We start from the raw sequence: 72,089 nt of genomic DNA, 5'->3' as shown, positions 1-72,089 counted from the left end.
ATATGATTTTGGTTATTTTGAAACATTTAGCATTGAAGGCCCTCATATGGAATTTTATGAATGAGAAAAGGAAGTCTAACCAATCCATTTTTATATTTTTGGATACATTACTAGCTTTTCCCAAAATTCGAGTATTAGATCTCTCGCTTGCACTCACCCCACCCTAATCAAAAGCTAAAATGGTCCCAATTTATAGGTTTGTAGACTTAACCAAAAGCCAAAATGGTCCCAAGCCATCCTGCAATTTCGAGCTAAGGTAGTGTTAGACCTCCAGTACATAAAAAACCAGTCCAACAACACACAATCGGAACACACCCACACAACGGGAACCAAAACACCACAGCTAAGTTACTGAAAGGATACCTCAACCAAAGGAATCTAATTCATTAATCTCACTAGGAAACCACGAGCTCAACTTGGTTATACAACAGTAGAATAGACTGGTAAAAAATATGATAAAATCCCCCTAAACGATCATCCCCCTTAAACCACCCAAAACCGTTACAGCCACCCTAATCCCTAGGTCGCTAATACCTAAGCCTAACCACCTAGCATCCACGTAAGTAGCCTCCTATTCGACCGCTTCCCACTCTCATGCACTAACGTCCCTTCCCTAACCAAAACCATTTCTCGCAACCCTTTGATAAACCTTGTCGTATTTCTTAGACTACACCCCTTCGTGCCTAACATTACTCCCCTCCGGAAAATTGACCTTGCCCTCAAGGTCAGATCTAGAAAATGAAGCTTTATCTCCTCAACGTCTTCCTAGGTAGCTTCTTCCAATGGTCGTGCATGCCATTTGATGAGTGCCTCCCGAATTCCTTGGATTCCCTCTTGACCCGTCGTCCGTCGAGCAGTAGCTCTAAAAATAAGGGCTCAGGTTCGAGGTTGGCCCCGGTGATAGCTATAGGCTCAGTAGATAGCGTATAAGGCCCTACCACTTTCTACAACAACAACACATGTAACACTGGATGCACGTGTGACCCCTCAGGTAAACGGAGCCTGTAAACTACTGGCCTCACTCTCTCTAATACCTAAAAGGGGCCAGGAACTGAAGAGATAATTTCAAGTTGGGACGACGTTCAACAGATAGTTTCCGGTAGGGATGTAACTTTAACCACGCCGCCTTCCCTACTTAGAATTGGCTATCATGTCGCTTGCCATCAACATAACGCTTCATCTGTGGCTGAGCATGCGTCAAGTTCAACCTCAACCTCTTCAGGTGTTCGTCCCTCTCCATCAATTGCATATCCACAGAACCGATTGGAGTCCTGCCTCCGTGATAACGAACCAGAGTAGGGGGTCGTGCCCATACAAGGCCTGAAATGGGGTAGTCTGAGCGACACCTTGGTAGTTGGTGTTGTTCCAATACTCCTCCTGACATAACCAATGTCTCCAATGTTTGGGCTGGTCACTAACCAAACAGTACAGATAAGTCTCTAAGAAACGGGTGAAGACCTCTGTCTGTCCATCGATTTTAGGGTGATAAGCTGAGCTTATGCGAAAAGTGGTCCCCTGTAAATGAAATAGCTTCCTCTAGAACCCGCTGGTGAACACCTTGCCCCGATCACTAACGATACTCCGGGGTATACCATGTAGGTGAACCACCTCCGCTACTGTCTGTGTTGTATAAGGATGTTTTAACGCAATGAAGTGGGCGAACTTGGTAAGCCGATTCGCCACAACAAAAATCACCTCAAAACCACAGGACTTGGGTAAGCCCTCAATGAAATCCATGAAAATGTCCTCCCACACATCTTCTGGTATGAGCAACGGCTGTAATAACCCGGCGGGGCTAGAGGACTCCACATTGTTACGATGACACACTGCGCATTCCCCTACAAACCTTTGTACATCCTTAGCAATACCGTGCCAGTATACGTTAGCTCCAATGCGGCATAAAGTGCGTAAAACTCCTGAGTGACCCCAGTTGGGGTAGAATGGAACTCCCCGAGCAGCCGCCGCCGAAGTGAGGGGTTAGGTGGTATAACGATTCTACCCATATACAACATAACTCCATTGAGAAGAGTGTACCCCTTCTCGGCCTCTCTCCCCGAAGCTAACTAGTCCCGAATTCCCTGCAAATGCTCATCCTCGAGTATTCCCTCCTCAATAGAAGATATATCCATAAAACTAGGTCTCGAGATGGCTAACAAATCATCACCCCTTAACCAACCTCCTCGTCAGGAAAGAGCATCCGCCACTGTATTCTCTTTTCTTAGCCTGTACGCGATCTCAAATTCATAGCCAAACAACTTTACCAACCACTTCTGTTGTGCTGGCGTAGTAACGCGTTGATCCATGAGATACCGCAACGGCTTCTGGTCTGTCCTGACAATGAAATTCTTACCTAAAAGGTATGGCCTCCACTTCTGCACGGCGAGCACTAAGGCCATGAGCTCACGCTCATACACGGATTTAGACATGGACCATGGGGAAATCCCTTTGCTAAAGTAGGCTATTGGTTTCCCTTCTTACGTCAGAACAACGCTGATCCCCTTACCAAATGCATTAACCTCAACTACGAAAGACTTATGGGAATCCGGAAGTGCCAAAACTAGGGTTTCGGTCATGCGCCTATTCGATTACCGGAATGCCCCCTCAGCCGCTTCGGTCCACTGGAACTCGCCCTTTTTGAGTAACTCTGTCAACGGACGGGCCACTGTGCCATAATTGCGCACAAAGCGCCTATAATACCCTGTCAACCCTAAGAAACCTCTAACCCCTTTTGCCAATTTAGAAGTCGGCCAATCCAACATACTCTAAATTTTATCTGGCTCAACGACAACCCCTTGCGCATTAATGCGGTGTCCCAGATACTCCACCGCGTCTCTGAAAAACATGCATTTCTTGACATTTAGCACAAACTGATTCTCCTGCAAGATCCCCAATACGGTACGCATGTGCTCATAATGCTCCGCCGCATCCCTGCTATACACCAAGATGTCATCAAGGAAAACCAACACGAACCTGCGTAAAAAAGGGCGAAACAAGTGAGTCATGATCGACTGAAAGGTCGCCGGCGCGTTGGTGAGTCAGAAGGGCATCACCAAAAACTCATAATGCCCGTTGTGTATCTTGGATGCAGTCTTTTCTATATCCTCCGGTCGCATATGAATTTGGTGGTACCCGTTCTTGAGGTCTACTTTGGAGAAGCACAAAGCATCATGCAACTCATCTAGCAGCTCCTCAACGACGGGTATGGGAAACTTATCTGGCACTGCGAGTTTATTCAACTCCTTATAATCCACATAAAAGCGCTAACTGCCGTCTTTTTTGTGTACCAACAAAATGGGACTTGAATAAGGACTCTGGCTGGGGCGTATAAAGCCCGAAGCCGCCATGTCTGAAACCAACTGTTCAATCTCATTCTTCTATGCATGTGGGTGGTGGTAGGGCCGAATGTTAGGGGGTTTGGCCATCGGAATGAGTGTAATGGTATGGTACCCTTTTCTAGCCGGAGGTAGGCCAATGTGCTCACTAAATACGTCTGTAAACTCTTTTTGCAAGTTCACCAAGTACCCTCTAACGCCTGTCACCATCTCACCTTTCGAAATGTCAACTTTCCCTTGCCATTCCACCATATAACATATATTCCCTTGTTTCACCAATTTGGTCAGCTTCTTTACCGAGACTTGGCAACGGGATAACTCGGGAACCCCCTTCAAAATGTGTTTCTCCCCATTCTTTTCAATTTCCATCCAAAATTGGGCATAGTTGGCTCTGTACGTGCCCAATGTTTTCAACCATCCAGCCCCTAAAACCACATCAACTCCGGGTATATCAAAGAGAAATAAATCTGCAACAAACGCCACTCCCTGTAAGATTAATTTAACCCCACAACAAACCCGGTTTATGGTTACATGAAATTCGTCCCTAACACAGATGCCATAATCCAGAATTTCATCCAACCCCAAATTCAATTTTTTTTTACTAGAGCCCAACTTATGAAAGATGAGTCAGCACTTCTATCGATTAAGACACTTATAATATTTTGCTAGTCCTCGAGCAAAACAAAAATGAAAGAAAGAAAATTAAAAAGAAATGAAAACACGAATAATACGAAACATAAATAAATGAAACCTTGCTTGAGTATTGATCCGGCGTTAGAATTTCAACTCGAATGCTAATCTCACCCCCACCTAAGACTCCTTATGTGTGTGTGTGAATTGTCAATTACACATACCCAAATGCAACTCAAATGAGTTTATACAATTAAGTGAATCAAGGTAAATCTCTGATTTTTCGAACTCCATAGGCTTGCTTTTCTTATCACTCTCCACTAATGTCGGTTAACAAACCACCAAGGGTCAATAGGACTTTATTAAGCTTGAATTGAATGGCTAGGGATTAAGGTAGGATAAAAGGATATCAATAAGGCTCTAAATGCCCTAAACTCATCAATTACTCTAGGAACCTCTTGTACAACTTCTAACTCAATATCCCAATACATCCGTCATTTGCCATCAACATTCTTGTCTCCACTCTTTATTTCTCTCTCTCTTTTTTTTTTTCTTTTTTTCATTTTTTTTCATTTTTTTGGATTAATACGAAAAATACAGAATTTCATTGGAGACATCAAACAAATTATAGAAAATATCAATACACCTCCCAATTCCAAACACAACTTAACATGCATCCTAGAATAATCAACAAGCTCAAGAGAAATAGTGAATGATAGGATTTATTTAAAGGCTAAGCTAATAATGTGGATGACAAAGAAAAGTTTAATCAGGCTCAAAGAGGTGACTAGGGATATTATTATGACAGGGTAAGCTCAAACGATCCAAAAAATAGCCTAAATCATTTCCTTAGTGATAAATTGCCTGGGATTTCACCTTGAGTGATAATCAAATAAGTTCTAGAGTCCGGTAAGATCTTAAGAAACATGAAAATCACATAAACTTTCTCTAAGTTCACAAAATGGCCAAGTGCTCTTAGTTATTTGCTCAATAATGCAAGGAAATCATAAGTAGAGCAAAACCAACAAACAAGTCAAGCACACAAACCATCAAATTATTCATTGTCTCCAAGAAGCCATAGTTAAGTTCAATCATTGTCTCATCATATGCCAGGGGCGAAACAAACCGAACCAAAGCTCAAGTTTTTTTTAATAAACTAAATAAAATAACATAAAATAAGATAGTTAACTCCCTCAAACTTAAAACTGACATTGTTCTCAATGGAAAAGTAAAACAAGAGAGTGTAGAGGACTTCCCTGAGTAGTTGTTAGTCAGTGTCTTCATTGGGTGCAAGAGGAGGTACGGAAGTTGCAATGGTTTTTTTTTTTAATTTTTTATTTGTTTTTTGTTTTTTGTTTTTTTTTGCGGAGGCAGCGCCAAGGCGCTCCATGGTAGCGCCAAAGCGCTATGTGCTCGGCCATTTTGCCTAAAAAGGCTCTATTTTGAGCCCCAAAGCGCTCAGATGAGCGTCAAAACGCTACTGCTGTTGCCAAATCCATGCTTTCATGCCTGCTTGAGCTTCATTTCAATTGCAAATCCTTAGAGCAACCCCCAAACTTGTTTATTAACCTATCAATCAATTTAAAACACAATAAGTAAACTAAAAATAAAATAACTAAATCAATGAAATAAGAGAAAAGATTTTAGAAGGTTATGGTTGCCTCCCGAGAAGCGCTTGATTTAACGTCATCAGCCCGACGTCTTGCTTCTTATGGTGAGTTCAAGAGAATGGTGGTCTTCTTTTGATCAAAGTCACCATTAATATATGGCTTCAAACATTGCCTCTTGACCTTGAATGTTCCCTTTGTATTATGAGTCACTTCAACTACTCCATAGGGAAATACTCTCACCACAGTAAATGGCCCTGACCATCTGGACTTGACTTTTCCTGGAAATAAGCGCATCACTTGTTGGCCCGTGTGCTTGTCATGCCAAGCCTTAGTTTGCTCATTGTAAATCTTGGCTTTCTCATATGCATCATTACGGAACTCATCCATCTCATTAAGCGTCTGTGGTTTCTCAATTGATGGAATAGTGCGTGATAGGCCTCGACCCAAAGCTTCAAAGTACCTCCGATTGTTAGGTCCGAAAGAATCCATCCAGTCCATAAACTCCATAGCTTCATGATCTTCTATTGCACTAGTTTCCGGATAACTTAGACAAGCTTCCAAAGGCTCTTAAGGTTGGCCAAGATGCTCAGTGACCAAGGTGTTAATTGTTTCAATTCGAAAATAACTATCACTCGCTTGCTGGTATTTGGAAACATTAAATACATTGAAAATCACCTCCTCCTCTTGTACTCTTAGGCGAAGTTCACCCTTTTACACATCAATAAGAGCCCGACCGGTTGCCAAAAATGGTCTCCCAAGTATAATGAAAATTTCCTCGTCTTCTTCTATATCCAAGACAATAAAATTGGCCGGAAATATAAACTTATCAACCTTGATGAGTACATCTTCAATAATTCCTCTTGGGTGTTTGATGGAGCGATCGCCAATTGTAATGAGACCATAGTTGGTCTTGCTTCTCCTAGTCCAAGCTTTTTGAAAATTGACAAAGGCATTAAGTTAATGCTTGCACCTAAATCGCATAGTGCCTTTTCAAAAATAGAATTTCCAATAGAACATGGGATGGTAAAACTCCCCGGATCTTTAAGCTTCTGAGGCAACTTCTTTTGCAAGATGGCACTGCACTCTTCAGTAAGTGCAACTGTTTCATAATCCTCAAGTTTTCTCTTGTTTGACAGGATATCTTTCATAAACTTCACATAGCTCGGCATTTGTTCAGGAGCTTCGGCGAATGGGATGTTTATGTGCAATTTCTTAAAGATGTCCAGAAACTTTGAAAATTATTTATCAAGCTTACTTTTCCGAAGGCGTTGAGGAAAGGGGATACTTTGTGATGGCTCCACCGGCAAATGTTGTTGAGCTGTAGGAATTTCACCACTATTCTCCAAAGATTGATCTTTGGGTGACGAAGCCTCTTCATTACTTTTGCTAGACTTCTTAGGCTTTGGGAGTGTATTTAATTCTTTCCTGCTTCTCAAAGTAATGGCCTTGCATTGCTCTATTGGATTCACCACCGTTGTACTTGGCAAATTACCTTGTTGACGATCATTTAGCATGTTAGCCAATTGACCGATTTGCACCTCTAAGCTTCTGATCTGAGCCGATTGATTTTAGAAATTTGTCCTGGTTTCATTCATAAATTGTGTGTGAGAGGTAGCCAATTGAGCCATTGCATCTTCTAGATTCACCTTCTCCTCTTGTGGTAGGTTACTCTGTTTGGGTTGCAACACATTTTGAGTGTTTCTCTAAGACAAGTTTGGGTGATTACGCCATCCTTGATTATTGGAGTAAGGATTGTTCTGTTGCCTATTAAAATTTTCTACATATTGAGCCTGCTCCATTTGTACCTGTGCAAAAGGGTTGTGAGCTTGACATTCAGAACCTTGATGAGGCCCATTACAAAATTCACAAACTGGAGATAATGCTTGGATGGCATTGGCAGTCAGATGATTATTTTGTAATTGTTTGGAAAGAAAAGCAATTTGGGCCATGAGTTTAGTGATGGCATCTATCTCATGTACTCCGGCTGTCTTCTTTGGTATGCTTCTTTCACTAGGTCACTGGTAATTATTGGTTGCCATATCTTCTAGCAACTCATATGCTTCATCTTCATTTTTCTTCATTAATGCTCCTCTTACAGATGCATCGATTAGAGTTCTTATAGTGCCACTCAACCCATTATAGAAATTATGGACTTGCATCCATTTAGGTAGACTATCATGAGGACATCTTCTCAGTAACTCCTTGTATTTCTCCCATGCTTCATATAGAGTTTCACCTTCATATTGAGCAAAATTGTTGATCTCGATGCGCATCTTCGCTGTTTTAGCCGATGGGAAAAACTTAGAAAGGAACTTTTGAACTAAGTCTTTCTAACTAGTGATCGAATTTGGTGGTAGTGAATTCAACCAACTTTTTACTTTATCTCTCAAAGAGGAAGGAAACAAACGAAGGCGAAGAGCTTCATCATTAACTCCATTGTATTTGACAATATCGTAAATCTCCAGAAAATTTACGATGTGAGCATTAGGATCTTCATTCGGCAATCCATTAAATTGGATCGCTTGAATCATTTGCAACATTACCGGCTTCAATTCAAAATTATTCGCCTGAATAGCAGGCCTCCTGATCACTGATTGAACACCGGTTGGTCGCAATACATAATCTCGCAATGCCATTGGCTGATTAACCACCGGTGGATTGTTCAATGGTATGTTGTTGTTGTTGTTCTCATTTATTGCCCCTTCAGGATCAGCTATAGTTTCTTGCGACTGAATGACAGTTTCTCTCTTCTCTTTTCTATTTCTTCGACAAGTACGCTTAATTTTTGAATCAAGAGGAAGTAGAATAATGCTCCCAAACTTTCGCATGCACGTAGAGTAAATTCCTGTAGAGCACAAAACAAGAACAAGAAAATAAATAACAAAATAAAATCCAAAGTAAAACTAGAGTTATTTGGTATCGATATTAGTAAAAACAAAACAATCCCCGGCAACGGTGCCAAAAACTTGTTGTGAAAAATCGTAACGCAAGTATACGCTATCGCAATCAAGTAATATAATAGTGAATAAGAATATCATCCCATGAGGATTGTTGTTTACTAATTACCGAAATTATATTAACCCTAATTTTATTTGAGTAATCGAAAAGAGAGTTTATAAAATTAAGTAAAGTAAAATTAAAACGATTAAATAAATCAAACAATGCTAAGCAATGGAATAAAATTCAATAGATTAAGACTCTAGGGTTTCCGATTTCACCAAAATTAATTATGTTCAAATTCTCATAATTCAAGAAAATTAACATTCAATTTTATACTAACAGTAATTCCTCTAAAGCAATTATTATTCTTTTTCAAGCAACAATAATATTAATCCAACAAGCAAAATCTAAATCTCTGTCAGACTTCTAAACCTGTTGAAAATCATTAAGTGCAAGAAATTTAAAGAACTGCACAAGTATCATAGATATCTCTATCCTATGAACAACTCATGGTATTTCCATTAAAAGCCTATTTAATTATCACATCTCAGTCTCAAATCAAATATAAAATCATGTAATAGTTGGCCAAACAATCACAAGCATTAAGAATAAATTGAAATACTCAGCATATATGGATTAAACATCAATTACTTAAAAAGAAAATAGAGAATTTGAACATTCATAATCCGACTACATCGTAGCCCTAGAAAAAGAAATTAGTTCATCTCTAAACAAAATAAATTTCTAAACAAAGTCTTAATCGTTGGAAAGGAAAGAAAAGAACTAGTTTGGGGTTGAATTGAAGCGTCTCCGTCTCCGGATTTTTACCGTTGTTCTTCTCCGTACTCAATTCTCTTTTTTTCTTCTTGAATCTCTTCTCAAAATTCAACCGTCATTCTTCAGTCCAAAAGTCCCATCTAATTGCCCTAGAATCAACTATTTATATGTTTTCAAGCATTATGGTCAAAACGGGTAAGTTTTCTCACGATTAGCCTTCAAAACGTATCTTTTCTCGCGTCATAGCGCCGCATGCTGAGTTCCTAGCGCTGCGGCGTTGGCTGTGCAAAATCAGCCTAGTTTTTAGAGCACTGCGGCGCTGTAATGGGCGCCAAAACGCTAGTCACTCTGCCCACTGTACTGATTCCGTAAAACTCAGCGCCAAAACGCTATAAATTGGCGCCTAGGCGTTATGTTTGCTGTCTTTTTCCACCAAAAGTTGTCCAAACCTTTCCAAATCATAGACTTTCACCTAACCTTCAAACAAAGAACAAAAACACACATAAAAACTAACAAAAATCTCGAAAACTAACTAGATATTAAGTGTAAAACGATACTAAATGAGTGAGTAAAACTCACTCATCAACTTACCCGGTCCTCCTTAATTTGTCCAAAAAGCTTCAGCGTCTCCCCACCATTAACACCAGCTAGAGAATGCAGAGTAACGTCGGGTTGTAATGCCATCAACTCATCTTCGGTATCACACTCCTCTTCTACCGGATTCAGCGGTGTCTGGTCTTCATCGGCGGCAGCTCCCTCTGTTTCGGCCTGCATAACTTTTAGTTGACCCGTTTGACAACGTGACCATGGTCCCATTTTTCCTCACAACAGAAGCACCTCCCTTCTTCCAGCCGGCATTGCCTCTCTGCCTGTGAGTCTCCCCGCTGAATGGGGTCCAACGGATGCCCCTGATTTGTCCCTCCCCTGGGAGTAGGTAAAACAGGTGCGATGTGTCTGGGGTGTTGTGACCACCTAGCATCCACGTCAGCAACCTCCTATTCGACCGCTCCCCACTCATGCACTCACGTCCCTTCCCCAACCAAAAACATTTCTCACACCCCTTTGAGAAACCTTGTCGTATTTCCTAGACGACACCCCTTCGTGCCTAACAGGTAGTAATGTTTAAAACCCACGGTTACTAAAGGAAACTTCAAAGAAAAAAGTTCAAGCTAAAATATAGTCCAATAAAACATAATGTAGATGAGATGGTCGTCTAGTCGGAACCAGGAAAATGCCATAACAAAGGCTCTCTCTCTCTCTTAAAAAAAAAAAAAAAAAAAAAAACAAGAACCACAACAGTTGTAGAGTGGAAAGCAAGATAAGAAAGGTGTCTAACTGAAAGAGGCGTGACATGGAGAGATTCTTAATTAATCATGTACTGGTTATAGACCTCGTGATAAAGGTCAGACATGCAAAATAACTAGGAAAGAGAATGAAAAACTAAAAAATAAAATAAATATGATGCACAAGGAGGGAAACAGAAGGTTCAAAGGGACTAGCAATGTCGTGGCTCAGTGCCAATATTCAACCCAAAATCAAAAGTGCTCAAAATTAAAACAGATAAAAACCAGAAAAGTGAGAATTAAGATAGAAATATCTAATAAAAGTACCGTACATGATCAGATCTCATTATCAAAATAATAACAAATACAAACAAAAAGAAATCTAAAGCAAACAGCACAACAATATTCGTACATACAATTTAATAAGCAGCGTGGTTCACTCATAAGGGGAGCGAAAAAATACTGGTACAAGTTATAGTTTGTTAATGTTGATCATATAACAATCAAGCATCCTTGTAATCTTTTAAAGGCCGTGCTTCAAAGCCTCCTCCAGCTCTCTTGTCTAACGAGTAAGGCATATAGGTTCCGAGTATTCTATCCCACATGACAAAGAATGGTTGGGAGAAGTTGTACTTGCTTCCATATAGCTGATGATGAACATCATGATAGGCGGTATTGTTTCTAAAAAAGATGTGGAAGAGGTTCCCAGGAAGTAGCAATCCGCAATGATCATCAACGGTCTTGACGGTGGCGAAGGAGAAGAAGAAGATGGAAGCTCGTAGAGACATGCCAGATAGGAGAAATGATACGGCACCACCAATTGTGTCGAGGATAAGACCCTCCAAGGGATGATTATAAAGAGCTCCAAACGCATAGGGAACAACGAGGCGGTGATGTTGAGAATGGATGTGCTTGTACAAAAACTTATTCTGGTGCATGTATCTGTGCATGAAGTACTGCCAAGTATCCAAAACCAACATTGCAGTAACAAACTGTCGTGCCAAAACTATTAGAGAAGGCTTTTGATCTGCGGCGTCCTCACTGTCATTCCCTTTGACCTACATGATGACATGAATCCATCAAAAAGTAGACTCCTAGATATACAGGGCCTGTTCGGTTCGCTAATTCGAGTTGAGATGTGATGTTGTGTGAGAGCTTTTTACTGTAGTAAAAAAGTTAGATGTGACTGTTTCTGAGAGCTTTTTACTGTAGCAAAACTCGAATTCCAAACTCAAATCAACGAAAAGAACGAGGCCACAAAATCAAGATAGAACCATATGAACAGATACATAATACATAGTTTGTGGGTTGTCAAGTGCAAGTTGTTACACAAAAAAACAAAGTTACAATGTGGATTTGCAGGAAGTCACATAAAGAGGGGAGGGTTGCTGTAAAAGAAGAGTAGCTGAATGCAGGAGGTTATCAATAAGGACAATTTTGAAACAAAGCAAAAACCAACTACCCCATGTGCTTTCCTTTCATCAGCATGTGCTTTCCTTTCATCAGCAGACAACAAGGCTTTTGATAAAGTCAAATGTAGGAGCTGAAGATTTATCTTACACCGCTGACATTGTCATAATCAACTAAAGGAAACTTCATTTAAATGCTTTTCGCACAATTCTCAGTGCATATCATTCTTCAAGCTACCCGCATAAGCGTGAGAAGAGACATACAAGTACCTTACCCTCATAAACAAAGTAGCATCATAAGCTTCTAAATCAAGAAGAAAACAGCTGAAAACAACCACAACGGAAGAGTAATCAAACCTAATTCCTCATTCAGATCATGTATAGTTACACTTAAAGTCTTAAACTCTCACCCAATTATTGATCGCTTGAGCAACACATTCTAAAAGGCGTGTAGTTATAATAACTTAAAGTTGAACAGAATATAGATTCCTGTGAGCTAAAAGAGTCAAGTTCTAGATCATCGAATACTCAAAAACAGGAAATGCAATAAGTGGGGAAAATATCTGGGAAGAATCTTATTAAGCTCCAATTACCAGACCTCAACACTTCTCATCTCATGATACAATGTGACCAAAGCACCCTCTTTTTCAATAAAAATATAATATTATGATTATCCACGAGATGTGCCGGCTCAGTAATAAATCCACAGCCACTAATAATTAACACATACAAACATCATAATTTAGTGAAGGAAGCAGAGAAATATTTTTACACTTTCCAGCCACGGTGATAACAAGCAATCCAAACGCAAAAAGAAGATTTCACCATCACCAACATATCCTAAACATGAATTCAAAAAATTGCCTATTCTGTAACCCAATTGGCAGATGCATCTAACAATCCAGCCAAAACCTTTTTTTATTGGATTTAATCAACCATATTCCATGTCTAAAAAAGAAACTAATGTAAGCTCAAGCAAGTTCAGATTTAAAATTTTTTTTTTTCCTTTTTGGCAGTTATATTCATACCGTAAACAAGAGCATCCCAACAACAGCTTGAATGGTTTGCTGAAGAAGAACCCCTTTGACGACAGTTTGTTTAGACACCAAGTTCTTATCATCCTCTTCAATCTTCGAGTGCAACCGGTAATTCTCAAACGAACCCAGAAGAGCATAAATCCCAGAATAAACCCAATATATCACGATCGGAGCAAAAGTTCCCAACAATTTATCGGAAACCGAGAAACCCATTTTTCCCAAAAGGCGTTGACGATCAGAAACTGGATCCAAATCCCAGGAATAGCATCAGATTTCCACAGATTTTCTCGATTCCAAACTCGGTGTCGATGGAGAATCCGAGATGGGAAGAAGTTTTTAAAAAAATGGCCTAACCCGAAATTTCCTAAATGGGTTAGGGAAGACGAACGGTATTTTCTTTGCCGTGATCGGAAAAAAAAAATCAGTCGGCAGACAAATGTTTTGGGTTTTTGTTTGGAGAAATGATATTCGGCATCTCAAAATCACAACTCCGCACAACTCCGGAGATGAACTGGCACATACTAACGTTCATAAATAAAGTAAAAAGTAAAAATTAAAGAGTTGGAGAACCTTTTGGTGAGATGGGACCCATTGCTCAGCTAGAAAATACTTGTTCCACTCTTCACTTTTGTTTTAACCACTTGTTCTCTCAACCTGAAGTGAACTTTTTGTTTTTTTGCAAGTTAATCATTCTGGGCCCGGCCTGCCACTATTAGCCCAGTCTGATCTTAAAATTTTCAAATCATTCTGGGCCCGGCCCGCCACTGTAAGCCGGATCTGATCCTAAATTTTTTAAATTTGAGTTGGATTGGCCGACTCTTTCTTATTTAATCCGACATAAGAAATAGGCTAAGATTTGGAGTATGTTTGGTAGGAAAGAAAAGTAGAAGGAAGGAAGAAGGTGGAGGAATTTTAGGAGAGAAAATGAAAATGTTGGTTATTTGGTATGAGAGAAAAGAGAATGGAAGAGAAAATGAAGTGGAAAATAATACACGTGGGTCTCACTATTTTTTTTCTTTCCACAAGTGGGCAGAAAATGTGATGAAAAATAGGGACAACTCATTCAAGTGAGCAAAGTTACTAAACTATCATTTTCTCCATCAACATCCAAGCAAAAAATTTAAGGGTATAAAAGTAATTTACGAGTAAGATTTTTTCTTTCATCCCAATTTAACTTCTAATACCAAACAAGTGAAGGTAAGCTCATTTTCTTTCCATCCTCTCATACAAAACAACATAAAAAAAAAAATCAATTTCCTTTCCATCATTGTTATTTTCTATCACTTTCATATTTCCTTTCTATCCTATTTTCTTTCCTTCCTACCAAACATAGCATGAGATGAATTAAAATCAATAGGTCAATAGTTTACATAAGTTAATAAATATAGCAAATTACTGTTTTCGTCCATAACTTGTCTGGTTATGAACCATAACTTAACAAATTTATTCATAACTTATTTGATTATGAGCCATAACTTGACAAGTTATGGCCTATTAATTTCTATAACTAAAATTGGCCCATATACTTTCTTAAACTTTTCACATATTTTCTACTATTTCCCTTTATTTATTTATTATTTTTTTTTTTTATATAAGCCTAGTTTCAAAACTAGTGAAAGTAAATAGCCGATTTACCCAAGATTGGAAATGAATAGGCCTTTTCCGACTTTTAATATTTTGTTTACCAATTTTGCCCTTAGTTATATATATATATATATATATATTTTTTTTTTTTCCTCAGATTAATTCTTCTCTCTCTACTACGCTCTCTCTTTCTCTCTCTCTGCTCTCCCTCTTCGAGAGTCTCTCCATCTCTACTCTTTCTCTCTCTGTTCATCTCCTCCGCCTCCCATCTTTGACGGAGCACCTCGCTGCGGCGTTGCCGGAGATGGAACCACAAGGACGATAACAAAGAAGACGCTGGATTTCTACTCTCCTTCTTCGAGTCTTTTTCGATCTCTCTGTCTCTGTTCTCTCCTCCGCCTCTCATCTTCGACGGAGGACCTTGCGGCGGCGCTGCCGGAGATGAAACCACGATGACGATAACGAAGAAGAAGACATGGGAGCTGGCGACGTGTGCTCGGCCTCATAGATCTGGCGCTTGGTAGTTGTGGATGTCATAGGTATCGAAGATTCACAACTTGGGAGATCGCGAACGATCGACGAAGCTCGCAACGTCTTGAAATGATATATAACAGATTTACAATAAGAATTAATAACGAATTGAAATGATATATTTGGAGTTTAAGAGTATGGTTCATTTTCTGCGGAATTTAGGTGAACTTTTCTGCGAAATTAGGTGAGCTTTAAAACTGATAATGAGTGCAATCGTGGCAGGGGAAAACTTGGACTTTGCTTATGATAGCATTTCAGCCTTCGCTAGGAGAGACAATCAAGAAGCAATTTTTGGAGCCGAAGAAATTGTAAGACATTAGGTAACATACAATTTGATGCTTCTTAAAATTTAGTAGTAATTGAACAGACCATACTTTGTGATTCAAGTCTGAAGATCTTGAAGAAATTTTAGTGTTGTTTTTTGCTAGAAGAAATTATGGTGCTGGTAGTGCAATATAATTGACTATTTTTTAATATCTATTTCTCGTCAAATTGTGTCAAGACACGAAAGGGAAGAATTGAAGGGTAATTGGGTGTTATTTTTTTGCAAGACACAAAACATAATCATGCATGTACAATTCGTTGCTTTGTGTATGAGTTCTTTAAGATTAGTCTTTATCTATTTACTTGCTTGACTACTGATTTTAGATGTTCATTTGGTTTTCACTTTAGTTGATAAGGTGATATAACATTACGTTTTCAAATTCTCTGATAAACTATTACCTGCAAATATAAAGTGAGATAAAAAAGAATGTTAGAGAATAATAATTGTGGAGACTATTTTTCTGGTGTTGTGAATCCTCTTGATGAGTTTGTTCTTCTATCTTTCAATTTATTGCATTGTTCTTCTGTATTTCATTTTATTGCAAAGTCTAGTCAACAATCTATTCTACTATAAGAAACTTGAATTCTTTCATTTAGTTACTCATGACAGTGTGTATGCTTGACATGTGCTGCTTTGTTCTCTTTTTTACGTTTAGTGTTAAGTGGACGCAAGAAACTGCTAGCGGGATCTAACATCATTTTATCAAGGTCAGTCCTCTCGGGTCAATTGTTTTAGAAGACAAAATTTTACCCTTAGACAGCATAAATGTGAAGATGATGCAGTAGAGAACAAAGAGGCTGCGAAGACTTCGAATCCGATTATACTCTGGCAGGTTTGTGTTTTCTCCCTTTTTTTTTTGTTGTAAATTTTATTTATTTGCTGGGAAAATGGAGGAAGAAAATAGAAGAAAATGTTTTGATGGAATGGCTTGTTATTGCTATTGTTTTGCTTGTTGAGTACGTGTTTGGATTCAGTTGCGAGAATTTTGATGCTCTAGGAGTTGAATATTGGGGATTTTTTTAGGAATTTTGTTCGAGTTTTTAAATTGTTTATGGTTCCAAGAATGTGAAAAGTTAAGCTTGCCTTGATTAACCAAGAACCGTCTTTACACATTTGGAAAATCTGTTGATAAGATGTTGCAATATGGAATGAAAATTTTTAGGAAAATCTGTTGATAAGATGTTGCAATATGTGACATAAGGTGCAGGTGAGAGATATAATGAAGATGCAAGATGAGCTCCACTCACCCATACAGTTTTGTATATCTCATTATATTCGAAAGATGATTGTAATTGAATTTTTGCGTTTGTTTTAGAAATCAAAAGCCAATTGTATTTGAATTTTTTTTTGGTGTTTCTCTATTTAATATAAGAATAATACGTCAGATTATAAAGAATAATTTGTGAGATTATGGAGCATAATTTGGCATATTATGGATCATATTCTCTAATATTACTGTTTATGGATCATAAACTGGCTGGTTATGAATCATAATCTCATAAATTGACAGATTATAAAACATAATTTTTCAAGTTATAAAGCATAAACTAGCAGTCTTTGGATCATAACCTGTTAGGTTATAGCCAACGCTGGTGACCGGAGGTCGGCAGCCGGAGTAATCTGTCAGGTTATGGATCATATCCTGATAGTCAGTGCTGGTATAAGCTGTCAGGTTATGGATCATAACCTGTCAGGTTATGGTCGGCGCCTGTGATTGAAGGTCGGCGGTCGGAGTAATCTGTTAGGTTATGGATCATAACTTGATAGACTATGGTCGATTCTAACGTAATTTGTCAGGTAATAGATCATAACTTGTCAGGTTATGGCTGGAGACACACTGGCGGCCGGCCGGCAACGGGAGACCACTGACATATCTTGTAAATTACCAATTGACAACTGAGGGTAACTTTGGAATTTTAAAAAAATTTAATTTAAATACTTTCTTTTCAAAATTTATACACAAGGGTAATTTTATATTTTTAAATTGAGGTAAATCTAGATTTATACCTAAATGGCATATTTACTAACTAATCATAAATCTTGGCCTATTAATTTTTATTGCTCTTTAAATTAGGCACATTTTCCTCCTTTTTCTTTTTTAAAAATACCTTATAAAATTACGGGCTGGGTCGTACGGTACCGGCCCTAAACTTTTTAGGCTTAGAGCTGGGGTTGGGTTGACTCTCTAGTCTAACTCTCTCTCTTTTAGGGTTGGGGAGGCCCAACTCGATATTTTCCTTTAATCGGGTTGGACGGTCTAAACTTACATCTGTAAATCACCAGTGGAAATAACATGTTAAATGATTAACTGTCGTTAAAACCTATGATGACGGTTTAAAAATTGTTGTCTTATCCACAGTGGTTAAATGTCAAGCACTTTAAACGTGAGTTTTTAACCGTCGTCTAACATGCAACGAAAGCACTTTAGTTGACGGTTTTTTATGTAAACCGTCATTAAATATGCTACTTTTAACGTTGGTTTTTTTGAAAAAACCGTCGTTATATGTGACACTTTAAATAAAAAAATATCTAAAATTTATTTTCTTTTTTAAACAATAATATCTTCACATATTATTTACAAATTAGAAAAAAAAACTCCCATACTTCATCAAACAACAAGAATCACAATATACAAAAAATATTACAAATCGTTTTGCTCCTAATATTTATCATCAATGTACACATAACACAAATCTAACTAACAAAAAATAATCAAGTACAAAGAAAAAAGCAAATGAATGGGAAAAAGTGAAAGAGAGTGCTAGATATTATAGAAGGAAAATAAAAAGTTTCGTAATTTGAAAAGAAAACTATGAGTGGGAAAAAGTCCGCCATTTTTCTTGAAAATTTTTAACATTTAATGATTGTTTTTGAAAAACAGTCGTTAAATGTTGAAGATTAGACGTCGATTTTTTAAAAACCATCATCTAATGTGCTCAAATTTTCTTAATTTTATTTTTTTGTATACATTAGACGACAATTTTTGAAACACGGAAATTCTTGTTATGTATTTTTCATCACATTAGACGATGGCTTTTCTTAAAATGTTGTTAAATAAATGTTGTAAAATGTAGAATTTGTTGTAGTGAATATTGCCTATTATGACAATTAATTATGATAGTAGAGTTCTCAAATTTGTTTGAGAACTCGGAATGAATGTCGATTATATAATTGAATATTTAAATGCTCATGTTTTTATTTTTGGAATAATGAGAAAATGAACAATGACAATAAATGATAGGAGATTTATCTTTATTTTAATATATATGAAAAAAAGACCTGCATGAGCGAATTTTTTTACTTGTATGCAGTCTCATACGAGAATGATTTATGAAAAAATATTTCCACTTTTTATTCCATGTTGCAGTAAGACAACTATATGAATTATCATGACGAACCAAAAGTAAACTTTATAATATATGCGGTTAAAATATATAGTGGGCCATTAATGGATTAACACAAATTTCCTAAAATATTGTGGTAAGTAACATTTTCACAAAATTAAAGTAAGTAAATAGCAGGTATTATAAAAATGTGAAGTAAATAACATTAAGTAGCAAATTTACTAGGTAAATAAAATAAATAATAATTTTTCTAGTAAATTTTGTATTCGCTACTATTTACTCAAAATTTTAAAACCTACTATTTATTTTAATTATAAACTGTATAAAAATGCTATTTACTTCTTTCTCCCTTTCATTTAGCAAGAGACCATGGACTCTCTCTTCATGAACCTATGAAGTGAGGTTTTTTTTCAGGTAATCTTGACAAATATCCTTAAAAGTGCATGAGTTAAAATTTTCTTTTACTCTTGATTTATAATTTTTTTAGCTAACTAATTATATTAATAAAAGGATATTTATCAAGAATAAAGAATAAAAGTTCAGATTCATGCACTTTTAAAGATAAATTCTGTAATTTTATCGTTTTCTCCCTTGATTTTGGGCTTGGCCCATTAGGATGGATAATATTATTTTATTCAACACTTGGAAAATATCTTTAATCTGATCTTGTGGACATGCGCATTGCTAAGAAAACCGTAGACAACTAGATAGGGGGTAAGAGAGTGGCCCCATTTCTGCTTTTGTTTGCCTTCATATTCCTTTGCAGCAAGCTAACGTTGAGGGATGGCAACACTATCAAAATACATTCACGGAGGTATTCCTAAAACCCATCTCACACATTAGTTTGACACCCGCGTCAATAATCAAATGTGTTTTGTGTTAATTGATTCATGATTCTTGATCAATACGAGTTTGGTCACTTGGAAACATTTAAAGGTGTTCATTTCATAAGTTTAAGCAGAAAATTTAAGCTGAAATTTAAATTTTTATGAGAGAGAACACTGTAACAAAAAGATGAATTGTGGAATTATTATCAGTTCTATGTTAATGAATGAGAAAAGGAAGTCTAACCAATCCATTTTCTGACTGCTGAGGCACAGCATCTGATGATGTCAATAAAGAAGAAGTTCCCTTCTACATTGCCAGATAAGTCTACACTTTTTCTCTTCAACAATTCTCAAGTATCATGCTTACTTAGAAAATATTGAAATTATATCTTGCCCAGTTTATAGTTCTGTAGACTTAAACCAAAAGCCAAAATGTTCCCAAACCATCCTGCAAATTTTAGAGTTAAGGCAGTAATGTTTAAAACCTACGGCTACTAAAGAAAACTTTTAAGAAAAAGGTTCGCGCTAAAATATAGCCCAATAAAACATAACATAGACGGGATGGTCGTCTTGGAGGAACCAGGAAAATGCCATAACGAAGACTATTTTAAAAAAGAACAATTGCAGAGTGGAAAAAAGATAAGAAAGATGTCTAATTGAATGAAACGTTATATGGAGAAATTCTTAATTAATCATGTATTGGATATAGACCAAGTGATAAAGGTCACCAAAAAAAAAATAATGTATGTATTCTTAATTAATAATGTTGTGGCTCAGTGCCAATATTCAACACAAAACCAGAAGTGCTCAAAACTAAAACGGTTAAAAACCCATAAAAGTGAAAATTAAGATAGATATATCTAATAAAAGTACCGTACATGACCAGATCTCATTATTAAATTATAACAAATATAAACAAAAAGAAATCTAAAGCAAACAGCACAACAATATCCGTATATACAAATTTAATAAGCAGTGTGGCTCACTCATAAGGAGGGCAAAAAAAATACTGGTACAAGTAATAGTTTGTTTATGTTGATCATATATCAATCAAGCGTCCTTGTAATCTTTTAAAGGCCGTGTTTCAAAGCCTCCTCCAGCTCTCTTGTCTAATGAGTATGGCATATAGGTTCCCAGTATTCTATCCCACATGACAAAGAATGGTTGGGAGAAGTTGTATTTGCTTCCATATAGCTGATGATGAACATCATGATATGCGGTATTGTTTCTGAAAAAAAAGTGGAAGAGGTTCCCAGGAAGCCACAATCCGCAATGATCATCGACGGTCTTGACAGTGGCGAAGGAGAAAAAGAAGATGGAAGCTCGTGGTGACATGCCAGATAGGAGAAACGATAAGGCACCACCGATGGTGTCGAGGAGAAGCCCCTCCAAGGGATGATTATAAAGAGCTCCAAATGCGTAGGGAACCACGAGGCGGTGATGTTGGGAATGGATGTGCTTATACAAAAACTTATTATGGTGCATGTATCTGTGCATGAAGTACTGCCAAGTATCCAAAACCAACATAGCAGTAACAAACTGTCGTGCTAAAACTATTAGAGAAGGCTTTGGACCTGCAGCGTCCCCACTGTCATTCCCTGTGACCTACACAAGGACATGAATCCATCAAAAACTAGTCTCCTACATAAACAGAGCAAGATAAAACCCTATGAATATATTCATAATGCATAATTTTTGGATTGTCAACTGCAAGTTGTTACACACACACACGCAAAAGTAACAATGTGGATTTGCAGGAAACAACATAAAGAGGGGAGGTGCTGTTAAAGAAGAGTAGCTGAATGCAGGAGGTTATGAACAAGGAGAATTTTTGAAACAAAGCAAAAACCAACTACACCATTTGCTTTCCTTTCATCAGCTGACAACAAGGCTTTTGATAAAGCAACCTGGCTTGTAGGACCTGAAGACTCCATTATACATCAACAAAAGTACAGGTATCATGCACCATTGCCATAGCCTAATCAACTAAAGGAAACTTCATTTAAATGCTTTTTTGCACAATTCTCAGTGCATCATTCTTAACGCTACCAGCATCAGCATGAGAAGAGATATACAAGAACCTTACCCTCGTAAACAAAGTATCATAACAATTAACCCTCGCGTAACTTCTAAATCAAAAAAAAAAAAACAAGCGGAAAGCAACTACAACGGATGAGTAATCAAACCTAATTCCTCATTCAGATCACGCAAAGTTACACTTAAACTCTCACTGAATTATTGATCGCTTGAGCAACACAATCTAAAGGCGTGTAGTTATATTAACTTAAAGTTCCACAGAATGTAGATCCCTGTGAGCTATAAGAGCTAAGTTCTAGATCATCGAATACTCAAAAACAGGAAGTGCATTAAGTGGGGAAAATACGCGGGAAGAATATTATTAAGCTCCAATTACCAGACCTCAGCACTTCTCATCTCATGATACAATGTGATCAAAAGCACCCTCTTTCTCAATAAAACTCTAAATATTATCAGACCAGATGTGCCGGCTCAGTAATAAATCCACTGCTACTAATAATTACCACATACAAACACAACCATCATAATTTAGTGAAAGAAGCAGAGAAATAATTTTACACTTTATAACCACAGTGATAACAAGCAAAATCCAAACGCAAAAATAAGAATTCACCATCACCAAAAGATCATAAACACCAATTCAAGAAATTTCATATTCTGTAACCCAATTGGCAGATGCATCTAACAATCCGGCCAAAACCCTTTTCTTATTGGATTTAATCAACCATATTCCATGCCTAAAAGAGAAACAAAATTAAGCTCAAGCAAGTTCAGATTTTTATTTCTTTTTCATTCTGGCAGTTATATTCATACCGTAAACAAGAGGATTGCAACAACAGCTTGAATGGTTTGCTGAAGAAGAACCCCTTTGACGACAGTTCGTTTAGACACCAAGTTCTTCTCGTCCTCATCAATCTTCGAGTGTAACCGGTAATTCTCAAACGAATCCAGAAGAGCATAAATCCCAGAATAAACCCAATATATCACGATCGGAGCAAAAGTTCCCAACACTTCATCGGAAACCGCGAAACCCATTTTCCCAAAAGCCGTTGACGATCAGAAACTGGATCCAAAACCCAGGAATCGCATCAGATTTCCGCAGATTTTCTCGATTCCAAACTCTGTAGATGGAGAATCCGAGATGGGAAGAAATTAAAAAAAAAAAAAAAAAAACTCCTCACCCCAAATTTTACTAAATACGGATGGTATTTTCTTTGCTGTGATCTAAAAAAAGTCATAGGCAGACGAGTGATCAAACGTTGAAAACATCATCATTATTTTTATTATTATTATAAGTAGAAGATTCGAATGAAGAGCTGTTTGTTTGCCGTGTTGGAACGAAGGTGGGACGAAATAATAGTTTTTAATAAAACGCGGAATGTTTGTAAGGGTGTGGCTGATCTAATATTAGTTGGCGTGAGATTGCTACGTGGCATAACGTTTTCAATTTCATAGTGGGTCCCGGATTTCTAGTTGGTATTTGATGTATTTTTGAGTTGTGATAGGAAGTGGACTTAGATTGGTTGCTTTGTGCTTGAGTGAGGCTCTGAAGGACTTGATCTGGGAGTGGTGGGCTTGGTTTATGTGGATGGTCAAAAACGACAGACTTTGACCGATTAAAGTTTTTTTTTTTTTTTTTTTTTTTTTTAATTTTTTAATATCTATAATCTATAAATATGTAGAAAGTTTAATGCATTCATTATTCATCTCACAATTCACTATTCAAATTTTTAGTTCATTTATTTGATCTTTTTGTGCCATTTCTCTCTCTTTTTTTTATTGAAAATAATTATGTATCATAAAAATGATTTCTTTCTATTTGTCTCTATTAAAATAATTTTACTCAAAATATTTAAATATCTTCTTTACAATGTGGTCTTTATGAATTTTTTAATTGCCTACTAATTTTTTTTAACAAAAATCATTCTCATAATTTTTTTATTTTCACAATAGTTTTTAAAATATTAACTAACCAAATGCGATTATAGTATCTTAAAAATACACAATATTATCTAACCTCCACAAAAAGCTCACACATGCACATCACATGAATTTAACTAGTTATTGAAAAAAGAAGGAAGTTTTGTTAGTGGAGAAAGAAAGAAAAAGAAGAAAAGTTTCATTTGGTTGTTGGTTCAATTCAAATTGGTTCTTTTCATATGTATGAATATAAAATTTGAACTGACATTCAAATAATTTTAATAGAAAATATTATAATAAAAAAATTGTATAATTAATTTTTTTTAAAAGAATTGCATTATTAATTCAAACTTATGAAAGGATTGAGAATGCTTTGAACCGAAAAAACCTCCAAACTCATATGAAATTAAAAAAAAAAATCTCAGAATACTCTCTGAAAAAAAAAGTTCTATAGCGTGATACACAAATAAAATCCAGCAATACTCTAAATTCACAATTTCCTTTTTTATCAAAAAAAATATTTTTTAATAAAATAGAAAATAAAACGATATCAATCTTTTTTTTTAATTATTCCTATCATCAGATACTTGGGGGTGATTTGTGTTTGATATAAGATTTTCAGTTTCAAAAGTAAAAGTCCAAATTCCTCCCATATTGGCCTTGCACGTCTGCTAACTAAATGTCCAAATGAGTGGTCTAACGGTACGTCCCAGATTTTAATTTCCGTTTTTTTCCCCTTTATTATAATACTAGTATGGGTAGTGCTGGAACTTTAGACGGGCCGCCCGCGACCACTTAAAAATACTGAGTTTTTGCTCGATATCCGGCCCGACCCGCCCAAAATTTTTGGGCCACCCGCCCAAGCTCGAGAAGGCTTGTGGACAGGCCGCGGGCTGTATTTGGCTGCCCAAGCCCGGCCGGGCAGCCCTAGCTCGCCCGAAATGCTCAAATTTTTTTAAATATTTTTTAATTTTTATAATTATTAAGTTATTTTGTGTTAAAATTATATAAAAACTAAAATCAACATTCAACACACATTATTAACACAATTTAATAAATTATTTTTGTATATTAATTTTTAAATTCGTAATTCATGATTATCTCGTTAAAAATCTTACCAAGAAAAATCTAATTGGGATAAAAACTTGGTAAAGAAAAAAGAGTGCAATCATTTTGTGACGAATTACAAATTTTACAAACTTACAAAGTTATACAATTACAATGTCAAAAGTAAATATATATTTACAAATTACAAATTTATAATTTAATTTGAAGCTGAAGGATCGTCTTCAAAATTAAATGTTAATCTATTAAATTCATCGATCTATTCTTGACTTGCCGGCGAAATTGTATCATGTAGACGTTAATCGGCATGATTCCAATCCTTAATGTAGACCAAGGCTTCAACAATGTCCCTTTACAATGCGTTTCGGCGTTCCTCAAGTATTCGTCATGTCATACTGAAGGCTTGTTCGAATGAAACAGTGGAGACTGGGATCGAAAATATATCTGTTACCAATCGAGTTGGGATTGGCCAAATTAATGCTTGTGCTCTCCACCATTGAACTAAGTTAAACGATTCTCTAGTACCGTTGACTACTAAGCTTTCACTGAGGTACGTTATAAGCTCGTTGAAGCTGCCGCCGCCGCTGCCACCTATTGATGAAGATCCACTCCCAGCTTCTGTTTGAGTTGTCTTCTTCGTCTTCTTCAACCCGAAAACATTCAAGAATGAATGCGGGTTTTCATCTTGTTGTTATGGTTCCTGTACTCTAGAGTTTGTGCTTCTAAACCTATTCTCATATTTACTATAGATCGAATATATTTTTGCTTTTATTGTTGGAAATTGGTCCGAACAATTGATGCCTAAAAATTCACCTAAGTTTTTTAAACCACTTTCTAAACCGTCTAATTTTAATCTATGATAAAAAATAGTACCTAAACCATAGAACAAAGGCAACTTAGACCAATATTTTTAAATTATTTTTCCATAGATTTGATAGAAACTCTTAAGATTGGGTCCTCCCTATATTCACTAAATAAAATAGTAATTCTTAAAAGTTCACCTAAAGCTAAAGGTGATGTTGAGTAATATGTTCCACTAAGCTTTAAAGTAACTTCATGAAACCTACCTAAAAATTCATAAAAAAATTTCAGCAATTTGCCAATCATATGCGTCTATATGTCATACTCCTAATTTTACACACTTATAGTTTGTTATAGCATCCTTATAGGGGATGCATTGTTAAAGCATTATATAAGTTGAGTTTCATCTTACAGGCATATCTAACGCTAATGCTCTAGGAGGTATATTTAATGCTTATAAGAACCTAAACCAATCTTCTTGTCTTTGGTTACTACCTTGAATCCATGCAAGACTATCTCTAATTCTTTAATGTGAGTACCCATTTCTTTTAAACTAGATTTAAATATTAAATTAATTACATGACATGCACAACGTTGGTGGAAAATAGTACACTCACCGAATAAACTTAAATCATTTTCAAAGAACTCAATTGCTTTTATATCGGCATTAGTATTATCTAATATTATAGCCATTACTTTATCTCTTAATTTAAATTCATCAATTACATTTAAAATTGTATTATCAATGAGAATACCACTATAACCAAAAGAATCCATTATAAAAAAATAAGAGCGATTTGAGAGAGAGAGCTCTAGGATAATGTGATAGTTTTTGGAAAAATTGTGAGAGAGATTTGAGAGATTGAGAGAAATTGAGAGAGATTGAGAGAGTTTGAGTGAGTAAAATGTGTGGGGGATGGGGGGTATTTATAGGGAAAGTTTTGGGTTAAAAAATTGATTTTTCCCCCCAAATTCGGATCCAACGGCTAGTTTTGTTTTCAGCGGGTCGGATTCGGGTAGAAAATTGGGCAACGGTCAAAAACTAGCTGTTGGGGTTATGCTTTTCGTGTTTTGGGTCAAGTCAGGCTACAACGGTAAAAAATTTAAACCTTGGTCGGGTTTTCAGGCTTCAGGGCAGTTCGGGCAAATCGGGCCTGATCGAAAAAATTTAAAAAAATTCCGGCAGACGGCGATAACAAGGCGACGGGCTCTGGCGAGGTGTCCATTTCGGGCTGCCCTATCACGCCCCGGGGCAGGGGTCGGTGACGTGGAGGCTCGATTAGGAGTAATAATCAAAATCCATAAATAAAGTATTAAGTAAATTCTTAAACAAGCCTCCGTTTCATTAAAATATAATACAAGGGAGAGCCCCACTATTTAGCAGAAATTAAATTATACATTCCAAGAGAGAGACTAAAACTCAAGCTTCTAACACTGTTCAGGGCTACACCCACAAGATCTTCAGCATTGTACATACATGAACATGTAAATAACATTACAGACATCAACCACAGTCTAGAAATCCAAATGTCAACGTTTACAAAATTTACAAATTCTTACATTCGTGCACAGGGAGGATGAACACAATCCTCACCAACTCTGGTGGTAGCAATCTAACTCAGCTACTCCGCACCGCTTCTAGAATTTTATGGGAGGGGTTTAATATTTATAGAACAATAAAAACGTGAGCGAAATGTCCAGTAGGATATATTTTGAAATAAATTTTATAAATAAATGAATAAATAAATAAGCGAGTAAATAAATAAATGGATAAGTAAATAAAATAAGACATTCAGTTCCAACACAACAGCCGGAACCTCACATCCTTTTTCTCAAAGGAAATATAACTGAAAATCTCCGTATTACAGGCATCAGCAAGTTATTTATACTACGATAAATTACTTACACAACCACGTGCACAAGCCTTATCACCCCCGGGCCGGGTTTCGGGTTCTGCCCCTAAGGATGCACTCTCCACATCCTATCTTGGCCATCAGCCGGTTTACCGATTCACAAGATCTCTTATCTTAAGAAATCATTCATTAAACTTTCTGAAATTGTTCATTATAATACCATGAACTACAACAAGCCATGGTCCCATGAACTACAACAAGCCATAGGTACCATGAACTACAACAAGCCATGGGTTTTAAACATTTTTCTTTCACAAACAAGGCCCTTTTCTTTAAAACATTTGCAAGGCGAAAACTCTTTTGAAAATCAAGCTCACAAAGAATAGGAATAAGGAATCCTACCTCGCAAGTACCAAACTTGGCTAGCATTACTCTATTCTGGCTTTTGCTTCCTCAAGCCCCTCAATCCGAGTCTTCAGCTAGCACTGATACAAAACCACACTTTAGGATCCAATTCTCAATCCTAAAGCAATTTCAATCTCAATTATACCATTTGATTTCCTATTAGTGTGCTATAATTCAATTACCGATTTCACAAACCATTTCATGTTTCAAATCATCATTCCAAGGGGTTTCAATCTCAAAACATGGATTAAAGATGCCAATCCATTCATTATAGGTCCCCAAATGAAGCTAATTTGGGTCCTCCTAAAAAACTGAGGTCAAAACAGCATTTTCAGGCCAAACGGGGTCAAACCCCTTATACACCGGTCGACCGGTGACAGCGCAGTGCAACACCACCGGTCGACCGGTGGTGTACAATTCGGTCGACCGAACAGGTCGACGGGTGAGGCCAATGCAATCCGGTCGACCGGTGAAGAACAGCAGTGCAAGAAAACTCACAAAATCAGTTAACAAATCTGCAAATCCAGTCCCAAATCAAAATATCTCAAGGGACAACACCTGAATCCGGGTTCTAGGTACTAAATCAAGTCCAAAGAACCCAAGATCCCCAATTTCTACCATGTTTTTAGTCAAAATCCATCAAAATCTGTTTTGAACCAAAATAGGTTTTCAAATATGGAAAATCCGAGATTCAAGAGAGGTTTTTTAGAAATCTTATCTCGAATCATTCTCTTGGCATTGAAAACTTTTTGAAATTCCTCTTTGGTTCGAAATCCGGTAGATTCGGTGAAGATTTGAACGGGAGAGAGAAAGAGAGTGAACGAAGAGAGTGAGAGTGAGAGTGGAGAGAGAGAAAGCGCACGGGAAAGGAAAGGAAGGAAAAAAGGAAAAAGAAAAGAAAAGAAAAGACATGTGTCAAAATATTTAAAATGACAGTCCAGAGAGTGTGCCCATACACACTTCTGGGTAAAAATATAAATACTGAGAATATTTAAATACTTTGGAATTATTTAAATTTACATGTCAGAAATATTTATTAATTAATAACCAATTAATTAATTCAGATCAGACACACTAATAAATCTTAATTACCTTAATTAATCTCATTTAATTCTTTAGGGTGTTACATGCCCGAGCCCGAGCCCAAAAATTTTAGTTGGACGGGTCGGCAGTTGGGCCTGCCCGCCGGCCCAAAGTTCCAACACTAAGTATGGGACGTCCTCCTTGTGCTTGGTAACAAAAATATCATTTACTTCATTCTCTGTTTTTTTTTGTTTTTTGTTTTTTGTTTTGTTTTGTTTTTTTTTTTTTTTTTTGTGGTATGAACTTCATATAAAGCTATGGGTATATTAAGTAATGTTCAAATAAACAAAATTGTTATGTCCAATCATTTCTTGTTATGAAAACGTATAAGTATGCTAAATAAGGCCATGTGGATTGTAACAAACCATTGAATATAATTTAAGTTGAAAGAGAGTAAATTTAAACCTAAAAAGGTAAAAAATAATAATAATAATAATAATAAAAACAAAAACAAAAAAGAGAAGAAGAAGAAGAAGAAGAAGAAGAAGAAGAAGAAGAAGAAGAAGAAGAAATTGGAGAATGTGCCATCATTCTCTTTTTTATATAATCTATAAAGGGGCTTTTCTCACTTATAAGTGAAGTACGATTACCATAAAATTATTGTAGCCTCATAAAATTACTAGATTTACGTTTCTAATAATTGTTTGTTGTATTGTTATATCATTTTACATACTTTACTTTTGTTTCCATTGTGTTAATAAAATTGGGTTAGAATTTCTATTATTTTCGTAATTAACCTAATTTTCCATCATTTCCTGTTTTGATATATCACAAATCAATCAAATTATCCTTATTCTGATATATATATATATATATATATATATGGGAGACAATCCTTCGATACGAAGCTCTATATCAAGTGTAAAAACAAATCTCAATCTTATTTAATACACACATATATATATGTAACATTTTGTACGATCCCACTATTATAATACATAGAGTAAAATCGTAAAATGATATTTATTTAATATAATACGGATAGCTATAAAGGTTTTTAGTGATAATTTATTTGTGTTGATCATATAACAATCAATTATCCTTGTAATCTTTTAAAGTCCGTGCTTTAAAGCCATCGGCTTTCTTGTCTAACGTGTAAGGCATATAAGTTCCGAGTATTTTATCCCAATGAACAAAGAATGGTTGGCCAAAGTTGTACTTGCTTCCATATAGTTGATGATGAACATCATGAAATGCAGAATTGTTTCTAAAGAAAATGTGGAAAGGGTTCCAGCGCGGAAACCACAATCCGCAATGATCATCGAGATCCTTGATGGTGGCAAAGGAGAAGAAGAAAATAGATGCTCGTGGAGACATGCCAGATATGAGAGCCGCTAAAAGGCCGCCAATTACTTGGAACGAAAGGCTCTCCAAGGGATGAGCATAAAGAGCTCCAAACGCATAAGGAACAACAAGGCGGTGATGTTGAGAATGGATGTGCTTGTACAAAAACTTATTGAGGTGCAAGGTTCTATGAAAGAAGTAGTGCCAAGTATCCAAAACCAACATTGAAATAACAAACTGTCGTGTTAAAACCATTAAAGAAGGCTTTGGATCCGCGACGTCCTTACTATCTTTCCTTGTGACCTATACAATGACATGATCCATCGTAAACTAGTCTTCTAGATATAAAAATCAAGACATATAAAACAATATGAACATATTAATAATACATCAGGGGTGGGTTATCCAATAAAAGCAGTTAAAAATAAAAAAGTAGTTGCGGATTAGCAAGAAACCATAAGATAAGGATAGGGGCTGCAAAAAAACAACTTAATGCTGGAGGTTATGAACAACTTTATAACAATATAACCCCATGTGGTTATGAACTTTTTTTTTTTTTGGTGTTTTTGGTAGTCATGTTCATACCGCATATAAGATTATCGAAATAAAAGCTTGAATGGCTTGAACAAGAAGAACCACTTTGATGACAGTTCGTTTAGACACCAAGTTCTTCTCGTCCTCATCAATCTTTGAGTGTAACCGATGATTCTCAGACGATCCTAAAAGAGCATAAATCCCAGAAAAGACCCAATATAAAACAATCGGAGCAAAAGTCGCCAACAATTCATCAGAAACCGCAAAATTCATTTTCCTAAAAGGCATCGACGATCAGAAACTAGATTCAAAAACCCAGTGTAAAGAGCTGTTTGTTTGCCTTGTAGGATTGAAGGTCGGATGGAAAAATAAAAATATATAGTTCTAAATAAAAGTGAATGTTTGTGGGGGTGAGGTTAATCTCATATTACCTGTATGTGGGTTCAAATGTGAGTCCACATTTTGAGGTGACATTTGATATGTTTTGAGTTGTGAAAGAAGTTGACTTAGAACTTTAGAAGAAGATATACGAGGCCGTTTAGTTTGCTGATTTGAGTTTTTAATTTGAGTTGAGATGTGACTTTACGTGAAAGTTTTTTATTGTAGTAGAAAAGTTAAATGTAACTATTTTTGAGAGCTTTTTACTATAATAAAACTCGAATTCTAAACTCAAATCGGTAAAATGAACTGAATCATAAAGTGGTTGGATTTATAATTGAGAAATGCTCTAACGGACTTAGCTTGACAGGCTTTGTTTTCGTGGACAGTCTTTGTCTGATTAAAGTATTTTTTTTTCCTTTTTACTCAAATAAAAAGGAAGCTTTTCCTCCAAATAAAAAAAGGGTGTATCATTCGGAAAAGTAAAGGTAAATTATAAGAATGACATTGGGCTAGGGTGGGGGCAGAAGATGATTTTTCATTTCTATCCTCATCCTCGTCCTCAACCCGCTTAACGACGAGCAGGATCAGAGTCAGGGATTCCTCAGTGATGGATTCTTCTGTTGGTTTCTCAAATTGAATTTTTAAAAAGAAATTATGCGGAAGTATAAGATCGATCGAATTATATAAATTAAAATTTAATGCGATTATTATTTCATGTTAATTTAATTATAAAAAAATTAAAGAGAAAAAGAAGAATTTTACCGTCGTTTGATTATGACGTAAATCTTAAACTCCTCTAACACCGTCTTGAACTCTTAAATTCTAAGAACATCACGGTTCTTTCTTAATGTATCTCCGAATTAACGTGAATTCGAATGTATAAGCGTTTTAATGAGTTTTTCAATGCATAAGATAGATTGATAAAAAAATTACTTATAATTATCACTCATTTTTTCTAAAAATACGTGATAGTACCTAAATTTTTTTTTTAAACTTTACTTTTGTTCTCCCGTATCTTTTGATATATATTTATCAATCCTCCTTTTCACGTTTCCGTGCAAGTTGCAACCACTTCTGAAAAAGTGGGAAACTTGCCCACTTTCTCCTTCTTTTTTATTATTTATTATTATTTTTTTTTTAGGGAACGTTACTGTACTGCCGCACGTTCCCTATCCTTTTAATGTTATTTATATATATATATATATATATATAAGGAAATCGTGGCCATCCGACAATCCCAATTTCGCTGACTAGTCCGGTACAACTACTATAGCCGTTGGATGCTTTATGGACGATTGGTTTTCGTTGAGGGCATGCTAAGTTTTTGATAAAGTGTGTTGTGGTGTAGGGTCTATTACAAGACATATTTAAAAAATATGAGGCCTGCGATGACAATGAATAAAAAATAAAAAATAAAAGGAGGAAATAAAATAAAGAGTAAGATTATTTTTGTCTTTTAAAATATGTAGGGCTTGTTCTTTTGAGTTAAAAACTCAAAAAATAACAACTCGAACTACAATTTTATTCGAATCATATTTTTTTAAGTTTAAATTTGAGTTTAAACTCGAATTCAAACTCGAGTTTAAGATTAAAACTCGAGTTCAAGTTTCCCCTTCAACTCGAGTTCAGAAACTCGAACTTAAATTAATGAATAATATTTTTTCTATTATTAAAAATGCTATAACTTTTTCGTTTTAATTTTGATTGAGATGATTTTTTTTCTATGCATTGACAATGAAAAGACGAATAAAACCTGACCCATATACCCTATTAAAATTTTTCATCAGTATTGAGTTTTTATTAAAATACTATCTAAATACAAATTCAAGTTTTGACTCACTGAAACACAAACTCAAAAAGATTCTTATCTCAAATCATAACTCAAATGTACACAACCAAATACAAACTCAAGTTACAAGTTCAACTCAAGTTATAACTCAAAAATTATAATCAAGTTAAACTCTAAAAGAATAAACTCGTAATTTATTTTAAATTACTTATAATTTTTTAAAACAATTTAAAACACTTTTTGATATATAAAAAATCATTCAAAATATTCTATTCATCCACTTCTGTCTATCATTTTAACTTTTTGCTAACATGACACTCATTAAAACATTAAAAATTAAAATTAAATTGACAAAAAGAGATTAATTATTAAAAAAATAATAAACACTCCCACAAAATACGAATAATATTTTGAAGAATAATAAAAACAAAAACAAAAGTAGATCAAATTATTTTAAAAAACAAACACATATAACTCTAAAGCGTCTTCTTCTCCATGTGTATGTGCCATGATCCATCGGCTTGAGGGGATCATCGCACAGGTGGGGCTTAGTTGCCGAAAGTGGCTGCTGCAAAGGGAGGAGGGAAGTTGGATCTCGGTTGCGAGGGGTGTGAAGCAGAGGGTTGCAAGCAGGGGATGGGTCCGCTTGGCTTGGGTTCGATGGCGGTGACTTGGGTGGGTTGCCCAACGATGAGGTTGGATGGCGTTGGAGATCGTTGTTTGAATAAGATTGAATATGTTTTTTTTATTTAAATTCTTTTACATATCTGGGTTTTTGAGATGTTTGAATGAGACGAAAAAAGTTTAATCGAAGTATATGGTTTCTTCACTGATGGAGAAGGCGACAGCTTTGGCCGAAAATTCGCCGAATTCGGTCTGGAATAACGAAAAGATTTAAACTTTTCGAACATGAGATTTGATTCGATTGAAATTTGGGTTCCTTTATTGAAGAAAACAGAATGTGACTTTTAAAGCTTTTTTTTTTTCATTCTTCCTGATTTGAATCGCCACAAAATCATCGTAGTAAGTTGTTTCTAATAGAAATTTATTGGGTTGTCTTGGTTTCTTTGGTCTGAAAGTGGTTGCTTTTTGTTGGGGAGTTTGGCGTAGGAGACTATAAATATGGACTGCCATTAATGAAGATGAAGAGAATGTGGGATTTCATTTTATTTTATTTATTATTATTTAAATAATTGATATTTATTTGTTAAATATCTTTAATTAACTTTTAATACTCATTTTTATTGCCATGTATGCATTTTCCATCCAAGTGATACACAGAAGTGGATAAAAGAGGTAATTTGACCTGTTTTTTATAAATCGGGTGGTGTTTTGAACTGTTTTAAAAAATTAATAAGTATTTTAAAACAAAGTACATATTTCGGAGAGCATTTATGAAAATAAGCTGTTTTTAAAAACTTTTTATATATGCCCCCTTATGAACAAAATTTCATAGATGCCCCTCATTAATGAATATTTTCTCTAATTTATTCCTATTTATTATTTTAAAAAAATGTCTATAATTAAAGATATATTTTTTTTCTAATTTATTTTCCCTTGGTGAATGTTTTTTTTTCCTTTTTCAAGTGTCTCTATTTAAACATTTTTTCTATGCACTCTTTTCTAATATAATTATTTTCTCCTATCTACCTGCTAAATTAATTACAATATCACAATCAATCATAATAAAATTTGAAAAAGTTTTTGTAATATATCTTGTAATTTGGGTTTATTTAGAAAGTATACCATTCATTTTGAACCTCATCAAACATATGTACTAGGACATGTCAAGTGTGAAATAAAATTCATACTCTGAACAAGCATATGCTCAATTTTGACTAGTGTAATGACATAAATACTATTAAAGAATTCAAAAAAATATATTTTTTAAAAAATGCTTTTCTGGATAGAAAAAAAGGTGTTCTTAACACTGATATAATAGGAAGTAACCGTGGTTGTAATAGTTCTCCCATCATCCATGATTAACGATGGTTCCTTTACTTTGATCATCATTTACTATAAGATTAGAAATGAGATTTTTGTTGTGATAATTATAATAGTATAATTGATCGTATATGTAGACATCAATATTACTACATGAGAAGTACATGACATCAATTATAGTGAATGCAGACATTGTCTTTTAACCCGTGATCACTGTTGATTTTAACTATATAGTGTTGGAGCAAACTTTTCTCCAAACACTAATGCTATGTTTGATAGGATGGATAGAAAAGAGAAATGAAAGAGAAGTAAAATACATAGGTGAAGGAAGTAAAATGGTTTTCTCTAATGTTGTTTGGTAGAAGAGAAAAAAAAATGAAAAAAAAATGTCAAATTTAAGACATTTTACAATAATACCCCAATACAAATAAAAATATGACGAATAATAAAAGTTAAAATTGTTATTTTACATCTCATTTTTTGTCAAACTTTTTCCATCCTCTTTTCTTCCCGAAGTTGGAAGGATGAAAAATTAGTGGGCCCAATGGATTTTCATTTTCCTTCCTTCATCATTTCCTCTCTACCAAACAACCTAAAATTTCATTTTCCTCTATAAAATCCTTCATATATTTTCTTCCCTCTCTCTTTTTCACCCTACCAAACACATTGTAAATGAATGTTCTCAAACAAGTAATTTGACTTAAAAATACACCTTAGTCAATAACCTTATATGAACATTTATAGAACACCAAAAACCTAACAAAATATTCAATATTCATACAAACAGGAGTACCGATTAATCCATAAGGCTTTATTGTTGTAAGTATAATTACAAATTTGGGTCGGACCAAACTAGCCGGTTCGATTCCCGTTACTATTGTTTGGTCTTGGTCCGGCCTTCTTTAGTGTCTGGGTTGGGTTATGCCGGTAGTTTAGGTACAAAATTGTGCTGGGAATATACGTTGAAAAGGAGATCTCCCGTGTTGATCTTGGATGCCAAGTTGGCAGTCCCGTTTGATGACTCGTCTGATGAGCCGCTAGTCTGATCATTCTGACAGCCCACCTATGAACTGTCGGCAACTCGCGACTAGTTTTCACTGCCGATTTTGCCATTAATTCCCATTCTTCGAGACGTATGTTGACACGTGCATGGTGAGAAATGACGTACGAAATTTAGATCATCTAAATTAAACACTACAAGATTAAACTACTGTGTTTTAACTCAAAATACTTGCTCTAGTGTTGTATTCTAATATTATTTTCTTGTTCTTTTACTTCTTTAACTCCTCAACTAGTCACTAAACCTAATAATTATACAAAGACATTAACTTTCAATTTTTAAAAGACTACGGGCACGTTTAGAACTCGTTCTAAAATAATTTTATTTTTTGTATGAAAATGAAAATGAAAATGTTTTCAATCTCAGACATAAATCATTTTTAAAAATGTGTTTGGTAGTTTTATCAACAGATTATTTTCAGTATAAAAAATTCATTAATATCTCTCTCTATGCTCGAGAGAGGAGAAAACGAAAATAAAAAATAAAAAACGACTAAAAATTATTTTTTATTTTTCTCTCATTTTACATTAAATTAAAAAATTATTTTTATTTTTATTTTTTATCTTTATTACTGTACTGCCCATCCACCAAATAAAATAAAACCTTCCTATCAGTTACCCTGCTGCACCCATATCCAGTTGTCATCAAATCAGACACAATACTTATCACATTAAACAAACACATAACACGTGGCATGCATTTCTTAAGCACTAACATTTAAAAGGCTAAAAAGAGAGGTGCCGCTCCAGGCGCCGGATCGGAGACAAAACTTATATTTATATATATATATATATAGAAATCGTGGCTTTCCTTTTTTTTTTTTTTTTTTAATTAACATTATGGCCAAATCTTATTGGCCAAATAAAAAATCTTTTCCATAATGACAAACGTGGGTGGCTTTAAGAGTGTAAGAAAATATCTCTTTCTATAAAAGTGATTATATTCATTTATGTTAATTTAAAATAATTTTAAATGAATTAATATGTGTATTTAAAATTTTTAATCTAAATTAATAATCATAACTTAATATGATATATATAATTCGCATCAATCTTATAGAGCCGTTAAGAAGAATTATGAATATTATAATTTTAAGTTCTAATAATTTTGACAATTAATTAACACCTTAATTAATATATCAAAATTATTAATTCTAAATTACTCTACTATAAATTTAGAATTGCACTCTTAAACTTATAAAACAATTATGTTCACAAAATTTGTGTTGTCTATTGATATAGTCACTACATACGAATTAATCCTCCATAACGGTTCATAATTAAAACTAAGAATTTTCCGTTGACCTATTTAATTATATCTTTCTCTATAAGTATCATTGATCATCTAATGAATATTATATTTTATGATCTAATCACAAAATTGAGCGCTCTTATTATTCAAGTCCCGAATCAACACTTATGGGAACCGTCCATCTACTTCATTATGAATGAATTAATTTCATCTTGTAAATTAATATTCCCGGCTATTTATTTTACTATACTCCCAATATACCAAGACTTTGACACTATTCATATGTGTCACTACTCAATATGTCAAAGCACATAATATCATAAATGTGAGTATATTAATTACCCAGAATTAAGATTAATTCCTATATAACCATCATTGATTAATATTGAATACTCTATTTAATAACGAAATTTATTAGAGATTCATAATTAATCGCGTTCCAATCCTATGTAATCATATTTAATAAAGTACTTTCATTCCAATAATCTCATTATTAACAATCTATGATAAGATTGTTTCATTCGGAATGTAATGAACTGCACTAGTAATTTTAAATTAAACATCCCAACTTTAATTTATAATTACGGACAAATTTAGATTATTTTACTTCAAACATTATGCTCTGCATATAACACGTATATGCAATGTTTAAAGTTACATCTAAAATAATCTAGGGATTTTTTATATTTATAAAACATCACATGCATGCAAAATAATATTGAAAAATTCCTCATTTCATTAATAATCAGTAAAAATATTTACATCTTATTTGATTTATGAGCATATATCCCAACACCTTCTCCATACCAGCCTCATTTCTCATCTTATAAGACTATGTATTTAAATATTATAGCAATTGAAAATAAAAATAAGGTACTAAAAGTTCGTTATAAATTTAGACTAAAATCAAAAGTGCTATAATAAAAACCAAATTCTTAACATATTACAAACTGAATCCAAAATAATAACCAACACATAAGCAAAAAAAGTTTAAAAATATCAAAATATAAACGTAAATTATCCTTTTTTGTCTATTCTTAATAGCTTCAAAAGGGGATGGGGAGGTACTAGGCAATGCATCCCTATGTGTATATATAACATAAGAGAAGATTAGTAATTTGCCCTTTTTTTTCTTGGTACAAGAAACTATAATCGGTAGTTTCTTTTTTCCAATTAAAAAATACAATTACCATTTTTTAAGTAAAAAGTAATTTTAAAAGACTATGTTTGTACATAAAAAATAACACATTAATATCAGGACAGAAACAGGATGGAGAGTACTTCTCCCGTCCCCACCCCACCATGAATTGGGGACTAGATTTTATCGGCATTCTCATCCTCAACATCGATAATTGTCTCTCATCATCGTCTTGCTTGGGACGGAGCCTATCCGTGGAAATTATTGCCACCCATAAGGTAAAAGTAGAAAGTTTCTAGTTGACTTATCGATTCAATTGGTTTGGACTCTTTGATAAAGTCCAATTAAACTAATCATTGGCAAGATTTTTTTAGACTTGGTTCAAATAATGATTTTTTTAATATTGTAAATAAAAGAACCTTTCAACTCGTGATTTTGTCCATGTTTTTAGATCTAAGAGTTCGGGTTATGTCAAATGAGTGAGTTTGAAGCCCAATCATTTTGGCACAAATCCTTTCTCAGCACGCCCGCATAAAGACTCGGGCCATCTCGACCCATTCCAGGCCGACCAAGCTTCGAGGCTCAAAAGTGTTTTCAAAGTCCCTTTCTTGTTTTAATTTTACCTTTAAAAGTTCAAGCCAGCCCGATTGACCTCGGCTTGCCAAAATTTAGCCTACTCAAAATTCCTTTTCAAGCTGCAGACTACCCGCATCTCTACTTATTTTTTTAGTTTGAACGAAAAGTTTAAATCACGCTTTTCAAAATTTTCATTTTAAACTACAAAATCATACTACTACATTTCAAAGTCATGAGGGGAGCCAAAGATATTAAAAAAAAATCTAGTAATGATTTGGGTGTGTGTGTGTGTGTGAGAGAGAGAATTCTATAGTAACAAAAAAAAAAGCAACAAAAAAGTGGCACAGATAAAGGTGGACATTAAAGAAGCTTGACTCATTTGTATATGTATGTATAGATGTTTCAATCAAAGCGTTACACTACAAAAGGGCAGGAAAAAGAAAAAAAAAAAAGCAAAAACAAATTAAGAAAAGAAGAAAAAATAGGAAATAAAATAAAATTATGTAGACATTATAAAAAGTATTTTTTTTTTCTTTTTCCTATTGGTAGAGTCCTAATGTACTAATGATTGGCAAGATTTTTTTAAGGCTTATTTATTATTCAATAAATTTTCTATTCTCTACTCATTGACAGGTGCATCTAACAATCGTTGAATTAAACTCTTGAAAAGTTCTTAAACTTTTTTTCTATAAATTAATATTAAGTTGATCCTCACTTAAACTTTCTTTTCTTGCACTGCTCTCAAATACTATTTTTCTATATCACCCCAAAGTAATTTTCTCTCTAATGTGTCCAAATTTATTTATTTTGGAATAATATGTAAAAGAGTTTTCCTTTAGGGAATATTTACGGTGAAGCATATTATTTTGGTCCACAATATCTATGTGTATAGCGCGAGACCAAAGATTCCAACTCAAAAAGGCTTGAAAACTCCTTGCTCCGGGATTTTTTCTCCTATTACTTGTATCTAATTCCCTAGATAGCGTAAAGAACAACCGTCGTGGTTTCCTCGTCCTTTTCGACCTTCGTGTTATTTACCGAGACGATAGTGAAGTTTCAGTTGATATACTGCAATAGTTCTTGTGGGAGAGTCTTCATGTGGTTCTTGTGGTTTCCTCGTCCTTTTTTTTTTTTTTTGGTAGAACTTAGGTGCTAGAGTAGTTAGCAATATCTATTGTAAAAACTTGTTCATTGACTAATACATTGCGTGTAACATTCTATGCGAAATGTGCAAGCAATTTCTTTTGTTCTTTCGTTTATCTTTTTTCACTTTTTAATTGAAAAACTTGACAGAATGTGCGGATTTGAAAGACCACAACATCTTTCAGGTTCACTACAACAAATGTGTCATTTAACAACACATATTAGACGATAATTTCTAGAAAAACCATCATTTATGCGATCTTAAGACTACACTCTTGCACCTAAAAAAGTAAAAGTTGCGACAGGGCTTGGTGAATTAACACAATCAGTTCCAGATGAGTTGCAAAATATACCCCCAGAATTGAGAGATTTGTTGATATATGCACGGCAGCACATTGGTCCCGGTGGCACGATCGTGATAACAATGCCATATGACATTATGCATGTGGAGAAAACGCCTCTCTTCCTCACCATTGATGACATTGAGTGGATTTTCACCTACCAACAACTCAACGTGGGGAATATTATGGCTCATATGTGGTAATATAGCTATACCTAAACATATTTTAAAATGAAGTATTACTTGAAGTATAACTGATTCTGTCATTTTTTTCATGTCATTTGTGGCATATGCGTAACTATACGAGGACTCTCAATTGGTGGGGCTTCATGAACCCGATGATCACCTTATACATTCCGGGTCAAGCGGATGTTGGGATCGAAGAACAAACAAACAGCCTCACACGTGTGATTATGGACGCAGATCCTAACTGACACTTTTTTGTACTATACAATGGAGAAGATCATTGGATGTTGGCCATCATTTGTCTCATGATATACAGGGTCTTATGGTTGGATATGTTGTCCTAAGTAAAGCTACCCAAGATGGGGTGAACTGGGTTTACAATTTTTTTTTGAAAATTTTTACAACTATTGAGAAATTAGAGCAAATAATGATAATTAACTTAACACGGTAATTTTGTTAAACACTTGGTATGCACAAAAAGAGAAGTTAATACAACACAACAAGCTCAACAAATCAAACACCAAGAGTCAAATCAATCAAGATCAATATAAAACACGAAAATTAAAGAGTTAGGGTCGAGAGAATGCAAACAAGATTTTATAGTGGTTCGACAAATTAATTTGCCTACATCCACTGTCATCGGGATATACCTCCTCCCGACCTATTCCACTATCCGATTGACTTTCCGGCACCGATTACTCCTCTTACAAAACAACAAATCTTCCTACCCGAGGCTTTGTCGGACCTCTTACAAGACGTCGATTTTTCACAGAGATCAACCAACCACACGATTCCCACTTCCCAAAGTAAGATTGTAACACCTCGAGGAATTAAACAGGATCAATTAAGATAATTGAGATTTATTAGTGTACCTAATCTAGTTTAATTAAATAATTATGTTCATTAAATGTTTATGATATGTAAATTCAAATATTTCCAAGGGATTTAAATATTTTTAATATTTATATTTTCACCCTAAAAGTATATGTAGACACACTTTCTAGTCCATTTCTATAAATATCTTTTGAAAATAACATGATTTTTCCTTTATTTATTTTTCTTCTTTTTTTTTCTTTCTTTCCTTTTCTTTCCTTCCTTCCTGTGCACTGTCTCTGTGGTTTCTCTCTCTCATTCTCTCTCTGTCGTTTCTCTTTCTCATTCTCTCTCTGTCGTTTCTCTCTCTCGAACGCTCTCTCTCTCTCTCTCGTTCAAAAAAAATTGTCAAATCTTTTGAATCTTGAACCAAAGAAGAATTTCAACGAGTTTTCAACGTTAAGAGAAGAATTTGAGGTAAGATTTTTGAAAAAAAAATAGTTCTATAGCGTGATACACAGATAAAATCCAGCAATACTCTAAATTCACAATTTCCTTTTTTATCAAAAAAATTATTTCTTTAATATAATAGAAAATAACACGATATCAACCTTTTTTTTTTTTAATTATTCCTATCATCAGATACTTGGGGGTGATTGTGTTTGATATAAGATTTTTCAGTTTCAAAAGTAAAAGTCCAAATTCCTCCCATATTGACCTTGCACGTTTGCTAAACAAGTATGTCCAAATGAGTGGTCTAACGTTACGTCCCAGATTTTAATTTCTGTTTTTTTTCCTTTATTATAATACTAGTATGGGGACGTCCTCCTTGTGCTTGGTAACAAAAATATCATTTACTTCATTCTTTGTTTTTTTTTTTTGTTTTTTGTTTTTTTGGTTTTTTGTTTTTGTGGTAAGAACATATAAAGTTATGGGTATATTAAGTAATGTTCAAATAAACAAAATTGTTATGTCCAATCATTACTTGTTATGAAAACGTATAAGTATGCTAAATAAGGCCATGTGGATTAAAACAAACCATTGAATATAATTTAAGTTGAAAGAGAGTAAATTTAAACCTAAAAAGGTATAAAGAAGAAGAAGAAGAAGAGAGGAAAATTATTGTAGAATGTGCCATCATTCTCTTTTTTATATAATCTATAAGGGGCTTTCTCACTTATAAGTGAGGTACGATTACCATAAAATTATTGCAGTCTCGTAAAATTACTAGATTTACGTTTCTAATAATTGTTTGTTGTATTGTTATTATCCTTTTACATACTTTACTTTTTTTCCGTTGTTATAATAAAATTGGGTTAGAATTTCTATTATTTTCATAATGAACCTAATTTTCCATCATTTCTTGTTTTGATATATCACAAATCAATCAAATTATCCTTATTCTAATATATATGGGAGACAATCCTTCGATACAAAGCTCAATATCAAGTGTAAAAACAAATCTCAATCTTATTTAATATACACACACAGATATATATATATATATATATATATGTAACATTTTGTACGGTCCCACAATCGTAACATGTAGAGTAAAATCATAAAATGATATTTATTTAACATAATACCGATAGCTATAAAGATTTTGAGTGATAATTTGTTTGTGTTGATCATATGACAATCAATTATCCTTGTAATCTTCTAAAGTCCGTGCTTTAAAGCCACCGGCTTTCTTGTCTAATGTGTAAGGCATATAAGTTCCGAGTATTTTATCCCAATGAACAAAGAATGTTTGGCTAAAGTTATACTTGCTTCCATATAACTGATGATGAACATCATGGTATGCGGAATTGTTTCTAAAGAAAATGTGGAAAGGGTTCCAGCGCGGAAGCCACAATCCACAATGATCATCGAGATCCTTGATGGTAGCGAAGGAGAAGAAGAAGATAGATGCTCGTGGAGACATGCCAGATACAAGAACACCTAAAAGGCCGCCAATTACTTGGAACAAAAGGATCTCCAAGGGATGACCATAAAGAGCTCCAAAAGCATAAGGAACAACAAGGCGGTGATGTTGAGAATGGATGTGCTTGTACAAAAACTTATTGACGTGCAAGGTTCTATGAAAGAAGTAGTGCCAAGTATCCCAAACCAACATTGAAATAACAAACTGTCGTGCTAAAACCATTAGAGAAGGCTTTGGACCCGCGACGTCCTTGTTATCTTTCCCTGTGATCTACACAATGACATGATCCATCATAATCTAGTCTTCCAGATATAAAAATCAAGACATATAAAACAATATGAACATATTAATAATACATCAGGCGTGAGTTATCCAGTAAAAGCAGTTACAAAAGAAAAAATAAAAAAGTAGTTGCCGATTAGCAGGAAACCACATGATAAGGATAGGGGCTGCAAAAAAAACAACTTAATGCTGGAGGTTATGAACAGCTTTATAACAATATAAAACCATGTGGTTATGAACTTTTTTTTTTGTTGGTCTTTTTGGTAGTCATGTTCATACCGTATATAAGACGATCGAAATAAAAGCTTCAATGGTTTGAATAAGAAGAACCACTTTAACGACAGCTCGTTTAGACACCAAATTCTTCTCGTCCTCATCAATTTTTGAGTGTAACCGATGATTCTCAGATGAACCTAGAAGAGCATAAATTCCAGAAAAGACCCAATATAAAACAATCGGAGCAAAAGTCGCCAACAATTCATCGGAAACCGCAAAACTCATTTTCCCAAAAGGCATTGACGATCAGAAACTAGATTCAAAAACCCAATGTAAAGAGCTGTTTGTTTGCCTTGTAGGATTGAAGGTCGGATGGGAAAATAGAAATATATATTTCTAAATAAAAGTGAATGTATGTGGGGTGGGGCTAATCTCATATTAGCTCGCGTGTGATTGCTACGTGGTTTACTGTATGTGGCTTCAAATGTGAGTCCACATTTTGAGGTGAGATTTGCTATGTTTTGAGTTGTGAAAGAAGTTGACTTAGAACTTTAGAAGAATATATATGGCTTGTTTGGTTGTATTTTTAATTTATAGTGATTTAAGTGTAGATTTTAAGTTAAATTTGAGTTATAATTTAAGTTGAAGTTGCAACTTGAGTTTGTGTTTGGATGTGCACATTTGAGTTATGATTTGAATTGAGAATCTATTTGAGTTTATGTTTGAGTGAGTCAAAACTTAAATTTGTATTTATATAGTATTTTAATAAAAACTCAATGGTGATGAAAAATTTTAATAGGGTATATGGGTGGGGTTTTATTCGTCTTTTCGTAGTGAACGCATAGAAAAAAATCATCTTAATCGGAATTAAAACAAAAAAGTTATGAAATTTTTAAGAATAGAAAAAATAATGTTCATTAACTTGAGTTTGAGTTTAAGGACTTAAATTAAAGGAGAAATTTGAACTCAAATTTTAGCTTCAAACTCAAGTTTAAACTCAAATTTTACAAATGAACATGAACTTGAATAAAATTGTAACTTAAATTTAAACTTTTTTTAAGTTTTACTCCAAAAAAAAAAAATAAATCCATAAAGTGGTTGAGTTTGTAATTGAGAAATACTCTAACGGACTTGGCCTGACGGGCTTTGTTTTCGTGGATAGTCTTTGTTTGATTAAAGTTTTATTTTTTTTTTCTTTTTACTCAAATAAAAAGGAAGTTTTTCCTCCCAAAAAAAGGGCGTATCATTGAGAAAAGCAAAGGTAAACTATAGGGATAATAATGGGGTAGGGTGGGGCGGAGAATGATTTTTCATCCTTATCCTCATTCTCGTCCTCATCCCGCTTAAGGACGCGCAGGATCAGAGTTAGGGATCCCCCATTGGTAGATAATTATGTTGGTTTCTCAAATTGAATTTTTAAAAATAATTGTGTAGAAATGTGGTATCGATCGAATCACATAAATTAAAATTTAATATGATTATTATTTCATATTAATTTAACTACAAAGAAATTAAAGAGAAGAAGAATTTTACTGTTGTTTGATTACGACGTAAATCTTAAACTCTTCCAAATTTAAATTAACGTGAACTTAAACGTGTGTGTTAATAAATTTTTCAACACATAAGATGAATAAATAAGAAGGTCATTTATAATTATCACTCACTTTTTAAAAAAATATGTGATACTTTAGTTTTACTTTTGTTGTCCCGTAAATTTTTTTTTCTTTTTTCTTTCTCCTTTCACCTGCGCTTTCTCGCAGGAAGCACGTATATATTTATCAATCCTCTTTTTCACGTTTCCATGCAACGACTTCTGAAAAAGTGGGAAACTTGCCCACTTTCTCCTTCTTTTTTATTTATTTATTTATTTATTTTTTTGAGTGAACGTGTACTGCCGCACGTTCGCTATCCTTTTGTTTATTACACACACACACACACGTATATAAAAGGAAATCGTGGCTTTCCTTTTTTCTTTTATTAACATTATGGCCAAATCTTATTGGCCAAATAAAAAATCTTTTCTCATAATGAGAAACGTGGGAGGTTTTAAGAGTGCAAGAAAATTTTTATCTTTTTAGATTCATCCATATTAATTTAAAATAATTTTAATATTAATTAATCAAATTAATTTATATGTGTATTTAAAATTCTCAATTCTAAATTAATAATCACAACTCAATATGGTATATATAATTCGCATCAATCTTCTGAAGCCGTTGAGAGGAACTGTGAATATTATAATTTTTAGCTCCAATAATTTTGATAATTAATTAACACCTTAATTAATATATCAAAATTATTAATTTCAAATTACTCCACTATAAATTTGAAATTGCACTCTTAAAATTATAAAACAATTATGTTCACGAAATTTGTGTTGTCCATTGATATAGTCACCACATATGAATTAATCCTCCATAAACGGTTCATAATTAAAGTTATGAATTTTCTGTTGACCTCTTTAAATATATCTTTCTCCATAAATACCATTGATCCTCCAATGAATAATATATTTTATGATCCAATGCTCTTATTATTCAAGTCCCAAATCAACACTTATGGGAACCATCCATCTACTTCATTATGAAGGAGTGGATTTCATCTTGTAAATTAATATTCTCGACTATTTATTTTACTATGCTCCCGATATACCAAGACTTTGACACTATTCATATGTGCCATTACTCAATATGTCAAATAACATAATATCATAAATATGAGCCTATTAATTACTCAGAATTAAGATTAATTCATATAAGACCATCATTGATTAATATTGAATGCTCTATTTAATAACAAAATTTATTAGAGATTCATAATTAATCGCGTTCTGGTCCTATGTAATCATATTACATAAAGTGCTTTCATTCTAATAATCTCATTATTAACAATTTACGATAAGATTATTTCATTCAAAATGTAATGAACTGCACTAGTAAATTTAAATTAAACATCCCAACTTTAATTTATAATTACAGACAAGTTTATATTATTTTACTTCAAACATTATCCTCTGCATATAACACTTATATACAATGTTTAAAGTTACATCTAAATTAATCTAGAGATTTTTGATATTTATAAAACATCACATGCATACAAAATAATATTGAAAAAATTTCTCATTTCATTAATAATCAACAAAAATATTTATATCTTATTTGATTTATGGGTATATATCCTAACACCTTCTCCATAACAGCCCCATTTCTCATCATATAAGACTATGTATTTAAATATTATAGCAACTTAAAATAAAATAAGGTACTAAAAGTTCGTTATAAATTTAGACCAAAATTAAAAGTTTTATAATAAAAATTAAATTCTTAACATATTGCAAATTGAATCTAAAATAATAACCAACACATAAACAAAAAAAGTTTAAAAACATAAAAATATAAACGTAAATTATCCTTTCTTGTCTATTCTTAATAGCTTCAAAGGGGGATTTGGAGGTACTAGGCAATGCATCCCTATGTGTATATATAACATAAGAGAAGATTAGTAATTCGCCCTTTTTTTCTTGGTACAAGAATCGGTAGTTTTTTTTTCCTAATTAAAAAATGCAGTTACTATTTTTTAAGTAAAAAGTAATTTTAAGAGACCGTGTGTGTACATGAAAAATAACACATTAATATCGGGGCAGAGATAGAGTGGAGAGTACTTCCCCCGTCCCCACCCCACTACAAATTAGGGACCAGATTTTGTCGACATCCTCATCCCCAACCTCAATAATTATCTCCCATCACCGCTTTGTTCGGGACGAGGCCTATCAATGAAAATTATAGCCATCCATAAGATAAAAGAAGAAAGTTTCTCGTTAACTTGTCGATTCAATTGGTTTGGACTCTTTGATAAAGTCCAATTAAACTAATTATTGGCAAGATTTTTTGAGACTTGGTTCAAACAATGATTTTTTTGATATTGTAAATAAAAGAACCTTTCAACTCATGATTTTGCATAAGTTTTTAGATCTACAAGTTCGGGTTATGTCAAATGGGTTAGTTTGAAGCCCAATCATTTTGGCACAAACTACTCTTGAGCATGCCAGCATAAAGACTCGGGCCATCTCGACCCATTCCAGGCTGACCAAGCTTCGAGGCTCAAAAGTGTTTTCAAAGTCCTTTTTTTAAAAAAAAAAATTGCCTTTAAAAGTTCATGCTAGCCCGATTGACCTTGGCTTGCCAAACTTTAGCCTATTCGAAATCCCTTGTCGAGCTACAGGTTGCCCGCATCTATACTTATTTTTTTGGTTTGAACGAAAAGTTTAAATCACCCTTTTCAAAATTTTCATTTTAAACCACAAAAATCGTACTACTACATTTCAAAGTCACGAGGGTAGCCAAAGATAAAAAAAAAAATCTAGTAATGATTGGGGTGTGTGTGAGTGAGAGAGAGAGAATTCTCGAGTAACAAAAAAAAGCAACAAAAAAGAGTGGCACAGATAAAGGTGGACATTAAAGAAGCTTGACTCATTTGTATATGTATGAATAGATGTTTCAATCAAAGCGTTACACTACAAAAGAGCAGGAAAAAGAAAAAAAAAAAAAAAAGGAAGAAGCAAAAACAAATTAAGAAAAGAAGAAAAAATAGGAAATAAAATAAAATTATGTAGACATTATAAAAAGTATTCTTTTTTTTTCTTTTTCCTATTGGTAGAGTCTAATGTACTAATGATTGGCAAGATTTTTTAAGGCTTAAGGCTTGACTTAAACAATGATTTATTATTCAATAAATTTCTTATTCTCTGACTCATTGGCAGGTGCATCTAACAATCGTTAAATTAAACTCTTGAAAAGTTCTTAAACTTTTTTTTTCTTTAAATTAATATTAAGTTGATCCTAGTGCTGAAATTTTGGACGGGCCGCCCGCGACTACCGAAAAGTCTAAATTTTTGCCCGATTACTGAACCCGAACTGCCCAACCCGACCTGAATTTCACCTTGGACGGGCTTTGGGCAGGAGGTGGCTGCCTGTCCCCGGTTGGGCTGCCCGATGCCCGACTGGCTACCCGAATTTTCAAACTTGTTTTTATATTATATTTTTATATTGTATTTGTATAATTATAATGTGTATATATATTATATATATTACAATTTGAAATTTGAAATGAACACAAGAACTATATAAAAAAAATTATTTCTTCATTGATTTTTAAATTTGTAATTCATGATTAACTCGTTAAAAACCTTACCAAGAAAAATCCAATTGGGATAAAAACTTGGTAAGGAAAAAATAGTGCAATCAGTGTGGGGCGAATTATAAATTTGACGAATTTACAAAGTCTATACAAGATTACAATAACACTATACAAATTAGAAATTACAAAGTAAATAAATATTTACAAATTACAATAAAAAAATTTAATTTGAAGTAGAAGGATCGTCTTGAAAATTAAAAGTTAATCTATTAAACTCGTCGATCCATTCTTGGCTTGCCGGTGAGATTGTATCGTGTAAGCGTTGGTCGGAACGATCCCAATCCTTGATGCACACCAAAGCTTCAACAATAGTTCGTTGCAATGCGTTTCTCCGTTCTTCAAGTATTCGGCCGGTTGTACTGAATGCTTGTTCGGCTGCAATAGTGGAGACCGGGATTGAAAAAATATCCATTGCCAGTCGTGTTAGGATCGGCCAAGTTAATGCTCGTGCCCTCCACCACTAAACCAAATCAAACATTTCACTACTGTCTACAACTAAGCCCTCACTCAGGTACGCCATTAACTCATTGAATCCACCGCTGTTGCCGCCACCTCTTGACGAAGATCTACTCCCAGATTCTTCTTGACCTTGAGTCGTCATCTTCTTCTTCTTCTTCTTAGACAGCCCGAAAACATTCAAGAATGAATGCGGATTGTCATCTCATTGTTGCGGTTGTTCACACGAGGTGTGTTTCTAAACCTACTTTCGTAAGAGATATAGAGAGAAAATATTTTTTCCTTTATAATAGGAAATTGTTCAGTAGTGTTGATAGCTAAAAATTCACCTAAGTTATCTAATCCACTTTCTAAACCTTCTAATTTTAATCTAAGGTCGAAAATAACACCAAAACCATACAACATGGGTAATTTAGACAAATATTTCTTAAACTTCTTTTCCATAGAGGCGATAGGAACTTCTAAAACCTCGTGTGTCTTAAATTCACTAAATAAAATAGACATTCTTAAAAGTTATCCTAACGCTAATGGTGACGTTGGGTATTAAGTTCCACTAAGTTTTAAGGTAACTTCGTGAAATCTACCTAAAAAGTTATACAAGAGTTCGACAACTTGCCAATCAGTTTCATCTATAAATCTTTGTCCTAATTTTGCACTAACATAATTTGTTATAGCATCTTTATAGGGGATGCATTGTTCAAGCATTATATAAGTGGAGTTCCATCTTATGGGCATATCTAAGGCTAATGCTCTAGGATTTTGATTACATGCTTGTAGAAATCTAAACCAATACTGTATTATTTGATTACTACCTTGAATCAAAGCAATGTTATCTCTAATTCTTTTAATATGACCTGACATTGATTTTAAACCGGATTTTACTATTAAATTAATTATATGACATGCACAACGTTGGTGAAATATATCATTATTACCGAATAAACTTAAATCATTTTCAAAAAAGTTCTATTGCTTTAGTATTTGCAGTTGCATTATCTAATGTTATGGCCCTTATTCTATCTCTTAAACTATATTCATCAATAACAGATAAAATTGTGTTATATATTAAATTGGCAGTATGTGATCCTATAACACATTTGAAACCTGAGATTTTCTTATCCAAATCAAAACCTTTATAATAATGTCCGGTTACAGCTAAATAATCCTTGTTGGCAACGGCGGACCAAATATCCGCCGTTAACGCAACGCAACCACTAGTAGAGTGTAAAAGGTTGATTAATGCTTCATTTTCTTGTTTATATAATTTTAATGCATCTTTCCTAAGAGTAGTTCTAGAAAAAAAAATGTGCATTAGGATTATGTACAATTTTAATATAACGCTGCTAATTTCTTTGTTCAGTAAAACTTAGTGGTTGATCTAATGTGGCTATTAATCTTGTCATTTTCATACGATTAACTTGCGGATCGTATTTCTAAGTGCTTAGACCGCCGGTTTGGCGGTCAAAAGATAATTGCGTTTGGCAGAGATCAGCTCCGCCTCCTTGCTTTTGAAGACACTTTTCAGAGTGTCTTCTTAAGTGTGTAGTGCCGTGAATAGTGTTACATTATAATTTCTCATCACAATATTTACATTGAGCTATGTATTTAATGTTACCGTTATTGTCGACCTCATCGAATGTGTTGAAGTGCTCCCAAACTGCTGAGGTGCGCTTGCATTTCTTCTTAGAACTTGCAACACTTACACTAGCACTACCGCTTGTCTCTCCTCCACGCCCACCAGTGCCACCACCATTACGTCCCCGACCTCTAGTACGTCCACCAGGGGTCGGATTTACAGTTTCCTCAGCAACTCTTTCCGTAGTTTGCGATTCCTGCATTTAAAAAACATTAAGAAATTGCCCTTCTTCGATGTTGAATTAGGCATCAATGAGAATATCACCACCATAACCAGAATAAGCCATTATGAAAAATAAGAGAGATTGAGAGCGCTTTGAGAGAGATTAAGAGAGATCGAGATAGATTTAAGCGATATTAAGAGAGATTTGAGATAGATTAAGAGAGATTAAGAGAAATTGAGAGAGAATGAGAGTTTTTGGGTGGAGAAAATGGTTGGGGGGAGGGGGTATTTATAGGAAAATTTTTGGCTTGAAAAGAAAAAATTTTCCCCTAAATATTTGGGTCCAACGGCTAGTAACATTTTCGGGCACTCGGGTCGGGTCGGGCAGGTCAGGCAACGGTAAAAAATATAGCCGTTGGGTTTCAAATTGTCGGGCAAAAATTAGGCGGCGGTCAGGTTCGGGCAAAAAGATCCGTTTGGTTCAAAATTCAGGCGGATTTCAGGCTAACAATCAAAAAAATTCGGGCATTTTCGGGCAACAGGCAAAATTTGGGCTAACGGTAAAAAAAATTCAGGCAAATTCAGGTTACGCCAGAAAATTCAAAAAAAAATATGGCGGACGGCGGGGGACGACTTCTCATGGTGGCGGGCAGCTAGGGAATGAATTTTTTCAGGCTGCCCGAGCTCGTGCCCAACAAAATACCTCAGGCGGGCGGCGAATCGCACCTGCCCGCCATGCCTAAAAATTTTCGGGCACCAGGCATGCCCGCCACCCGAACTTGCACCACTGATTGATCCTTACTTAAACTTTCTTTTCTTCCACTGCTCTCAAATACTATTTTTCTATATCACCCCAAAGTATTTTTCTCTCTAATGTGTCCAAATTTATTTATTTTTGAATAATATGTAAAAGAGTTTTTTTTAGGGAATATTTACGGTGAAACATATTATTTTGCTCCACAATATCTATGTATTTAGCGCGAGATCAAAGATTCCAACTCAGAAAGGCTTGAAAACTCCTTGCTCCGGGATTGTTTCTCCTATTACTTGTATCTAATTCCCCAGATAGCATAAAGAACAACTGTCGTGGTTTCCTCATCCTCTTCGACCTTCGTGTTATTTGCTGAGACGAGAGTGAAGTTTCAGTTGATATACTGCAATGGTTCTTGTGGGAGAGTCTTCATGTGTTTCTGGGTGGATCTCAATAGTGAGGGGACTCAAAGAGGAAGGAGCTCCACGTTCTTTGTTTAGAAACTTACGGTTTTCTCATAATGTTCTTTTTTTTTTTTTGTTTTAGACCTTGGGTGCTAGAGTAGTTTGCAACATCTATTGTCACATCTATTGTAAGAACTTGTTCATTGACTAATACATTGCATGTAACATTCTATGCGAAATGTGCAAGCAATTTCTTCTGTTCTTTCTTCTATCTTTTTTCAATTTTTGATTAAAAAACTTGACAGAATGTGTGGATTTGAAAGACCACAACTTCTTTTAGGTTCACTACAATAAATGTGTCATTTAACAACACATATTAGACGATAATTTCTAGAAAAACCATCATTTATGCGATCCTAAGACTACATTCTTGCACCTTTAAGAGAGGAAATGAGAGCTCCGATGGTAGATTAGAGGTGAAGTGTGAAGGCGGGTTCTACCATTCACACGACTCCACAACCGGTGGACTTGCCCTCATCGACTCTTGATGAAGGTGTAAGTTGCCTTCTTCTACTCCCAAATACGGCAAAAACGATGAATATACCGTTGTTGTGGCGGGCTGTACGTGGATGGATGGCCGCCCAATTGACCTTCTTCATAATGTCCCGCTTAGAGAAGGGAATGTACGCATCAACATTCAAACTTGTTATGTCAAGGGCGCGCTGCTTCTTTTCCCCACAATTGACAGCAATACTGTGGGTTTAGCGCTCAGAGGATTGTTGCTTGGCCTAGATCCTTAGTCGATCTTGGGTCTTTGAATAAAATTAGCAAAGCCCTGAATAATGTTGGTCCATCTGAAAAAGGAAAGGAGATTCTTATGGATAAGGATGTCGGGCCAAAGAAAGGAAAAAGAACAAAACATAGGAGAAAAAGTAAAAGCTCTGACAGGGCTTGGTGAAGTAACACAATCGGTTCCAGATGAGTTGCAAAACAAACTGCTAGAATTGAGGGATCTGTTGATATATGCATGGCAACACATTGGTCCAGGTAGCATGCCATATGACATTATGCATGTGGAGAAAACGCCTCTCTTCCTCACCATTGATGACATTGAGTGGATTTTCACCTACCAACAACTCTACATGGGGAATATTATGGCTCATATGTGGTAATATAGCTATACCTAAACATGTTTTAAAATGAAGTATTACTTATTGAAGTATAACAAATTTTGTAGTTTTTTTTTTTCATGTAGTCATTTGTGGCATATGTGTAACAATACAAGGACTCTTAGTTGGTAGGGCTTCATAAACCCAATAATCACCTTATACATTCCGGGTCAAGCGGATTTGGGATCGAGGAACGAACAAACAGCCTCACACTTGTGATTATGGACGCAGATCCCAACCGACACATTTTTGTCCTATACAATGGAGGGGTCATTGGATATTGGCCATCGTTTGTCCCATGATATAGAGGGTCTTATGGTTGGATATGTTGTCCTAAGTAAAGCTACCTAAGAGGGGGGTGAATTGGGTTTAAAATATTTTTTAAAAATGTTTACAATTATTGAGAAATTAGAGCAAATAATAATAATTAACTTAACACGGTAATTTTATTGAACACTTGGTATGCACAAAAAGAGACAAGTTAACAGGGGGGTGAATTGGGTTTAAAATATTTTTTAAAAATGTTTACAATTATTAAGAAATTAGAGCAAATAATAATAATTAACTTAACACGGTAATTTTATTGAACACTTGGTATGCACAAAAAGAGACAAGTTAATACAACACAACAAGCTCAACAAATCAAACACCAAGAGTGAAATCAATCAAGATCAATATCAAACACAAAAATTAAATTACAAAAATTAAGGAGTTAGGGTCAAGAGAATGCAAACAAGATTTTATAGTGGTTCGACAAATTAATTTGCCTATATCCAATGTCGTCGGGATATACTACCTCCTGACCTCTTCCACTATCTGATCGACTTTCTGGCACCGATTACTCCTCTTATAAAACAACAAATCTTCCTCCCCAAGGCTTTGTCAGACCTCTTACAAGACGTCAATTTTTCACGGAGATCGACCAACCACATGACTCCCAATTCCCAAAGTAAGTAATAGAGGATTTAAATAAGGATTACAAGATGTTTCACAAGTAAAGCACTCAAGCTCACACTCCTAAAAAGGTTTTATACAAATAAAATGACTAAGAGATGATGAGGTCACACTATCAAAAGAAAATCTAAGCTAGGCTCAAGTGTGCGTAAGAAAATCAAGAAATGATCTAGACAAGAGAATGATTATGTAAGCACTTTTAAGAAACTTTTTAAATTTTAGGAATTTAGGAGCTCTCAATAATGTTTCTTTCCCATTTTGGACCTCAAAAGGGTATTAAATAGGAGAGAGCAAGGTATTTTGCCCGTTTAGGTCCACTGTGCAACGGTTATATTTTTGCCCGTTGAACAATACCGGTCGATCGGAGCGGTTAATCGGATGAGGCCTATTTTGAATTCACTAGGCGACATGTGGATTTGTTCTGCTCTGTCACCGTTTGACCTATGTTGTCCAGATGTTACAGATTTTTGCCTCTAAGCCTTTCAAAACTCATTTTTAAACCAAATAATTATAAGAAAATAATTTAATCTCATTTGTAAAACCAAAGTGAGTGTGTGCAAGAGCCTAAACAAAGATTTAACAAATTGATAGTATGAAAGCAAAATCAAATACAAGACTTAGAAAAAGATATAATCCTATCAATATTGTCTTGCTTGATTTTCCTTGCTCTTGACCTTTGATTCTTTTTTCAACTCTTTAAGCTTTTAATTTCCTCTTCAAATTTATTGCATTTCTCAAGCTTGAATGACCAAAAACTTTATTTTCTTTAATCTTGATCAAGAGATCAACTTATGCCAACTTCCACTTAAGTCAAATTATAATTAATAACTGATGCAACAGTTTATTTCCTTTGTTCTTCTGACTTGTCGTTGGCCTTGTTATTATTTCATGTTATTGTCGTTTCCTTTGATGTAGCCTTCTTAGGCAAAACTTCTTGCGTTTTGCTGTAGCCTTTTAAGGTAGAACGTTTTCCTCTCTAAGATAGTTAATTGAATTTTCTTTCCAAAATATTATTGCTGAGCTTGTCTCTGGGTTTTGTTGAGAAGAGTGTTTTCACCTAGGGGATTTTGGACTTTCCAGTCCTTTCTCTGTCCGATTGAGTCGGTAAACCAGTGTTCCCTATTGGTTCTACACCAAATTGGTATCAGAGCATTAGGTTGTTCCTTGTCCTCCGATGACGAAGCACGGCGAGGAAAGTCGCTGTTGACGGCGGAGAGGTCGAGGCACTGTGGAACGCCGTGGGAGATCTTGAATAGCACATCGAGATGAAGTTTGACAAGTTTCTTTAAGAAATGTGTGAGGCCTTGTCGAAATTGAAGTCCACCAGCGGAGATGGATCCGGAGAAGCACACTAACGGCGAGATCAAGACGTGACTCTTACCCCGCCACGTCCCCATTTTCGACGGGAAGGCAACCATCATCACCGATATCCGTTGAGATTGGATGAATCAGAGTCGGAGGAGGAGCTCCCTCGCAGAAAGAGACACTACGGAGCCGCATCAGAGACGGAAGATGAAGATGACCTTGATATCAGGTACGATCGCCATCCTACAACTCGATCTAAAGGATTCAAGTTGAAAATCGATATTCCAGAATTTGATGTTTATTTGGACATTGAGAAATTTCTGGATTGGTTAAAAACTGTGGATAATTTCATGGATTATATGGATATACCAAAGAGGGAACAGATGAAACTGATAGCCTATAGGTTGAACGGTGGAGCTTCGGTCTGGTGGGAACAATTGAAGATGCAACGCCGAGAGGAGGGGCAGGGTTCCATAAGATCTTAGAGACATATGAAAGAACTTATGAGGTCACAGTTCCTCCCAAGTGATTATGAACAGATCTTGTATATGCGGTTACAGAATTGTGCTAAGGGGGGAGATCTGTTGGGGACTATGCTGAGGAATTTCTGAGGCTCAGTGCTAGAAACAACCTTCATGAAAGCGGCCTTCAACAAGTGGCCCGTTTCATCTGAGGTCTCTGAGAACCTATACAGGAGAAGCTCAAACTTAAAACCATCAAGATATTATCCCAAGCTATCAACCTTGCCTACAAAGCTGAATTAAGCGTAACCAAAGTCCCTAAACCTCCTTACTATCGCAGAAACACACCAGACCACTTCCAAGACAGAAACCCCCATCCACTCACTCCAAACACTACTAGCCCCCATAACCCACTAAAAAATCAAAACACCAGAGCCTCCTTCAAACCTAATCCATCCGCAAACACCCAAAATAACACCACCAACCCCAAAAATACCTCTAACCCATACGCCAAACCTTATGGTACCAAGTGCTATCACTGCAACCAAGAGGGTCACAAGTCCAATGAATGCCCCATCCGTAGACCCGAAGCAAATCTCGCTGAAGTGGAGACTGAATCGGGTAGTGAGGAGTACACTGAGACCTTTGGGACGTTTGAAGGAGTTGAGGTAGTGGAAGGAGATGTGGGGGAAGAAGTCATTTGTGTTATGTAGCGCCTACTCCTTTCTCCAAAGAGACATGAGCATTCTCAGCGGCATGCTATCTTTAAGACAAAGTACACCATCAATTCGAAGGTGTACAATGTCATCATTGACAACGGGAGTAGTGAAAATGTGGTGTCAAGGAATTTAGTTAAGGCACTTGGGTTGAAGACTACTAAACACCCCCAGCCTTACAAGATTGGTTAGGTCAAGAAAGGTGTAGAAGTTCGGGTTGACGAGGTTTGCCAAGTAACTTTCAACATTGGCAAATTCTACAAGGATGAGGTCGAGTGTGATGTCATAGATATGGATGCCTGCCATGTATTATTGGGCTGGCCGTGGGAGTTTGACATGAAGGCTCTCTAAACACGTATCGATTTGAATGGAAAGGACGAAAGATTATCCTCTTACCCTATAAAGACCAGCCGATCAAACCCATTGTCGACTCCCTTGAGAAGAAACTGATGCTCAGCGTGAGTGGAGCAACTTTTCAAAGGGAGATGAAGGGTGAACCCTTTATCTTTGCCCTGGTGTTGAAGGAAGCACCTGAAGGGAATGCCCCTGTTTCTCCTTCGTTGCAATCTTTGTTGCAAGACTTTGGAGATTTGACCCCCGAAGAACTACCAAGTACACTACCGCCCATGCGCGACATTCAACACCATATTGACTTGGTTCCTGGAGCTGCCCTCCTGAACCTTCCTCATTACCGGATGAGTCTAAAGGAAAATGAGGTTCTTCAGAGCATTGTCGATGAGCTCTTAACTAAGAAGCTTATTCAACTGAGTTTGAGCCCTTGTGTCATGCCTGCACTCTTGGTTCCTAAGAAGGATAACAAATGGAAGATGTGTGTGGATAGCTGAAAAATTAATAAGATCACCATAAATTACCGTTTCCCTATCCCGCGCCTTGAAGACATGCTCGACAAGTTGGAGGGTTCCACAGTATTCTCTAAGCTCGACCTTCGCAGTGGCTACCACCAAATTCAAATTTGGCCCGGTGACGAGTGGAAAACTGCGTCCAGGACGCGTGAGGGCCTATATGAATGGTTGGTGATGCCCTTCGGGCTATGCAATGCTCCTAGCACCTTCATACGACTTATGCACCAAGTCCTCAAACCCTTCATTGGCAAGTTCGTCATCGTCTATTTCGATGACATTCTTATCTATAGCACGGGTGAATCTGAGCATCTCAAACACTTGGCGGCTGTGTTCGGCGCCCTACGGCAGAACAAGCTTTTTCTTAACCTGAAAAAGTGTGCTTTCATGACGCCAAAGGTTCTTTTCCTTGGCTTCGTGGTAAGTGTTGATGGCATAGCCACTGATGAGAAGAAAGTTGAAGCCATAAACAGTTGGCCGACTCCTACAACTATCAGCGAAGTACGGATTTTCCACATGTTAGCCACATTCTACCGTCGTTTTGTGCGAAATTTTAGTAGCATCGTTGCCCCTTTAACCGACTGCCTCAAGCGCAAGTCGCTGTAGTGAGGACCTGCCCAAGATGAGAGCTTTTGGATTCTCAAGGCCAAGTTGAGCTCGGCCCCCGTCCTCGCATTGCCCAATTTTGACAAACCCTTTGAGGTAGAAATGGATGCATCGATGTTGGAAGTGGGATCGGTTCTCACATAAGGAGGCAGGCCCATTGAATTTTTCAGTGAGAAATTCAATGAAACTAAGTAGCGTTGGTCCACCTATGAACAGGAGTTGTATGCAGTGATCCGCGCATTAAAGAATTGGGAGCATTTCTTGATCCATAAGGAGTTCATTCTACATAGTGACCACCAAGCCCTCCGTTTTCTCAAGTCACAAAAGTCGGTTAACCCTAAGCATGCTTGGTGGATAATCTTTTTAGAGAAGTTCACTTTTGTTATTAAACACCGTGCGGGAATTCAAAACAAAGTGGCCGATGCCTTGAGCCGCCGAACCCATCTTTTAGTTACTCTTCATTCGGAAATCACTGCCTTCGAGAGTTTCCAAGAACTTTACCCTGATGATGAGGATTTTGGTGCAACCTAGTCTAAGTGTTCGAATAAGGGACGTTGCGGTGAGTACTTCATTCATGATGGATTTCTCTTTAGGGGAAACTAACTTTGCGTACCTAAGACCTCTGTCCGAGAGCAACTCATCCGAGAACTCCATTCCAGTGGTCTCGCTGCACATACTGGTCGTGACAAGACCCTATCCCTCCTTCGTGAGCGTTTCTTTTGGCCGCACATGCGGCGTGATATCGCTCGTTTTGTCGAGCACTGTGGTGTGTGCCAAACAGCCAAGGGCCATTCTCAAAACACTGGCCTCTACACACCTCTCCCTATTCCGGAGACTATTTGGGTTGACTTGAGTATGGACTTCGTTCTTGGGTTGCCCAAGACTGCTCGTCACGTCGACTCTGTGCTAGTTGTGGTTGACCGTTTCTCTAAGATGGCTCATTTCATTCCCTGCCGTAAAACAGGTGACGCTAGTTATGTGGCTGGCCTCTTCTTTCGCGAAGTAGTCAAACTCCATGGCGTCCCTCGCTCTATCACTTCTGACAGGGATGCCAAATTCATTTCTCACTTTTGGCGGGAGTTATGTTTGCGGTTTGACACAACCCTGCAGTTTAGTAGCGCTTACCACCCCCAAATTGACGGACAGACAGAAGTTGTGAATCGCACCTTGGGTGACATGTTGCATTGTGTCGCTAGTGACAGGCCAAAAGGGTGGGACGTCGCCCTTGCGCAAGTTGAATTCGCTTGCAACTCCATGGTAAACCGCTCCACTGGTCAATCCCCCTTTTCCATTGTTTACACTAAGGTGCCCAATTTTTCTGTCGACCTCCTCCAGCTCCCGAAAACCTGCAGCAAGACTACTGCTGCTCTCGCTAACGAGGTGGTTTTCAACTACCAACTTGTCCATAAGAAGCTCACGGAAGCAAATGCCTGCTACAAGTTGGATGCTGACAAGCATCGTCGAGCAAAAGCGTTCCATGAAGGCGACTTAGTGATGGTTCACGTTCAGAAAGAGCGTTTCCCTGTCGGCACCTATAACAAACTGAAACCAAGGAATTTCGGCCCAGCCCGCATCAGCAAGAAGATTAGCGGCAACGCCTATGTCATCGACCTTCCTCTTGGACTCCGTATTTCCCCCACTTTCAATGTCTCTGATCTGTTCAAGTATCATCCGCCTGACGCCTCCCCTTCTTTTCCCCTTGATTGAATTCGGGGACAAATTTTTTTTACAGAGGGGGCCAATGATGCAGCAGCTTATTTCCTTTGTTCTTCTGACTTGTCGTTGGCCTTGTTATTATTTTATGTTATTGTCGTTTCCTTTGATGTAGCCTTATTAGGCAAAACTTCTTGTCGTTTTGCTGCATCCTTTTAAGGCAGAACGTTTTCCTCTCTGAGGTAGTTAATTGAATTTTCTTTCCAAAATATTATTGCTGAGCCTGTCTCTGGGTTTTGTTGAGAAGTGTGTTTTCACCTAGGGGATTTTGGACTTTCTAGTCCTTTCTCCGCCCGATTTAGTCGGTAAACCAGTGTTCCCTGTTGGTGCTACGCCAATAATAATTTGCTAAAACATGACTGAAGGCAAATTAATTAGTAAATCAATAATTATATGTTTGTTATCATCAAAACATGAAATTTATTAAACCTTGGGCCAACAGGATGCACTTGGGAAGGACGTAGGAGACTACTTTAAACATATGATCGCACGGTAAGTTTATTGTTTTTGTTATGTAACTTACCATTATCATTTTATATTATTCATTTGAATTGATTTATTTTTGTTAATTATCAGCTGGAAGAACACAACATAAGATCATTATGTCCGCTATGCAATCGGCTTAACAAAAATGTTTCAAACCAAAAGTATGTATTCTAACTTTCTTTAATGTTGACTGATGGTTATAAGAAATTAATCCATAAAAATAATATCTAAAGTAAAATATTTAATTTTCAGGGCATTACAACGCAAAAAGGGATCGTCAAATGCGGTGTTAAGGTATATGTGCGATGTAATGTTTGTAGGTGTCAAAGCTTTAACTGACATGAAACATTATACTAATGAACATTTAGTAGAAGTATTACAAGAATGAAGGCATTTTGTAAAGGGGCACATATAAATTTAGAAATTGTGTAATTATTTGTAAATTTATTTATTTTGTTGTATTTGTGAACTGTGAATTGTGGCCAAAACACACGAGACGAAAACAGGCCACCCGTGGGCAAATTAACAAATCAATGCCAATTTTTTCTAGTTGTATGTTATTTTAACCGTCGTTAAATCCTCAAAATAAACGATGATTTCTGACAAAAAACTGTTGTCTAATGTAAAACATGCGCCAAATTTTTATGCCAAAAATTTCAATATAGACGACGGTTTCTGAAAAGAACCATCGTCGTTAAACGTCAAAGAAATTTTACAACTCCAGCTTTAAAGACGGATTTTTAACCGTCGTAAAAATATACCAAGGTGGTTTGTCTTTATATACTATTTCCTGTAGTAGTTACCCTTCCTTTGATCTAAATCGTCTGTTTTTCATCCAATGGTTAGTTCGTATGGTGGTTAAGATCCGGTAAAATTTTGATGCCACATGAAAGACTTACCAATATAAATATATTTCAACCATTGAGTATAACTATTTAAAAAAAAAAAAGGTACAAAAATGGAAATGCCTATTTTCTAATCCCATCTTCTGCCATACGTTGCCTTGACCTCCAAAAAGAAGTGTGGGTTCATGTCCCACTTTTGCATGCTATTAACTATCACTAAAACTTAACCATTACATATTTTTTTCTGGCACTTTCTTTTTATGTGAATATTCAATAACCCATTTTGTTCTCCTATGACGATTCTTTCACTTCATGCCAGGGCTTATGGTCTACAAGACTAAAATCTATGACTAAAATCCCACTCCGGACAATCTTAAAGATTGCATATTATCATATCATATGGACAAGTCATTGCAATTTTATACAATGTTGAGTTGCAAGGAAGTTAAAGGTCCGTTTAATAAATAGATTTGAGATGTGGCGACTTGGAATTTTTTTCTTTGAAACGAAAAGTTTGAAAAATTGGTCAACTTTTGGTTCAAACCAAGAAAACAAGGAGGGAGATAAACTCAGAATTCTAAAAGTTCAAAACATCAAATGATTTGGTTTGAACAAAACCAAAGTTTGAACCTGTTTACTAGACGAGCCATTAACTTCATATCTTTCGAGTGAGCAATTCCGAGATGATACAAGCAACAATATACGGCACCAGATTGTAAAAATGAATCAATCCAACACTATGAGGCAATAGCATAAGCTTAAAGTTTGTGCTCTCCTCACTTCAACTTTCAGCAAATTCAACCTGCCAAACCTCAATATGCAAAAATATCTGTAGTTTGATATGTGTTTTTTAAAGGCGTGATGTCTGTTATATAGCCTCCAACACGGACCAACTAGTAAAAACAAATGAATAAGTTTGGATATATTGGACAACTTCAAGGACCGCTAATACCGTAATATTATGATTAAAAAGAAAAACGGAGTAAAATGTCGTTTGAGAAAAACAACCTTTTGTTTTGCTTTGTTTGTTGTTTTTCCCTTGTGCCACTTGTAACTAGATAAAGAGCTGCAAGTGCATTACAAACATTTTTCATGCGTGTTTTTTCGGTGGAAGTGGGCCAACGGACAAAACTCATTACTTTGTCACGACTTGTGACGTTTTTTTTTTTTTTTGACAAATTCTATCGTTTAGGCTTTTAAAAGAGCATTTTTTTTTTAATCATTTTTAGTAATTTTTTATTTTGTTATAAGTTGACTTAAGAATTTCGTATTCTAGTTCCGATTGCATTTTTTATGTAGTTTCAATTCTCGTTTCCAGTTCAAAATTTTTCTTTTTTAAAAAATTCCGTATTTTTACTATTTTTAATGATAGAATAGACTAGTGTTTAGTTTCCGTTTGGCTTCTTGTAACGAAAACCAACTGTGATTAGTCAAATTTCAAAAGTTCTCTCTTTTCTGCAATCTTCGGTATTCAAAGCTTTAATAAAAACTTTCACAGATTCATGCAAATTTACAATGTTAATATCTAACAATTACAACGACAAGTGAGAGAAACCTGAATTGACTTTCATTTTCTTTAATTCGAGTCGTTATAATTGTATTCAGGTATCATTGACATAAATTTGCAACATTCATCATGTAGAAACCTTAGCTTTGAGAAAGGATGAAGGATGGTATTCAATTTGGTTACAGAAAGGTCCTCTCTGTTCAAATTGAACAAGTTTTCTTTGTTCCGGACCATGTTTCATGTACGGCAAAGCCATTACATAGAAATGATGTGCTAGAAAAGAATTATGATTTCACATCTGTAAAGAAATCAGTACAAAAACGAAGAACCTTATGCAGCTTTTGGAAAGGATTTTCAATTTTTAAATGTACATTATTGGACAATAGACATGCCAAATAAGAGATTGTAGCATTATTCAACCCAGGGCCAATGCGACAACTGAAAAAGACTAGTGGACTAAATCCTAGCGAAGAAAAACCAGAACAATCAAACTTGGAGAGCTGTTTTGGTCGCGGGGGAGTAAAAAATGGGGTGAACTAATACTGGAAAGAGAAAGCACAACAACTTGAAGTTAGGCCTTCATTTGAGAGAGCTGTGGAGTGAACAAACAGGGAGATGGGACATTGAAGCCTCGAGACGCTTTCTTGATGACGAATCGGTCAGAAATATATCTGACGTAACTCTTGGCAACATGCTGATGCGGATGATGGACCACTATAGAGGGCAGCGGCAAATGGCCATTTTAGTGTTAAGTCAGCATTAAGCTTGGCGTTTTAATGGAAATGACCACTCGGTTTGGAAGGGTATATGGAATTCTAAGCTCTATGAAAGTTTGAAAATGTTTCTATGGAGATTAGCCGTAGAGGCTCTCTCGACGAGAGAGAGAATTGGAAAATTTAGTCCCCATTTGTTTCTCTGATTTAGTTCACTTCAACTCAGTTTAAACAGTGAGCGCAGTTTAAATGGGTGTTTAGTAAACATGCAGATTGAATTATTATATTCTCCGTTTGAACTGAGTGGAACGGTACAACTTAGAGTTTAACTCCTCTTATTTAAATCATTTTGAACAATAAAAAAGTGTTAACTCTCTGCTTTTCACACTTACTAAACACAAATTTAAATTTTATTTTAAATTCATATTAAAATTTTAACTACACATTTAAACGTTAAATCACAGTTTAAATTTTTCTGTTTAAATTAAAAAATTTAAATTAATCTTCCATGGGAACTGATTGTTCTATTTATGGCCAAGTAACTGAAAATGAGCATTTGTTTTTTGAGTGCAGATTTGCAAATCTGCTCTGTTATTCGAGTGTCCTTTTGCTATTAAAATTTAGAAGGGAGTGTTGGGGAAGAAAGAGCATCCTTGATAGAGTTGAGTTTGTGATAAAACCGCCTTCTGAAGCAGACTTCTCTAAGGAGGGGTCCTTTTTGTTTCCTTCACGGGGAGCTAATGAAGTTGCTCATGGGGCTGTATTACAAGATAATTTGAAGGTTTTAGCTTTGTACTCTAAGGGAGCTGAAGAATTCAAGAGGAACTTTGACTTGGGTAACACTGAAAATGGTGGGAGATACTTTGAGCAGAAGGATTATTTGATATTTCTAATCTCGTTATTAATGTTAATGCAGCCTGTGGTTCAGAGGCAGCAGCAGCTGGGGTGGAGTAGTGGGGTAGTGGTGGGGGTAAGGGTGAGCAATGACGGATCCAGACTTTCAATTTAGAGGTTTCGTGTAGGCGCCTTTCCATACGATTAATTGACAAAAAAAAAAAAAAAAAAAAAAAAAAAAAAAAAAAAAAAAAACAGCAAGCTGACAACACTATTACACTAATAAGCGGGGGCAGTTTCTAAAATTATTTTTTTTAATTTAATTTGATTTTTACTAAATTTAATACATATTTAACTACTAATAAATAGAGAATACTGATATTTTTTAAAAAAAAGAAAACATCATATAAAACCTCTTTTTTTCTCAATGAAAGATAAGAAAGATTGATTTTAGTCTCATAGATGATTTTTCTTTATTAATAGCTAGGCAATTAAGCTGTCTTGTTGGACTACATAATGAATCAAAATAATAATTTGTGAAAATTACTAAACTTTAGATTCTTACTATTTACTTTTTATTAATACATTTTTAACTAATATAATTATTTAACTAAAAAATATATTAATAAATATTAAGAGATAAAAATTTAGATTAATACGTTTTAAAATTTGTCTTTCTCTCTCCGAATGTTTTTAATGATGGATAATATCTCCCAAGATTCTAACAAAAAAGTTGGATACAGATCAATTAATAGAAGTTGGTCCAGGCAAACTACTAACTTTAAAGAAAAGAAAATAAATACTCATTAAAGTATATGAGTTTGAATGTTTATTCTTTACTCTTATTAATATTTTTTTAGGTAGATAATTATATTAGTCGAAATGGTATTAATCAAAAATAAGATTTGAAAATTTAGATTCATACACTCTAAAAGTAAGTTTAATAATTTTCTCTAAAGAAAAACCACAACTATTGCATATTGGAGAACAAGATGAGAAAGGTGTCTAATTGAATGAAGCGTGATATGGAAAGATTCATAATTAAACATGTGTTAGATATCAAAAATTTAAAAAAAAAAAAAAAAGAGTTGGAACATTCAAAATAACTAGGAAGAACAATGAAAAAACAAAAAATAAAGTATATATGATTCACAGGGAAGGGGAAAACAGAAGGTTCATAAAACAAATCTATTACATCCTTCTAAAGAAGAATGGGTTTTCCGTTTTTACTAGGGTGCAGGCGTGCAGCCAACGAATCGTTTCGTTGCTTTTCTTTTCTTTTCTTTTCTTTTTTTTTTCTTTTTTTTTTCCCCTGATGCTAAGGAAATGATTCGTGTGGTTAGTTTCTTTAAAACCAAATAGTGATTAGGAGAAACCTTTAATAGAGTCCACGTGTCGAAAGGTTCTTGGTTCACTTAATTAAACCACACGTGTCAAATAAACATATGTTAAACAGGGCGAGCTCCCGTCGTGTGCGCTTCAGAGAACCTCTATGGCAAAACTTAGTGGCCAACAACTATGCCACGTGCAATGCAGGGATTGGTTGGTCGGAGAAAGTGGCGGGGCTTGCCTGATGCACGGATCTGCCGAGCCTGCAGTAGACAAGCCTCTGTCTAGGGTGCGTTCATGCGCACATATGAGTCGGCTGTGATCCGGTCGAAATTATTCCCAGTTTAAATTTATTATCATTAATATTATTATTTATATTTATTTTTTTTGAATTGATATGTGATGTGATTTTGTCCGTTTTAACCTCATTTTACACTAAAATTTTAATACTACTCATATAAAAATGTTATAAATAATTTGAATAAAAAATAAAATTAATAAAAATACACTAAAATTAAATAAAATCACACAAAATTAAATAAAAATAAATTAAACAAAACAAAATTTGCAACACAATAAGTTAGAATCTTTTTTTCCTTTTTTACTTAGATTTTATCCGTTTTACACCATTTTGCACTAAATTTCTTATTCTACTCAGATAAAAATATTATAAATAATTCAAATAAAGAATCAAATTAATAAAAAATACAGTAAAATAAAATAAGCTTAAACCAAATTAAATAAAAAATAAATTAGACAAAACAAAATATAAATTATTTAAAATAAAACGAAATAAGTTAAATCTTTTTTCTGTCTTTTGCTTCAGATCTCTTTCTCAATTTTGTCTTAATTTTTTATGTCTTCTTTTCCTTCTTTTTTAAAACAATTTATATAACCGTCATTTTAAATGAATAATGCAAGTTTTATTTTTTATCATTATTTTTATATTTATTTATTTATTTTGAATTGATTTGTGATTTGATTTTGTATGTTTTAACACTATTTTGCAATGAATTTATGATACTACTCAGATTAAAATGCTATAAATAATTTGAATAAAAAATTAAATTAATCAAAAAACACTAAATAAAATACACTAAAATAAAAAAAGATCAAACCAAATTAAATAAAAAATAAACTAGACAAAACAAAATATAACTAATTTAAAATATAACAAAATAAGGGGTTGTTTGGTTAGGGGATTCGTATCCCGATTCGAATCATGATTCATGGTTCGTTATAGTGTTTTCTCTCACAAAAAATACACGTAAATTAAAAATAGTTTTAATCTTATGATTTTAATCCATGAACCAAACGTTTTCTAAGTTAAAGTTTTTTTTTTATCTTTTGCCTCATATCTTATTTCCGCTTTTGTCTCCATTTTTTATCTCTTTTTTTCTTTTTTTTATTTAAAAAAAAATAATTTATATAACGGTCATTTAAAATGAATGGCGCGAACAGCGCGTGCTAAAGACTAATATAAACAAAAAGAAATCTAAAGCAAGCGACACTTCAATATGTTGTTAGTTTCGGAAACTCAAAACTTGAAAAATAGCTAAAACGTCGTAAACGATCGAATAGTAAATTTAAAAAGGGCTTATTACACTGACATCCCTTATATTTTATCGTTGTTACATTGACACTGCCTTGACTGAAATTAATCACAGCAATACCCCTGATTTAAACCCAATTAAATTTGCTTGTAAATGTCAAAAATACCCCTTCTAATATCAGCTATTGATCAATAAAAACAAAATCCCAGTCGTCCATTCAATCTTCTTCATTTGAGGGGGGAAAAATCTAGATCACAGTACCAGCTCCCCCTCACGTCGACTCCTCCCACCCATGTGAATGTGATCCAACCATCGCCGACGTAAGACGTGCCGACGGCAACCCAGACCCAGCGCCCACCCAGTCCTGACGCACGCCCACCGCGATGTAAGAAAATTGATGGAAGATAACAAAGAAATAGGAGTAACCTCTAAGAAATTAGATAATCTATTCTCTCATTTCTTGGTGTAGAAGTAGCTTTTGTGCTATAACTTGAATTTCGAAAACCAGTTTAACAATTCTTGCATATTTTATTAGCATGCTTAAGAATTTCATGCACATATGAAGTCTTGTTTTATTGCTCCCACATCTATTCATACATTCAGATCACTGGTGATTTTTCATTTTTTTTCCCCTTGTGATAATCAGGACTTATGCATGATTTGATTTGGGTTCGCCTATTTGGCAAAGATTTCTTTCACTCTGGCTGCTGCAACAAAATCAAATTCCTCTCGCACCGTGTGCGGTGACAATGAGGTTGATTTTGCTTTTTGTTGGAACATCAAGATCATGAAATCTTTGGAGATTATGGCTAAGGCCATCGATGGCTGATTTTTCGGAAGCTTGACTAGCAAAGCTAGGTCTTCATTTCAGCCTTCTGGACTTTAATGACCTGTGTGGTTTGATCATTGTTTGTTTTCCAACAAAAAAAAAAAAAGAGAAGTGTTGCTCTTTTAGTTTAGCAAAACCCTAACAACTGGGATGCTTATTGTATTCAGTTAAAATATTATTGTTTATTGTATTCAGTTAAAATATAATTATTTATTGTATTCAGTTAAAATTAAGGGTGACAATTCGTGTCACGTGTCGTGTTCGTGTCGTGTTTTGATTATTTTTTTAAAATTTACAGTCAACCCGAACACGACCCGTGACACGAAATTTTTTAAAAATCGTAACACGAACACGACACGACCACTTTACGAGTTGGCACGACACGACCTGAAAATGACCCGTGACACGAAATTGACCCGTGAATCCGAAATTGACACGAAAATTGTATACTTTTATTTAGTCTTTTACATATTAGAAATAACTTAAAATTCATAACACACTAAATTACAATAACATCCATTGAAATTAAGTAAATAATAGTATAAGATTTTGAGTATAACTATCATGATATCACAAGTTCATAATAAAATTTAAAATATGAAATGAAAAATATATGTATTTTTTATTTTTTGTCGAGTTTCGTGTCGTGTTCGGGTTAGGCGGGTCCAACCCGAATTGACCAGTGTTTTTCGTGTCAATTTCAGGTCGACCCGATTCTGATTCGAACATATTTTTTCTCAACACTAACCCATAAAATTCGTGTCGTTTTCGAGTCGTGTCGTCGTGTCATGACCCATATTGCCGGCCCTAGTTAAAATATTATTGTTTATTGTATTTCTTGTGTCAAATATTTCAATTTTATGGTAATCTTCGGTAGGTGAATTTTCAAGATCCAGTATTGTTTAGAGGTGTAAGTTTATGCCGCTCGGCCTGATCCGGCAATCTAAAGGGAAATTTTAGGCCTGTTCAGGCTGTCCTTAATTAAAAGAGAGAGGGTTAGCCCAGCCTGACCCTAAGCCCAAAAAGTTCATGGCCGGCCCTGAATTTTATAATGTATTTTCAAAAAAAAAAATCTCTAAAAATTTGATTTTTGGCCGGACTAAAAAGAGATGATTAGCCCAGTCTGGTTCTAAGACCAAAAAATTTAAGATTGGGTCCAAGCCAACAATAACGGCCTTAAGCTGACCCGGTTAACCAGACTCAAATTTACAGCTCTAGTATTGTTATTCAATTTACATGTTTGAAAAATATTAGTATGGTTATTTTTATTGTAGCTTAATTGATGTTGGACTAATTTGGAGGCCGTGACATCTAGGTGGATGGCGAACTTTATTATTTTACTTTGTGTTTGGCTGCCTTTTTTTAGAATGTAAAAAAACAATATTTCATTAATTATCAAAGCTTAGAGAGAACTTAATACAGAAAATTGGATACAACAAATTAAAATTGGTATATTATTTTACTTTGTGTTGGCTGCCTTTTTGTTATCATGATTAGTTTATTATTATATAATTTTCATGGTCTACGACTTATGTAATTTGTTATTATGACTTATTCACTTATTTTGGATTATGTAATTTTTTTCCTCCTATTTTAAATTATGTACATTTATTTACTTATTGTTTTAAAGAACATCTCTATTATTTTCAAATATTACAAATGTAAATTGTCTCATAAGATTATTATAAAAAATGAAATTTGAAAAATAAAGGAACAAGAAAAAACATTTTTTTTTCATAGTTAAAAAATCAACCATTAAAAGAATTTTATGAAACGTGTGTAATAATCAATAAAACTCATTTTTTTAGTGTTAAGGGTAAACCCGACTTTTTAACCATTGCATATAGCTTAAAAACATTTTTTAATACTTGGAGGGGCATTTTTGACATTTTTAAAAAAATTAACAGTCAATTTGGATGGTCAACTCACAATCAATTAACGGAGGGGGTGTCAGTGTAATTTTTCTTTGAAAAGTTAGGGAAAGTTGATGTGATTACTTTTGGTTAAGGGAGTGTCACTGTAATATTTATAAAACACAAGGACATCAGTGTAATAAGTCCATTTAAAATAATTTTTAAGAGCTTTTGGCCTTTACATTATGGATACATTAATTTAAGGCTTTATTACAAAAAATTTTCGTGAATTATAGCCCATGTAACACTTTATCTCTTTATCTTTAAAACGTAATATTCGTTCTCCTTAAATATGAACGTCAATAAAAAAGCCATTCCCATGAAGAAATCTAATAGAAATTATAAGTTTCATACAAATAACAGTTGTTGTTAAACATCTAAAGCATAATTACAATTTTATCTAACACGCCTTAATTTTTTGTATTCTAATTTACTTGTAATATAACAAAATATAAAAGAAAATCAAAGAAACATTCATAAATTTGATTATTTTCAAACCAAAAAAACAAAACAAGCATTCATAAATTTGATTATGAAGTTCTTTTTTTAAAGCTTTTAACTTTCATTTGATTTAACGTGAAAAATTTTAAACCCCGTTTTTTTTTTTTAATTCTTCAAAGAAAAAAAGAAGCTTCATAAAGTTTTTAACTTACAATGCATTGAAATATAATTACATAGAAATGATTCTTACTTATAGTAATAATCAATTAAAGACCCCAACTTTAAGTATATATTGCAGTTGAAATATTATTCTCTTATATATAACACTTGTATATAATATTTAAAGTCCCATAAATAATTAAGAAATTTTATTATATTTGTAAAACATCAAACATATATGGACGTAAATAATGAAAAACTACATTATTTATTTTAAAAGCAACAAGGGTTTACTTTATAAGCAACATTATATGTTGGTAAAAGTAATAATATGTTTATGTTGATCATACAATAATCAATCATCCTTGTAATCTTTTAAAGGTCGTGCTTCAAAGCCGCCACCGATTCTCTCTTCTAGCGAGTAAGGCATATAGGTTCCGAGTATTCTATCCCAATGAACAAAGAATGGTGTGGCAAAGTTGTACTTGCTTCCATGCAGCTGATGATGAATATCATGAAATGCGGTATTGTTTCTAAAAAAAATGTGAAAGAGGTTCCAATGGGGAAACCACAATCCACAATGATCATCAACATTCTTAACAGTGGTGAAGGAGAAGAAGAAGATGGAAGCTCGTGGAGACATGCCAGATAGGAGAACTGCTAAGGCGCCGCCAATTACGTCAGTGATAAGCCCTTCCAAGGGATGATGATAAATACCTCCAAACGCGTAGGGAACAATAAGGCGGTGATGTAGAGAATGGATGTGCTTGTACAAAAACTTACTGTGGTGAAAGTATCTATGCACGAAGTATTGCCAAGTATCCAAAACCAACATTGCAATAATAAATTGTCGTGCCAAAACCATTAGAGAAGGGTTTGGACCTGCAGTGTCCCCTTTAACATTCTCTGTGAACTACACAATGACATGGATCCATCATATACTAGTCTTCTAGATATACAGATCAAGATACATAAATCAATATGAACATATAGATAATACATCAAATGTGGGTTATCTAGTGAAAACAGTTACTCAAGAAAGAAAAAAAAAGGTAGCAATGTGGATTAGTAGGAAATCACGTATAAGGAGAGAAAGGGCTGCAAAAGAACAACTGAATTAATGCAAGAGGTTATGAAAAAGGACAATTTTGAAATAATGCAAAACCAAGTATATATTTGTTTTTTTGGTTGTTATTCTTACCATAAACAAAAGGCTTACAACAACAGCTTGAAAAGTTTGATAAAGAAGAACCCCCTTGACCACAGTTCGTTTAGGCACCAAATTCTTCTCATCCTCATCAATCTTTGAATGTAACCGGTAATTCTCAAACAATGAACCCAGAAGAACATAAATCCCAGAACAAACCCAATATAAAATGATAGGAACAAAAATTGCCAACAATTCATCAGAAACCGCAAAACCCATCTTCC

General features: G+C 34.9%; 5 protein-coding genes, 1 long non-coding RNA gene and 1 other non-coding gene across 9 annotated transcripts in view; 2 read left to right on the top strand and 5 right to left on the bottom strand.

Moving 5' to 3' along the window:
* Positions 1 to 7,741: 7,741 nt before the first annotated feature.
* LOC112090292 lies at positions 7,742 to 7,845 on the top strand. The gene has a single exon (XR_002901580.1). It is a non-coding gene; the product is annotated as a small nucleolar RNA R71 (small nucleolar RNA).
* Positions 7,846 to 10,852: 3,007 nt separating this feature from the next.
* Positions 10,853 to 13,552, bottom strand: LOC21386739 (sphinganine C4-monooxygenase 1). 2 transcript variants are annotated; one of them, XM_010091453.2, is made up of 2 exons: positions 13,010 to 13,552; positions 10,853 to 11,630 (listed from the first exon to the last, which is right to left on the bottom strand). In XM_010091453.2, the coding sequence occupies exons 1-2, from the start codon at positions 13,229 to 13,231 to the stop codon at positions 11,076 to 11,078; spliced, it is 777 nt and encodes a 258-aa protein (XP_010089755.1). In that variant the 5' UTR covers positions 13,232 to 13,552; the 3' UTR covers positions 10,853 to 11,075. The 2 variants fall into 2 exon arrangements, with proteins under 2 accessions (XP_010089755.1, XP_024016988.1); XM_024161220.1 differs by lacking the exon at positions 13,010 to 13,552 and adding an exon at positions 12,035 to 12,122.
* A 1,268-nt stretch (positions 13,553 to 14,820) lies between these two features.
* On the top strand, positions 14,821 to 16,776 carry LOC21386738. 2 transcript variants are annotated; one of them, XR_002901579.1, is made up of 4 exons: positions 14,821 to 15,141; positions 15,356 to 15,453; positions 16,114 to 16,290; positions 16,660 to 16,776. It is a non-coding gene; the product is annotated as an uncharacterized LOC21386738 (long non-coding RNA). The 2 variants fall into 2 exon arrangements; XR_002901578.1 differs by having other exon boundaries at positions 14,821 to 15,268.
* Positions 16,777 to 20,542: 3,766 nt separating this feature from the next.
* LOC21386737 (sphinganine C4-monooxygenase 1) lies at positions 20,543 to 22,949 on the bottom strand. Its single transcript, XM_010091451.2, has 2 exons — positions 22,480 to 22,949; positions 20,543 to 21,234 (listed from the first exon to the last, which is right to left on the bottom strand). Exons 1-2 carry the CDS (start codon positions 22,699 to 22,701, stop codon positions 20,680 to 20,682), a joined length of 777 nt encoding a protein of 258 aa, XP_010089753.1. The 5' UTR covers positions 22,702 to 22,949; the 3' UTR covers positions 20,543 to 20,679.
* Positions 22,950 to 29,662: 6,713 nt separating this feature from the next.
* LOC21386736 (sphinganine C4-monooxygenase 2) lies at positions 29,663 to 30,943 on the bottom strand. Its single transcript, XM_010091450.2, has 2 exons — positions 30,663 to 30,943; positions 29,663 to 30,380 (listed from the first exon to the last, which is right to left on the bottom strand). Exons 1-2 carry the CDS (start codon positions 30,897 to 30,899, stop codon positions 29,826 to 29,828), a joined length of 792 nt encoding a protein of 263 aa, XP_010089752.2. The 5' UTR covers positions 30,900 to 30,943; the 3' UTR covers positions 29,663 to 29,825.
* An 11,820-nt stretch (positions 30,944 to 42,763) lies between these two features.
* LOC21386735 (sphinganine C4-monooxygenase 2) lies at positions 42,764 to 44,021 on the bottom strand. Its single transcript, XM_010091449.2, has 2 exons — positions 43,721 to 44,021; positions 42,764 to 43,429 (listed from the first exon to the last, which is right to left on the bottom strand). The coding sequence occupies exons 1-2, from the start codon at positions 43,955 to 43,957 to the stop codon at positions 42,875 to 42,877; spliced, it is 792 nt and encodes a 263-aa protein (XP_010089751.1). The 5' UTR covers positions 43,958 to 44,021; the 3' UTR covers positions 42,764 to 42,874.
* A 26,887-nt stretch (positions 44,022 to 70,908) lies between these two features.
* LOC21386731 (sphinganine C4-monooxygenase 1) overlaps positions 70,909 to 72,089 on the bottom strand; it is a 1,215-nt gene continuing 34 nt past the window's right edge. The window contains exons 1-2 of the mRNA XM_010091445.2: positions 71,860 to 72,089; positions 70,909 to 71,571 (exon numbers count right to left, since the gene is read on the bottom strand). The exon at positions 71,860 to 72,089 is cut by the window's right edge and continues 34 nt beyond it. Coding sequence (XP_010089747.1) covers positions 71,014 to 71,571; positions 71,860 to 72,084 — 783 coding nt within the window. The 5' untranslated portion in view covers positions 72,085 to 72,089 and the 3' untranslated portion in view covers positions 70,909 to 71,013. The remainder of the gene's footprint in view (positions 71,572 to 71,859) is intronic.

The sequence above is a fragment of the Morus notabilis genome, unplaced genomic scaffold (genome assembly GCF_000414095.1).
Source record: "Morus notabilis unplaced genomic scaffold, ASM41409v2 Scaffold1194, whole genome shotgun sequence".
NCBI lineage: Eukaryota > Viridiplantae > Streptophyta > Magnoliopsida > Rosales > Moraceae > Morus > Morus notabilis.
This window is presented reverse-complemented; position numbering and strand designations above follow the sequence as displayed.

Bases quoted from the DNA above. Each gene is read 5' to 3' on its own strand.
- LOC21386739 (XM_010091453.2), bottom strand. From the start codon at position 13,231: ATGGGTTTCTCGGTTTCCGATAAATTGTTGGGAACTTTTGCTCCGATC. The intron at 11,631-13,009 runs GTATGAATATAA...GTCATCATGTAG, and splicing joins TTGGGATGCTCTTGTTTACG to GTCAAAGGGAATGACAGTGA.
- LOC21386737 (XM_010091451.2), bottom strand. From the start codon at position 22,701: ATGGGTTTCGCGGTTTCCGATGAAGTGTTGGGAACTTTTGCTCCGATC. The intron at 21,235-22,479 runs GTATGAATATAA...GTCCTTGTGTAG, and splicing joins TTGCAATCCTCTTGTTTACG to GTCACAGGGAATGACAGTGG.
- LOC21386736 (XM_010091450.2), bottom strand. From the start codon at position 30,899: ATGCCTTTTAGGAAAATGAATTTTGCGGTTTCTGATGAATTGTTGGCG. The intron at 30,381-30,662 runs GTATGAACATGA...GTCATTGTATAG, and splicing joins TTTCGATAATCTTATATGCG to GTCACAAGGAAAGATAGTAA.
- LOC21386735 (XM_010091449.2), bottom strand. From the start codon at position 43,957: ATGCCTTTTGGGAAAATGAGTTTTGCGGTTTCCGATGAATTGTTGGCG. The intron at 43,430-43,720 runs GTATGAACATGA...GTCATTGTGTAG, and splicing joins TTTCGATCGTCTTATATACG to ATCACAGGGAAAGATAACAA.